The sequence below is a fragment of the Balaenoptera physalus genome (assembly GCF_965194825.1).
Source record: "Balaenoptera physalus genome assembly, chromosome: 7".
Lineage (NCBI taxonomy): Eukaryota > Metazoa > Chordata > Mammalia > Artiodactyla > Balaenopteridae > Balaenoptera > Balaenoptera physalus.
In genome coordinates, this window is record NC_138886.1 from 41,344,802 (window position 1) to 41,416,890 (window position 72,089).

A 72,089-nucleotide genomic window follows, 5' to 3' on the forward strand; every position below is an offset into this window, starting at 1 on the left:
AGGAAGAAAATGAAAACAGTGTAAAGTCCAATCTGGATTCATTTTAAATTCTTACAAGAAAAGAATAAAATGAAAGCCTGTTCATCATTGTATTGGAAGTGGCAGGTGCTGGAACAGCTAAACGAACATCTAAGAATAGTGGGCTTTAAACTTTTCCAGAAATGCTCATATTTGGGTGTATAGAAAGTTTGTGCCATTTTTAAAATTGAAATGTGGAAGTTTGACTTACAGTAATTATATCTCCAAAGGAAATCCGGGGTTATTAAGAGGCAATCAACCCAGGAAACTGCATCTTTCTATTTCAAAATTCTCCACCTTTCTCTCCCTGCGTTTTGGACTGCTCTTAAAGTGGGTTAACAAACAATTTTATATGCTTTTAAAGGTCCTCTCTCTAGACATGAATAATATAAAAGAGGTTGTAGTTAGTTATGGTCTGGGTAGTGACTTTGCAACTTACTGCCACAAAGAGAGTTCAGATGAATTTTATAAATTATAAAATTTATAAAAAGAAAACAGATTTTTTACTGCTTTTCTTCTGAATTTTATTTTATATTAATGTGCTACATATCAGTTACACAAGTAACAGAGGCAATAACTAGAGTATGTTTACTTCTATTCTTATTATTTGTGCACTTCATTAAAACCAAACAGGTAAACAAAAACATCCCATTTTATCCCTGTTCATCACTTTGAAAAGGAATTCTATGGCCAACACCACAGCTGCTGACACCAAACGCATGTGTTCTGTCAGAGCCTGACTTGGCATGGCAAGTTCAGCTTACCCTGAGTTTATTCTCAGGCCATCACAGGAATAAATTGATCCATTTATGGTAATTTCTTTCCAGAAGGAAAATGATTTTGAATGGAATTGAGTAGAAAATTCACGTTTAGGGGCTGACAGGATAGTGACAGTATTAGACATCAAAGTCAACCCCTATATAAGGGAAGGCGTTTCTTGAACTTAAAAATGAAAGAGAATGTACCTAAGTTCAGTAAACATCCATTCCAACCTCATTTTTAATGCAGAGAAAGCTAAAAGTTGCATTTCCCATTGAGTTAATGTTAAATTTCTTGGATGTGTTAATAGTATTGTGCTTATGTAGGAAAACGTCCTTGTTCTTAGGATATTCATGTTGAATTACAGATCCTCCTCAACTTATGATGGGGTTACATCCTAATAAACCCATTGTAAGTTGAAAATATCTTAAAAGTAAAAATATGCATTGAATACACCTAACCTACTGAACATCATAGCTTAGCTTAGCCTAGCCTAGCTTAAACCTGCTCAGAACACTTACATTAGCCTATGTTGGGCAAAATTATCTAACACAAATCCTATTTGATGATAAAGTATTAAATATCTCACGTAATTTATTGAATACTGTACTGGAAGTGAAAAAAAGAATGGCCGTATGGGTACAGAATTGTTATAAGTGTATCAATTGCTTACCCTTGTGATCGCGTGGCTGACTGGGAGCTGTGGCTCGCTGCCACTGCCTAGCATCACAAGAGTATCTACCACATATTGCCAGCCCAGGAAAAGATCAAAATTCAAAATTGGAAATACAGTTTCTGTTGAATGTGTATCGCTTTTGTACCATCATAAAGTTGAAAAATCGTTAAGTCAAACCATCATAAGCTGAGAACTATATGCATTAAAGAATACTATCAAATAATCTGTAGAGATTTTCCAAAATGATGGGTGAAGTATCATGATATGTGTACCTTACTTTCAAATGGTCCCGCAAAAACTAAGTCATGTGTAGAGGGCCTTAATAAAGCATGTATGAGAGAGAAAGAGAGAGAGAGAGAGAGAGGATGCAAATGTAGCGATAGTTTAACAGTTGGTGAAATAAGTAAATGGTAAACAGGCATTCAAATACTGTTCTTTCAATTTGCCTGTAGCTTTCTTTCTTTTTAAACAAAATTTGGAGGAGAAGTGTTAATAATACTCCAATAAAGGTGTTTAAAAAAAATGAATAAGTAAACAAACAAAAGTATATTTAATTTCATGACAAATTTTAATCAGTATGTTTGTTCTCCTCAAATGAGTGCATTAAATGTAAATCATTGTTAATTTTGTTTTTCTTTATTAGCCTTCAAGAAGAATATCCTTCATTTCTTAGGACTCTAAATTTTCTACCTAATATACCAGACTTCTGAAAAAAGACAATATAAAACATGCATAATTTTATCAAATTTCTAATTAAGTTTTGTTTCTCTTTATTTGTGTGATTAGGGTAGATCAGAAAAACACTGTAATCAAATAGCATAAATATTATAAAGAGTAAATAAACCCTTTCTATTACAAAAAAGAACACATTCCCAGATTCTCTTGTAGCTAGGTTTCTCAATGAGACATATTCCACCAGTTAATGCTTTTGTGTGAACTTTGATTCCTAAAAATGTCATGTGAGGAGATAGGGAGTAGAGCATGTATTTTGCTGGCCCAGAATATAGCAGATATGATGTGGCTCTAGAGATGTATTAGCCGCTTCTCAACTTGCAGCTTATTTTCCTGGTCATGGCAGAAGCAGTGTATTTTGCAGTCAACATTGGTAACAGCAGCTTCCTAAATTGTCAGCTTTCTTTAAAGGCAGAGGTAAATTTATAATTGCAGCAGAGGTAGATCAATTCTGAGCCTAGAAATAGTTCCTTAAATTTAGCCTGGGACCTATTCCTAGCCTTTTCAATAATATTGTAAATTTCTATTTCTTGGTGTAAAATTCCCTTCTGACTAACTAGAGTGAATTCTGTTATATGCAGTTTAACCCTGATCAATATAACCATCTTCCTCTTTAACCATATAAGGCCAATACTAATTAGAATTTCTAAAACACTGACAAATTTATTTGGAATATACGTTCTCTGTTATTTTTTTTACCAATCTTTCTACTCTGTTTTCTTTAAAAACTCATTTATATTTTATTTATATCAATTTATTGTTCCCAATTATTTTCTCTCCTCTCTTAGAGACATATTTCCTCTCACACATTGACAATGCCTTGGCTATCTGATTTGCTTTGCTCAGTGGAATGTGAGTAGAACATAAGCTATGTACGAATAGACACTCTAAGAGCCATTGGCTAGTTCAACATTGCTAGTTCCTCTCCCCCACAAGAATGATTTCCCTCAGATAAAGTATGCTTCCTCACCTTGGAACCCAGAACAGTGAAGGTACAGAGATAGAACCACAAATGACCCAGAGACCAAGGTAATCTGATAAATATATAAATATTTGTTTTTAAAAACCATTTTGGGGATTTACTGAAAGCTGTTCTAATGTAGGTATAGTCTTTGAATTTATTCCTCAGTTCTGCTCTATCTTTTCTAAAATGCCTCTAAGTACATTTTAATTAAATAATTTAGAATATATTATCAATCCTCTTATTCATAGATGTCTTTAGAAGAGGTTCACTAAGGGCATAATCAGGGTCTTTTGTTCTGAACAAATAATATGTTCAGGGAAACTAAACTATCAATTTCTTTATAAATTATTCTTATTCTAATAAATATATTTGGCAATTGTTTTTGTCTGCCTTTTACTCATCTTTGAATCCCCAGCTTCTATTCCAGTGCTTGACAAAAAATAGATGCTTAATAAATGTGATCAGTGTATATATAAATGAACAAATTCTTTTTTTAACAAGATATATGACAATTGGTTGTATATATCTAGATGTATGATTTTTGGATCCATTTTTCTAACCTGATCCTCTAATAAAAGTTTTCATGTTGAGTTCAATCCCAAATGATGAAAAAAAAAACTGAGTTATCAGTGAAGTGGGATTTAAAATTCAGGAAACTCAGAGTTTTTCTTTTAGTTGCTTTAAATCCCTCATTATGGACACATACAGTACTACATTAAAGATCCTATTCCTAATATCTTCTATCAGCCTTTCTTTTAAGAAGAAACATGTGAAAAGTTGTGGTTAGTGTTAGGACTGTTTTGGTTTTCTTCTCACTTTATATTTCCTCATCTTTTGGAGGATGATAGTATGCCATTAAAAATATCAAGTTGAAATTCAAGATGTCAAGTTGGTAATTTATTTCAGTTTTAGAAAAATCAAAAAGAGATGTGGTATAGTAAAAATCAATGAATTATAGCTCTGAGTCAGCTTTTTAAAACTGTTATATTTAAGGCATGAGCAGAAGGTATGAGATAAAAAGAGAAGAGGCAGTAGTTGGAAAGCAAGATGCTTACAGTTGGGATTATGGAAGAAGTGCATTTATTGGTAATGAAAAAGTCCAGGGTAGGATAATAGAATGACTTTTTGTGGTTGGATGAAAGATTAAGTTCATTAGAGGAGAAAAGGTCAAGGAACTGAGAATCAGGATTTTAAGAGGAACATCCTTGGGACTACTCAAATAACCAAGAATTAACAAAAGGGTAGAGTTTGATGGAATGACAGTGAGCATATTGCTAAAATCTTTTTTAAATGCAGAAAAGTAGCTTGGACATTCTACCTATGCAAAAATTTAAGTGTAAATGTTGAAGTAATAGATATGAAAGTATAATTTCCAAACCAGTAGAAGGAAGATATGATAATAAAAAAGAAAACTCTATCAGTCATATAAAATGCAGGAAAGATAAATCAAATAAGCAAAGAAAACTATATCAAATACAAGAAAATATAAAGTGGTAGATATATAAGCAAACATACCAGCAATAACAATAAATATAAAGGAATTAAAATCACCAAATACGAAGATTCTCAATTTTTTAAAAAGTGTATAATTTATGTCTCTCTATATATTTTATTTTATTTATTCATTTTTTAAAGCAGCATGGAATTTTATTAATAATTATGCCAATAAATTCAGCAACTTAGTTGAAATAGAAAAAGTCCTTGAAAGGTACAAACTACCAAAGGTCACTCAAGAAGAAAGAGAAAACCTGAATAGCCCTATTAAACAAATGATTTGTAGCTGACAACCTTCCCACAAAAAATAGTACAGGCCAGATGGCACAAACGAATTCTACCAAACATTTACAGAAGACATAGTAACAATTGTACACAAACTCTTCTAGGAATAAACATTTTCCAACTTATTTTACGAGTCAGCATTATCCACATACCAAAGCCAGACAAAGACATCACAAGAAAAGAAAATCATAGATCAGACCAATTGGCCATAGATCAATAACTCTCATGAACATAGATGCAAAAATTCTTTTAAAAAATAGCAAATTGAAACTTCTAATCTATAAAAGATGGTAATGCATCGTGCCCAAGTAGGATTTATCCTAGAAATGCAAGGTTGCCTTAGCATTCAAAATCAATGTATTTCATCATATTAACATACGAAAAAAGAAAAACCATATCTTTATAATGTAGAAAAAGCATTTGAAAAACTTCAACACATTCATGATTTAAAACTCTCAATTAATTAGGAATTAAAGGAATCATCCTCAATCTAATAAAGGGCATTTATGAAAGAACATATATCTGACATCATATTTTATGGTGAAATAAACAGCAATTTCCTCCTAAGACTGGGAACAAGAAAAAGATGTCTACTCACCACTTCTAGTCAACATTGTCCCAGATGTTTAGTCTGTGCAACAAGGCAATAAAAAGAAAAGACCCCCACCCTCCACACACCTCGTGCTGCAAGTCCCAGTGTTAACCAAATCAGGTCTGGATGCTTGATGCTCAGAAATCAATACTCAAGAGAGACAAATGTTGGTAGAAAGGAAAGTTGATTTTAATCAGAATGCTGCGGAGATAGTGGACTCCCCAAAAACCACCTCCCAAGATTCTGCTCAGCCATGAGACGTTTTTAAAGGGAAAAGGTAAGTAATCTCAGTTAATCATTGAGATAGGAGGTCAGAGTCATCGCCATCCCCCACTGCATGCAGGCTTGTCATGCAGGCTTGTTGACTTCTTGTGATCTTTCTTTCAATACCATATTGTTCACACAGTTTGTTCACGAGATTACTGAAGGGGAAGCTAGGGAAGAGATCGGGTCGTCTGTTAATTACTTATTCTTTATTTCTGCTTCTTTGATTTATGGAAAGAACCAACAGATTAGGCAAGGTATCATGTGATCAAAAGATTTGAAAGTGTGCTAGGGCCAGAGCTGAGTAGAGCATGGGGGCACCTGGTTTAAGGTTAGTGACAAGACAAAAGAGGCCTCCTGCAGAGAGCTCTTTCCTACAAGGAGCCTTTTCCTGCCAAAAGCTGCTTACAAATCCCCACTTGTCAGAACATCATTCCATTTTTATTGGATTATGGTCAAAGGTCTGTCTTCTGTAACTTCATGCTGACATAGGGCACCATATTCTTAGACTGGAAGATGTTCACATGGGTCTGTAGCATCTCTTCGCTGACAACTGTAGTTGCCCATTTACATATATGGGCAGAACAAGCTACAATTATTTTTATGCCCACAAAGATATAGATTATTATAAGCAACAGTGTTAATCCCATTCTCTTAAGGCCAAGTTCTTGAAACTGTGCTAGCCATAGATCTAGTACTTTTTTATAAACAAGAGGCAGGGGATATGGAGGGGACTTTGTCCTTGGCAGGGGATGGGGGTGGGTGCAGGGTTCTGCTCATTTCCACCAGCGCGTGCTGTGCACCGGCAGGAGCTAGGTTTGAGGCAACTAGGCTGCACCTAAGGGTCTGGGCAAGCAGGCAGTTAAGGGCCATGGCCTTGCTGGCTCCAAAAGAGGCACAGAGACCCAGACACAGGAAGGGAGAATGCATGTGTCAGTGGAGACAGAGATTGGAGTTATGCAGCTGTAAGCCAAGGAACACCAAGGATGGAGAGCCACCACCAGAAGCTGAGAGAAAGACATGGAAGAGATTCTCCCCTAGAGCCTTCAGAGACTGCATGGCCCTGCTGACATCTTGATTTCAGACTTCTAGCCACCAGAACTGGAAGAATAATTCCTATTATTTTAAGCCACCCAGTTTGTGGTACTTTGCTACTGCAGCCCTCGGAAATGAATATACAGACCTTCAAAAGTGGCCCTGAGACAACTGACTTTTCCATTTGCAAAAAAAAATGAAAGTAGATCATTAATTTATACCATTAAAAAAAATTCCAGATAGATTAAAAATATAAACACGAAAAGCAAAACTTCAGCCTTTTGGAAGAATATCTTTGTAACCTCAGTCTAGAAAAGAGTTTCTTAAACAAAAAGCAAAAAAGACCTAAGGAAAGATTGATATATTTGCATCAAAACTTAAAACTTCTATACAGTAAATATAGCATAAATAAAATTAAAAGATATGCCACAGTCTAGGAGAAAGTATTTGTAACCTAATGTAGTCAACAAATAAATATACAAGTTATATAAACAAATCCTGGAAATGAAAGAACAGGTGATCCAATTAAATACATATTTATCTCCAAGCTCATGGTATTGTTGCCTATATTTCAATTATCTGAATGCTCTAGCATATGTTATTTTTCTATCTCTAAAATATAGAGACTCTTTTGAAAAACATAATTACAATACTGGAGAAACTAATAACCCCTGAATATCATGAAATATCTGTGGTCGTAGATACCACAGTCAACAGATGCCACAGCCAATGATGGATACATAAACCTACACATGTGATAAAATTGCACAGAACTAAACACACATACTCAAAAGAGAGTAGAAATAAAATTGAGAAACTCTGAACTAATTGGTGGATTATATCAATAATATCATTATCCTGGCTGATATCTGTACTATATTTTTACAAGATGTTACCACTGGGGGAAACTGGGTACAGGGTACAAGGGGTCTCTCTGTATTACTTCTTACAACTGCATCTTACAATCTACAATTATCTGAATAAAAATTTCAATTAAAACAAAAAAATACACAGGTATTAAGTATGGGACAATTTATACATTTCATATCCATATTAAAATCATGAAATAAAAACTTTGAGTTATTAAGCAAATATATATATACTTCCTACTATAATGTTGTGTTCCAGGAAGCAAACCTATCATGAAAAGTTTCTCTATATAGCATACTTATACATATTCTGCAAAAGAAAAGGTCTCCTTTTTAAACTTTTTTTGACACTGTAACATCTTCAAGATATTAATAAAGTTATCAAATATTAATTATTTGCTACTCAATGAAATATCACTTCTAGGCAAAAGATTTCTCATATATATTGGGTCCCCCACCTCAGCCCCAGGTTGTCTCTGCTATGCAGTGAGTCCTAAAAGAGGGTGAAGGTTTCAGGATGTTGACAGGGGTTTCTTCTTAGTGCTGTTTCTCTGCTGTTTAGTGAAGTTGAGATGCTGGTGGAAGGTTCCATTACACCTGTAGTGTTTCTCCCTAGTGTGTTCTCTGATGTGTTATGAGGAATGACTCTGATAGAAGGTTTTTCCACATTGGTTACATTCATAGGGTTTCTCCCCTGTGTGGGTGCTCTGATGTACTGTGAGGGATGACTTATGGTAGAAAGTTTTCCCACACTCATTACATTTATAAGGCTTCTCCCCTGTGTGTGTTTTCTGATGCTCTCTCAGTTTCGACTTCACAGAGAAGGATTTTCCACATTTGTGACATCCATAGGGTTTCTCTCCTGTGTAAGTCCTCTGATGATTAATGAAGTTTGGCTTCTGGGAGAAAGTTTTCCCACATTCCTTACATTCATAGGGTTTCTCCCCAGTATGTATTCTCTTATGTACTGTGAGAGCTGACCTATCACTGAAGGTTTTCTGACATTCATTACACGGAGATTTGACTTCTCACAGAAATTTTTTCCACATTCATTACATTCATAGGGTTTCTCCCCTGTGTGTGTTCTCTGATGTACTGTGAGGCCTGACCTATACCCAAAGGTTTTCCCACAGTTGGTGCATTCATAGGGTTTCTCCCCTCTGTGTATCCTCTGATGTAGGATGAGAGATGATTTATGGCTGAAGGTTTTCCCACATTCACTATACTCATAGAGTTTTTCTCTTATATCTGTTGTCTGATATGTAGGAAGCTTTGGCTTCTTGCAAAATGCAGTAGCACACTGATTAACTTTATAGACTTTTTTCCCTATATGTGTTTCTTGATGCTGAATGAAATTTGGCTTCTTGCAGAATACTTCCCAATCTTCATAACAGTCAAAGGTTTTCTCTCCTTTATAAATTCGCTGAAGGAGTGGCTTCTTGCTGAAACTATTCTCACTTTCAACACACTCATATGATCTCTTCCCCATGATAACTCCATGGTGCTTATTTAAAGTTGACTTCTCACGAACAGACCACCTCCCACAGTCATTCAATTCATAGTGATTCTCCCTTATATGAGTTCCCTGATGAACACTGAATGTTGGTCTATCAGAAAAGGCTTTGACATGTTCATTACATCCATAGGGCTTCTCCCATGAGCTTGCTCTCTTATGGGTAATGAAAGTTGCCCCCTCATTGAAGGCTTTCCCGCATTCAGTATATTCAAAAGAAAGCTTCAGAGTTTGAGTATCTTGATGCTGAAATAAGTCCTCATTTTGACTCATGGCTTTTCCAGTTCTATCATATGCTAAAGATTTCTCTCTAGAATGAGAATTCTTGTGCTTTGTACAGAGGAGTAATTTCCCATGTGTATTAAACTCATCAAGATGCCTTACAAAGGAGTGTCTATTACTAATGATTAATTCTGAAAGAGAATCCAAATTCATTCCATATGAGTCATATTTACGAGGTATTTTTCTTCATAAAATAAAGTTTGTATCCAGAGAAAATGTTTTTCCTAATACACTATTTCTCTCTTTAGTCGGTGTTTTGTTGTTGACAAAACCAACTTTCCACCAATGCTGGTCTTCCTTTTCCTGGCTCTTCTCCATCAGGTCAACTATGAAGAAGTCTGGGTGGCTCTGACTTTGGGACTCTTCCTCTCACATCCATGGCTCTTCTCCTTGCTGCAATTTGAAAATCACCTCTGGTTTGGTAACACAGTACCCCACTGAGATGAGGTGGCTGTAGTTCTCCAGCATCACGTCCCTGTACAGGGTTCTCTGAGCAGGGTCCAGGTTCTGCCACTCCTCCTGAGTGAAGCCCATGGTCACATCCTCAAATGACACTGGCCCCTGAGATCTGTTCATTTTCTGTGGATAGAGGAAACATGTAGAGAACTACAAAGTTTGGGCTCTCCTGAAACCTGGCTCAAACCTCAGGTTCTCACAGACTGACGGGTGGCTTGCGGAGCACGAGGATCACATGGTGCAATCAGCTACGCAAATCTAGCGTCTGCTCTTTCTTGGCCTTGATCCTCCTCTGTTCTGCAGCCCTGGTGGGAGGGCTCCACTCAGATGAGCCATCTTCCCGGTGGGATTCCTCTTTATCTCACAAGATCGGCTTTGTTCCTCGGAACCAGGACCGGAACTTCACAGCAGCGATGTCCTTTGGCTCAGTGCAGGGACGGGCACAACGCCAGATTTAGGCGCAACTGTTTTTTAGGGAGGAAGCAGATGTGCATGTGCCTCCTAGCGCCGCCTCCCGCCGGCTCTCCGGTCTCGAGGCACTCGCTAGCCGCTCTGATCACTTTCCTGACCTGATACAGTGGAAGGGCGAGGATTCCCTGCCATCCTCACGGAGTGCGCAGCGGCCTCAGGGCAGTGGCCGGCAACACCACAGCGGCCTCTCTGGGGACTCGCAGGCGCCGTAAGCGCACGAGGGCCAGACTCGAACAAGCCACGGCAGCAGCTGCCGCTGGCCGGGATAGGGGCCTGAACCCCGCCCCCACTCCAGCTCGGCCGCCCTTCGCACCGGCCAAGCCCCAACCGCGCTCCAGTGCCCGCCGCAGCCCCTATATATTTTAAAAGTGACGCCTCAAACAAAACTCAAGACACTTTCAGTGTAAAGGGATAAGCAAAAAGTACTATATAAAACCTATCCAAAAGACATAATACCGGACAAAGGACTAAGGAAATAAGCACTTTTATGGATAAAGCCATGACATAATGATAAAAAAAAAGTCCTCTGTCCAAAAGTACTCTGACCTTTTGATCATTCTAAGGCACTGGCAAAAGTTTGTCGAGACACGCTTTTGGCTTTCTCTTCAGAGAACACTTTCCTTAGGGTGAATATCCTCATGTTAGCATCTTCTTCAGCCTGCAACAGACTGAGAATGTCTCAAATCATGAAGTCCTGGTGTCTTTTTGATTAACAGTTCTTCCTCGATATAACTCATTCCTCTTGCATTTTATTATAAGCAATAAGAAGAAACTAGGCCACACTTTCAACCCTTTGCTTGGAAATCACAGGCTAAATATCCAGCTTCATCATTTACAAGCTTTGCTTTTCACATAACTGCAGGACACAATTCAGCTAACTTTCTACCATTTTCTTCCAATTTCCAATAACATGCTCATTTCATTTTCATCTGAATCCCCACTGGCAGAGCCTTTCATGTCATATTTCTATAAAGTCTGTTCATGAGGACTTAGGTTTTCTCTAAAACAATAAATGTTTTCTCTACCATGCTCGTCACTTCTTTCTGAGCCCTCAGTAACACAGTGGTTAACATCCATATTTCCACTAGCAGTCTCTTTAAGGCTATCTGGGCTTGTTCTATCGGGCTCCTCAAAATTCTTTCCTCCGCTGCTCACTGTCTAATTCCAAAGGAACTTTCACATTTTAAGGTCACATTATAAGGTTTCACATTCCAGATACCAAAAGAGCAAATTTCTATTGCTGCTATAAGAAATTTCCACAAATTTAGTAACTTAAAATAATACATATGTATTACCTTACAATTTGGGAGGGGTCAAAAGTCTGAAGTGTGTTTCAATGAGCTAAAACCCAGGTGTCAGCACAGCTGCATTCCTTGTAGAGGTTCTAGGGGAGAATCCATTTCCTTGCTTTCTCCAGCTTCTAGAGGCCATCAACCTTCCTTGGCTTGTAGCCTCCTTCCATCTTCAAAGCCAATGGTCAGTTAACTCTTTCTCATACTGCATCACGCTGACACTTTTAAGAATCCTGCTGATTATACTGGGACCACCCAGATAATCCATGATAAAGTCCTTATTTTAAAGTCAGATGCCTAGAATCCTTAATTCCGTCTACAATCTTAATTGCCCCTTGTCATGCAACAAAACAAACTAACAGGTTCTAAGGATTAGGCAGTGGACCTCTTTGGAAGTGGAAGTGCCAGTATTCTGCCTACCAAAGACATGATGTAAGAATTTTTAAAATTAAGGGCATTTTTTTTTTGAAAAAAACAGTAAAGTGAAGATACACACACAAACACAATCAAAAATGAAGAATGGACAAATCTCTGGATGTAGTACCAATTTTAAATGTACAAAAGACTATTTTTTTTAAGCCTACAAGATTCAAATGAACATTACAACCAGCCTTCTGAAACCAGATCATTCTCCTCTAATGCAAAGCTCAAGGAAAACCAAATAGAGGAACAGGTTTTCAACTCATTTTATGACACTATTAAACTGTTAATACTATTATCTGACAAGAACACTATGAGAAAGGACCACAGCAGACAAATTTCAAATAATACATTAATTTAAATTTTAAGTAAATTGTAATTAAATTTAAATAAATTTAAAATAAATAAATCACAGACAAAATTTGATAAGGCCATCAATGCATAACAAACAATAGTAACAATCATAACCAATTTGAGCTTTTTCCCTGGAAGTCAAGTAATTTTCAAGGAGTTCAAGGATGGTTTTACCCTGAGAACTATCAGTATAATCTGCTACATTAATAAACTAAAGGAAGAACAACATATCATCATCTCAATAGAAGCAGAAAATGTAATGCAGAGAGTAAATTGAATTTTCTTAACTACTATTCTTAACCAATAAAAGTTATCATCCGAAAACTTACAGTAAATTTCATACTCAAATGTAAAATATTAGAAACTTTCAAGTCCAGTTAAAAACCATGAATGCAAGATCTTACTACTTCTATTCAGCAATGTACTGAAAATTTTAGCCGGAAAAACAAAACAAGAAAAAGAAGTAAAATACATAAAGATTTTGAAGTATGGCAAGCATTGTTGGTTGCTGACCCAATAGCTCTTCCTCTGCCTTCTATGCTGCTAGAGTTTGCTTCCCTCTAGAGAGGCAAAAAGCACCATACATGTATTTTTCCAGCATCTCTTGAAGTTAGAGAACATTTGCTGAGAGATTCCCTGGAAGGATCACTGCCTTCATTTCTGTCCTTTCAATTACTATTCAAACAACATTTCTCAGGCTTAGTGTTCTTCCAACTTTCTGGAGCAATTAGCATTGTTAAACACTCTTTGGGCCACTACGATATTGATCTAACTTGTTATGCATCTCTTACCTCACTACCACTCTCCCCATTCTGCCTCATTTTTTCCCTCTATCATAAAAAGAGTTTTTCCAAAAGGTTCCCAAATCCAGCCTTTGGATGTCTTTCCTTCACCAGTGTCTCAGCTGTATGCACCAGAACGCTTATCCCTTATCACCTTTGTTGACATAACTTTCACATTTGTATCTCCTGCTCTAACCTCACTACGAATGGCACACTTGCGTACTTGCCTTTCCATATCATGAGTGTTCTGCTGGTAACCTAGATTCAGCAAAGTTCATAATCTTACACTGAAGATTTGCTTCTTGACACTGTTTTTCTATGAATAAGTTACCTTAAGTCTTTGTATAAATAGTCATTACTACTACACCATAATTTTTATAGCTACGCAGGCTCAAATCTTAGCTTTGTCCTAATATTCTCTTCCCTACATTCCACTGCCAAACTGATCGCCAAGTCTTAATGCAACCATGAAATGGTTCTACCAAGGCAAAATGGTGTTTTCCTGTTTAAATTTCCATGGACATTTCATAACTTAAACCTTCAATATTACTTACTGGGGTAGCTAGTGTCCAAAGATGGTCCCAATGAACCACATCATCTGATATTCCTTACTATATACTCCCCTCCCACATTGAAACTAAGCTCGCTGGCTTTGGGACACATATTAACCAACAGAATATGGCAGGGGTGCCAATTCCAGGACTAGATTTTAAGAGGACAGGCAGATTTCACTTCCTTTCTCTTGGAATCCTCACTTTTGGGAACACTGAATCACCTTGTAATAAGTCCTGCTTTCCTGAAGGCCAGTCCACACCTGGAGAAACCATAGGGAGAGGCCACATGAAGAGGGAGAGAGTACTAGCTATGGCAGCATCCTTGTCAAGATTATATATGACTTCAGCCCCAGCCGACTTCTGACTTCCATCATATGACACAGCAGAAAATCCACCCAGTCAACCCAGAGAATCATGAGGCGAAAATAAGTGGGGTTGCTCTCTTAAGCTATTAGAGGTAGTTTATTTCACAGTAGTAGATAATCCAAACACCAACCTAAATCTGTGTGAAAATAACATTAGTATACCTCAATGGTGTAAAGAACTGAAGCTGAGATTTGACCAGGGTGAGACTCAGCTTACTTATAACTGATTTACAGCATTTATTCTCTAAACATGCTGTACTCTCCTATCTCTAAGTCTATGATCATGTGAGCCTCTGAGAGGAAGGTCTCCAAGCATGGACAGCCCTGTATGCTTATTAAAAACTTACCAATCCTTCAAGATCAGGTTTTGTGATTCTCTTTTCCTATGAGCTCCCCTAAAGTTTTCAAAGGAATGTGGCTTTGTCCATCTCTTTTGAATCACCAAATTACTTTGCCTCTCATTTATGTGGTTTATTTAATTTTCTTTTGTCTTTTGCTTTTTGAGAATAGGTCTTTCTTGTCTACTGAATTAAAATGTACTTCTTCATCTGTGCCTCTCAACAATGCATTATAGAAATAATAGAGTATTTGTTGAATGAGAGTTATAAATCCTCAATGTGCAGCTAATTTTTCAGGGCAAAATAGCAAAGACAAAGTAATTGGGAAAGAGTTCTGTTTGGACAATGCTAAGATCGGGGTGACTGAAATGCAGGGAGTGTCAGATAAATTTTTCAAGACAATTTTTGACATCATATTTTAAAAATTAGCCAATCATATTTAACAAATTTCCCTGGATATACTTCTCTAATATTATTTTCCATCACCATACTAAACCATCATAATACTCTGATTCCTAATATTCTAACATTTTGGTGTCCTGGCTCTCCAAACCCAGATAAGGCATGACAATCCTTTGTCTTTCTACCAGTCTCAATTTGTGTTTCAGAGAATACAGCTACAAAGCAAAGAATAAGCTATTTAATTTTTCTCTGTGTTTATTAATCATAAATATTAAAAACTAGAGTAAAATATAACATAAAAACTCATGCTTAATTACAAATAGGAATAGATGCTCATTTCTTAACAAACAGGGAAAACAAAAAACCCAAAGATTTGAAGTACGGTATGAAATGCACCAAAAAGAATACCAGGGTAAAATAGTCTCAAATTTAAAATAGTAGCTAATAATAATTATTAGTGAGGGAAACTGCATTAGCATCGATAACACAGCTGTTGACACCTCACAACACATAACAAGCTGTGTTGTTGCACAGCAGTCAGAATGAGTGGGAGCTTAATAAGTGCTATCCTTGGTAATAAATTAACATCATACTTTGAATATGCACAAAAATTGACCAACCCAAGCAAAAATATTTCTGCTTTCCCCCATGGAATTTTTCCTGGCAGTAAAATAAATGAAATCATCATTTAACTCTTCTCACCTGGCACCAGGGTCAGCTCTAGGTAAAATGCTGCTATAAGAAAGCCTCTGGCTTGTTGCTACTTAGAGCAACGTCGGCATCACCCCTGAGCTTGTTAGAAATGCAGAATCTCAGGGCTACCCAGAACTCCTGAGTCTAAACCTGCAGTTGAACAAGGTCCCCCAGGAAATTGGCTTGCATATTAAAGTTTGAAAAGCCCTTCTCCAGTTCATCTCACTTCTTGGTTTCCTCCTTTGATCCACTTCCCTACAGGGCGTTCTTCCCTGGATAAATCATTCTTTGTACCAGGCAAGTAGGCAAGTAGCTATTTTACAGGCAGAACAATATGTTCATAACCTGCCCTTGCTGTTACTTTCTTCTTCTAACATTGTACCCGTCAATGCCTTCCCTGAGTCATCAAGCGGGCTGGCCTGATTCAGGGCAAACCAAAAGATTTTCATCTCTCTGTGATGTTTCATCCCCTTTTCACTAGAGCACAGAGAAAAGAGAAGGCAACGTTGGCCGCTCTTACTCTTCCTTGCCAACTTCCCTCTTCCCTGCTGCCTTCAGAGATAGGGGCAATTAACACCCAGGGTGAGTTCAAAGAAAGCCCACTAGTATTTTCATCCATTTGCAAAATTATCACAGAATCTTCCCACTTTTAACAGAGACACGGTAGTAGCTTTAAACAAGCACTCTTCTATCCAGAGGTCTGAACTATTACAGATGTAGAAACTGTTGAATTTCTAGAGCAAAAGACAGTCTAATACCTATGTAATCAGAACACATATCACGAATTGTGCTTGATGACTTCAAGTTCATGTAAAATAAGATAGAGCTTAACTAGCAGTTATTTATTTTAATACCTCTGTAAGACTTTTTTTTTTTTTTCCTGAAAAGAAAATTAATATGCTTCTGATATGGAAGAGTGAGCTTTTAAGAAACCAGTCCTCTCACAAAGAACAGTCATCATCCCTGGCCAAAATGCAAAAAAAACCCAAAAAGGAAAACAACACCCCCCCCCACCCAAAACCTAATGGAAAGATCTAGAGGGATCTGGAGACTAATAAGCAGGCATATCTGGGGGGGAGAGTTGAAATTTGGAGCAACTGTATAGAGTTCCTTGTTTTGTTGCAGCTTTACCCTGAGGTCAGCCACAGTTGAAGTGATGGTTAAAATTATGATTAAAAAAACTAATCATCTTTTAACCCAGAGGAATCAGAGAAAGGAGGCTGAGAGTAACAACAACTACTAGAGAGTGATAAAGGAACCCCAGAGTGGAGAGAGGCAGAGAAGGAAATCACTGGCTGACCCTGAATCAGGCTTGCACAGGGGTGACTAAAAGCAACGAAGACCTGAGGCTTAAATAACTGAACTCAGAGCTGAACCACTGCCCACCACAGGTAGTGATGGTCAGCAATTTTCATCTATCTGAATTAACTGTCTGAACGAAACAAAACTATCAACATTTGTTGAAGCAATATAACAATCCAAATAATCCACAACACAACATTTATAATATCCAGTATATAACCCCAAAATTAGCTGATACACCAAGAGCCAGGAAAATGTAACTCGTTCTCAAAGGAAAAGACAATTGATAAATACTAATGTTACGGAACCAGGTTTGTTTTGCCTGATGCACAGCAAGCCAAACACTGAGGCGCCAAGGTTTGCAGCAAAGAAAGGGTTTATTCAAAAAGCAGCCAAGAGAGGAGATAGAAGAACAAGTCTCAGACCCACCTCCCCGAAGACAAAGGGCTTGGGGTATTTATGGGATAAAGAATAAAGAAGTATAGCAATCTGAGGCCTGAGGAACGGTGATTACAAAAAGGTGCAGTAATTGTTCTGCACGAGTGTAGCTAAGCTACAGACCTCTGTAGGTTCAAAAAATGGAAGCACTTAGCATGATCTGAGGGTGGACTTTTGGCCTTCTGATGTCAAAAAGTCACCAAGCAGACACTCACACATGCCCAGCTGGAAAGTCAGTGGTCCTATCCAGTCTTAACTGGCTCAGTTCGAACTAGACACAGCTGACTCCAAGTTCCTATAAAACAATGCAGGCAAACATCTTATTGTTTAGGCTACATGCCACTTGGAGGACATGCAGGTCTTTTGTAGAGGACCTTGATTAGTTAAGGCCGGTGAAATGGATTTGACTAAGGATTACCCACAGTTTCACTAACCCTGAGATGACCCAGACGCTGGACCCGTTAGACAAGGACTTTAGAGTCACTATTTTAACTATGATCAGTGAGGTTAAAAAAAAAAACCAAAAACACTTCTGTTGAATGGAAAAATAGAAACAGCACATAAGTAGGAAAAATGAAAAAAAATTAAGAACCAAAGGGAAACTTTAAACTAAAAATATAAAATCTCAAATTAAAAATTCACTGGAGTATATAATAGCAGAATACAAGATGACGAAGGAAGACTTGATGATCTTAAAAACAGATCGATAGCAAATATTACATTTGGAGAAGAGAGAGAAAAAGCCCGGAAAAAAAGTAAAAAGAGCCTCAGAGATCTATGGGACATTTGCAAAAGGTCTTATATACAGCTGTTTATCCCAGAAGAGAAAATGGGGCAGAAGAGGTATTTGGGCACATAATGACTGAAAACTTCCCGATTTGGTGAAAGGTATACATTTATAGATTAAAAAAACTTAGCAAACTTCAAATTGACTTAATTCCAAGAACACATACCTGGACATATCAAGTCAAATAAAGGAACGCTAAGAGAATTTGTCCTGACAAGACAATGCTGCAAAAAAAAAAAAAGTTTTTCAGACTGAAGAGAAATTATATCAGAGGGAAATTCAGATCTTCAGGAATGAATAAAAATCATCCAAAATGGCAATGTTTAAACAAATGATTACAAAAGCATGGGTAATTATAAAAGACTTTTTCTCTCACAATTTATTTAAAATATATATGACTTTAAAGAAAAAATTGAGGAGTTAATAATGTATTCAAAGAGCTAGAACTAAGCAGTCCATAAAAAATTAGAATAGAATTCTATAAAATATTCATAGGAATGTAGGAAATGAAAACAAAGGATGAGAAATATAGATAACAAATTGAAAACAAATGTTAGTAGACTAAATTTTGCAATTAAAAGAAAGAGATTATCAGAATAGATATAAAAGCAAGATCTAACTGAATGCAAAGAAAATGTTTAGGTAAACACACAGAAAAATATATGATGCAAACAGGAAGTATATAAAGCTGACCTATATTTAATGCTTTTACATAAAATAAACTTTAAGCAAACAGTATGATCAGAGATAAAGAGGTACATTGCATAACTATAAAATAAATGTATATATGCCTAAAAATCCTCAAAATATGTGAAGCAGCAATTCTGAGAGTACATAGCAGTGGTTCTCAGCAGAGGATTTTGACTATTTGTGGGGACATCATTATGACAATAATGATTACAAGGTACTATTAGCATTTAGTGGCCAGAGGCTCAAGATGTTGGACATTCTGCAGGTCGTGGAATGATTCACACAGGAAGAAAAGTTTCTTATCCAACATGACTTCCCAATTTCTTACCAGACATGTGGTAAAAACATTTTTTGAAGTTATTTAAGCCCAGAAATTAACCAATAAACACAAAGAATTTTCATACAGTGTTAATTTACCTTGAATTCTCCAACAATGCAACTCCCATGAAAGTCAAGGGATGACTATGCTTTCATTTGGTTTTTATTTTTATTTTCTGGAACTTACCGAGAGTTCTACATGGTTTCATGAGCAAACGTCATGAACAGCAATGTCTCTTTCAGGATTTGAATCACCAACAAAACACATCTGCATTGGTTTGCATATGCAGCTGCCAGATTCATAATGATTCTGTTATAGGAGCTAGTGTCTATTTTAGCTGTCCTGACATATAATCATGCCCAAATATTAACACATAGAAGTAAATATAATTTTATTACAAACTACTTGCATTTCTTCATATATTATATGTAGGGAATTGTGTTAGATTTTTCAGATTATGTGTATAGATGAATTTAATTTCAGAACAGTGAAAGCAGAATGACAAATTAGGTTGTTGGATCTGACAGAGTAGATATCTACTGATCTAAAGGGAAGGCAAGTGCACAAATGATTATTAAAATATGAAACACTTCTAAAATGGAGGAATGTACAGAGCAAAGAAGTTGTATTAGTTTCCTAGTGCTACTGTAAAAAATCTACCATAAACTTAGTGGCTTAACATATGAGAAATTGATTCCTTTGTAGTTCTGGAGACCAGAAGTCTGAAATGGGTTTCACTGGCCTAAAATCAAAGTGTTGGCAAGGCTGCACTACCTCTAGAATCTCTAGGGAATAATTCACCTCTTTGCTTTTTCCATCTTCTAGTGGTTGCCTGTATTCCTTGGCTTGCGACCCCTTCCTCCATCTTTAAGGCACATCACTCCAATCTCTGTGTCTGTCGCTATGTAGCCTTCTCCCTCTGCCTCAAGGACACTTATGATTACATTTGAGGCCACTTGGATAATCCAGAATAACTTAATCACATCAGCAAAGTCACATCTGACATATAAAGTAAAATTCATAGATTCCAAGGATCAGGACCTGGATATCCTTGGAGGGCATTATTCAACCTCCCACAGAGGGAGGGGTATGTGAGAAGGCACACCCATGTCAACCTGGGTAGTTAAGGCCTCACAAAAGAGCAAGTGTTAGTACAAGGCCTGGACAGCATGTGGCTTGTTAAAAATTAATAATAACAAGAACAAAGTACAAGAGGGATTAGACAGGGTTTGGAATAGAAGGGTTTTTCCAGAGTGAAGAAAGCTAAGGGAAACATAAAGGGGTGGGGCGGAGGGGGCATGAGAAAGAATGCCATGTTTGAGGGAAGGGCAGTGAGCTCAATATCACTGCAGCTTAAGACAAAATGGACAGTGGAATGGCTCACATACAACTCTCTATGAGATACAAAACAAAATTTAGATTTTTTTTCTCCTGTAGACAGTGGTGAGTTATTGAGGAATTCTAAGCAGGGCAATAATACAATCATATTAGAAAGAGCCCTTGGATGGAGGTCACTAGGCAGGGGGCAGCTAAGCATACAAGACAGGAGTATACTAGAGATAATGAGGACCTGAATAATATCCTCTAAGAATGTCTTTTTTCTATTTCTATTTTCAAATAATCATCTTATTTACAACCCTGTGTCTTTTAATGACAGCCCATAAATTGTGGAGTTTTCTTTTTTTTTTAACTCATTATTTCAGAATTTTAATATGCTGTGGGTCACACCAGGTCACACCATCTCTGAAGACAGTCAAAGAGCAGTAACAGGCCAATTCTCAGAAACCTCTGGGAAAATAAAAATAAATTTCAATCTCGGAAAGATCCACACAGGTGAACCTTTGCCCTACTTGATGGGAAATCACCTATGAGAAACGTTAATTCCAGTCCTAAAAGCCCAAAATGGAGGGTATTTTTTATATTATTCAATTTTTAAGTGTTGTATTATCTTACTTCTCAGGAATTTTTCTTTTAAAAGAAAGAAAGAAAAGAAAATCTATATTACAGCATTCCCATTAACATCCAAGAAGTAAAATACGTCTGCATTTGAAAAATCCTCCAGAAAGCTTCTTTTCCTGTTCCCTTTGTGAGAAAATTAAGGTTAAAAGTCAGAAAACTTGCTCTTGGCAGACAAATTTTTCATTCATTCAACATGATTTTAAAAAGGACATTTCTGAGTCTGAAGTACAATTAAACTTCCTGAGGCCCTTTCTTCATCCATAAAGTTGGAATAGTAGAAATATTTTATATTCTCCTCAACCGGCCTAAAATTTTACCACTGGGCAGTAGTGGATCATGATTTAACATTCTCAATTGTTTTCCACTATCACTGGAATGTAATTTACTATAAATTAACAATATAGACTTCCTCACAAAACTCCTTCCTTCCTCCCTGTTTCCCTCCCTCCCTTCCTTCCTTCACTTTGTGGCCTTTCCCTCTAATTTATCTTTAATCTCACAAATAAAATTAAATTAAATATCAGTTACAAAGGAGGCAGTTTGGAATTAAATGTATTCACTATTTCTTTCAATCATGTAAACTCTATCATTGTTGGGGAGAGATCAAGATGGCAGAGTAGGAAGACACTGAGCTTACCTCCCTCCAGGAATACATCAAAGGTACATCTACACGTGGAGCAATTCTCACTGAAAACTCACTGGAGACTGGAAGAAATATTCTTATTCTTATACAACCAAGGCTGTAAGAAAGATACACAAAGAATCAAGTAGGAAGGGAAGAGAGGTGATGAGGTCAGGACCTGTAGCCCTGGGAGAGGACACAGAAGAAGAGGGGGATTACAGGGACAGAGCTATTCCCTTGTCGTAAGCGGTTAGAGCCACATATTGGGCACCCCAGCCCTGGAGTCTGACACCAGGAAGATGAGTCCCCTTAGCTGGTTAGAAAACCAGTGAAACTAAAAGGAGGGCTGTAAGAAACCTAGACTCTGCTGGTGAAGACCATACCCACACTTGCTAGCTCTTGAAACATGGTGGAGAAAGCAGATTGAAACTGCCTGGGACTCTGGTCAGTTTCCCCTGACTGCTCCAGCACATGCCCCAGCCTGAACTGAGTGCCCACTCTGGCCCCGCTAGCTTTGTGCCACAGCTCCACACTAGGATGAGCTGCGGTTGAAGGAAGCTGGAGGGAGAACTCAGTTGTGAGGGATGGAACCAGCTCAGACCTGGAATGGCATGTGAGAAAGGCAGTGGAAGCCACTACTGGCACTTTACAGAGGCAGTGCATCAGAGGCAGTCCAGGACCCTGACTGGGGCTGGGGCCATCACAGCCTACACCCAGACCCACACCAAGCACTCTCTCCAGCCCCTATTGCTCCAGCACTGGGTGAGAATGCCAGTGCTGGGAGGGAGAGGTAAAAAAGCCAGATCGGACCCAACCCTCAGGGCTTCTGCTCCAGCATCTTGGGACCCAACTCTGACCCCAAAAGGTTGGTGTTGCCACTGAACAGAGGAGAAGCCCTGGCTCACTCCTGGCTCTGGCCTTATCCCTGCCATCTCCAGCCCCACCTCCTACCAAGGTGAAAGCTGTCAGCACACCCTGGGGAAAGAAACAACAAGTTCTCACATTGGATCCAGCTCTCACACCAAAGTCACTGGGCACACACAGACTGTTTAGGGACACTCCCATACAAGGACACCCCTTCAAGACTGTAATAGATAACCATTCTACCTAATTTCATAGACAGAAAAATTTAAATAAAATGAGAAGACAGAGTAATTTGTTTCATTTGAAAGAACAAGAGAAAACCCCCTCCAAAACAACTAACAAAACAGAAATAAATAATTTAACAGATAAAGTGTTTAAAACATTAGTAACAAGAATGCTAACTGTACTAGGGGAAAGACTAGATGAAACCAATAAGAATTTTAAAAAGGAACTAGAAAATATAAAAAAGAACCAGTCAGAAGTGAAAAATACAATAACAGAAATGAAAAGTACACTAGAAGAAATTAATAGCAGACTACATGATACAGAAGAATGCATAAATGATCTGGAAGACAGAATAACGGAAATCATCCAATAAGTACAGCAAAAAGAAAAACAAATTTAAAAATGATAATAGTTTATGAGACCTCTGAGACAACATCATTATACCAACATTCATTATAGGGGTCCTAGAAGGATAAGGTGGGTGTAAAAAATGTATTTGATAAAACTATGGCTGAAAACGTTCTGAACCTGAAGAAGGAAACAGATATCCAGGTGCAGGAAGAACACAGGGTCCCAAACAAGATCAATCCAAACACACCCACACCAAGACACATCATAATTAAAATGACAAAGGTTAAAGAGACAATTCTAAGGTCAGCAAGAGAATAATAAAGACTCATATACAAGGGAACCTCCAGAAGGCTATCAGTTGATTTTTCTGCAGAAACTTTGCAGGCCAGAAGGGAGTGGCATGATATATTTAAAGTGCTGAAAGGGAGAAATCTGCAACCTAGGATACTCTACTTAGCATCACTATCATTTAGAATTGAAGGAGAGATAAAGAACTTCTCAGACAAGCAAAAAATAAAAGAGTTCATCAATACTAAACCTACTCTAAAAGAAACTTAAAGGGTCTTCTCTAAGTGGAAAGGAAAAGTCTGTTGTAAGAAGCATTTATATGAAAGGAAAAATCTCAATAGTAAAGGCAAATGTATGCTAAAGGCTGAAAATCAACCACTTAAATAAACTAGTATGAAGATTAGAAGACAAAAACTATATCAACTATAACTAAAATAAAGAGTTAAGGGATACGCATGGAAATGTAAAATATGACCTCAAAAACACAAAATGTTGGGGAGGGGACTAAAAAATGCAGATCTTTTAGAAAGTGAACTTTAATGACTACCAGTTTAAAACAAGTAGATATAGTTATAGGGCAATATGTATGAACTTTATGGAAATGACAAATCAAAAACCTACAATAGATACACAAAAACTAGAGAAAAGGAACACAAGCATAGCACTAAAGAAAACCATCAAACCACAAGAGAAGAAACTAAAAGAAGAAAAAAAACAGAGAAAAATTACAAAAACAACTAGAAAAAAAGTAACAAACTATAAATAAGCACATACCCATCAATTACCACTTTAAATGTTAATGGAAGTGATGTTCCAATCAAAAGACACAGGGTGGCTGACTGGATTAAAAAACAAGACCCACTTATATGCTGCTTACAAGAGACTCACCTGGGCTAAAGACACAGACTAAAAGTGAGAGGATGGAAAAAGATATTTCATGCAAATGCAAATGATAAGAAAGTAGGGGTAGCAATATTCATGTCAGACAAAATAGACTTTAAAACAAAGGCTATAAGAAAAGACAAAGAAGGACATTATATAATGATAAAGGAATCAATTTAAGAAGAGGATATAACATTCGTTAACATATATGCACCTAGTACAGGAGCACATAAATATATAAAGCATATATTAACGGACATAAAGGGAGAAACTGACAATAATACAATAATCGTAAGGGACTTTAACACCCCACTTACATCAATAGACAGATCATCCAGACAGAAAATCAATAAGGCAATGGTGGTCTTAAGTGACCAAATAGATCAAGTGGACTTAATATATATTTACAGGACATTTTATACAGAAAGAGCAGAATACACATTCTTTTCAAGTACACATGTTCTCCAGGATAGATCACATGCCAGGCCACAAAACAAGTCTCAACAAATTTAAGAGGATAGAAATTATATCAAGCATGTTTTCAGACCACAACGGTATGAAACTAGAAATCAATTATAGGAAGAAAAATGGGAAAAACAAACACTTAGAGAATAAACATCATGCTACTAAACAACCAATGGGTAAATGAAGAAATTAAAGAGGAAATCAGAAAACACCTTGAAGCTATTGAAAATGAAAACCCAACTTTGCAAAATTTATGGGATGCAGCAAAAGGAGTTCTAGGAGGGAAGATTATAGCAATACAGGCCTACCTCAATAAACAAGAAAAATCTCAAACAACCTAACCTACCATATAAAGGAATTAGAAAAAGAACAACCAAAGCTCTAAGTCAGCAAAAGGAAGGAAATAATAAAAATCAGAGGAAATAAATAAGAGACCAAAAAAACCCCCTCAGATAAACAAAATAAGAAATTAAAGAGGAGAAATAAAAATCAATATTACAGAGATACCAAAAAAATCATAAGAGAATAATCTGAACAGTTATGTGCCAACAAATTAGACAACCTATGAAAAATGGACAAATTTCTAGAAACATACAACATTCCAAGACTGAATCAAGAAGAAATAGACAATCTGAACAGACCAATCACTAGTAGTAAAAATGAATTTATAATAAAGAAAACTCCCAGCAAACAGAAGTACAGGATTGGAGAGCTTCACAGGGGAATTCTATCAAACATATAAAGAAGAACTAATACCTATTCTCAAACTATTCCAAAAAATTGAGGTGGATGGAACATTCTCAAATTCGTTCTACGAGGCCACTATCACCCTGATACCAAAAACAGACAAAAACACTAAAAAAAAAAAAAAAAAAAAAAGAGAAGAGGAAAAGAAAAGAAAATTACAGGTCAACATCTCTGATGAATATAGATGCAAAAATCCTCAACAAAATATTAGCAAACTGAATTCAACAATATATAAAAAGGATCATACATCTTGTTCAAGTGGGATTTATTCCAGGGATGCAAGGATGGTTCAATATCCACAAATCAATCAATGTGATATACCACATTTACAAAAGGAAGAATAAAAATCAAATGATCTTCTCAATAGATGCAGATGTTGACAAAATTCAATATCCATTCATGATAAAAACTCTCACCAAAATTGATATGGAGGAAACAAATCTCAACATAATAAAGACCATTTATGACAAACCAACAGCTAACATCAAACTCAATGGTGAAAAGCTGAAAGCTTTTCCTCTAAAATCAGGAACAAGACAAGGATGCCCACTCTTGCCACTTCTATTTAACCTAGTATTGGAAGTCCTAGCCACAGCAACGAAAAAAGAAAAAGAAACAAAAGGCATCCATATTGAAAGGAAAGAAGTAAAACTGTCATTTTTTGCAGATGACATGATACTCTATATAGAGAACCCTAAAGTCTCCACCAAAAAACACTAGATTTAGTAAATGAATTCAGTAAAGCTGTAGGATACAAGATTAATATACAGAAAGCTGTTGCTATTCTATACACTAATAATGAACTGACAGAAAGAGAAAGCAAGAAAACTATCCTGTTTAAAATTGCATCAAAAAAAAGTACCTGGGAATAAACTTAACCAAGGAATTGAAAGACCTGTACTCTGAAAACTATAAAACATTGATGAAAGACATTGAAGATGATACAAAGAAATGGAAAGATATCCTGTGTTCTTAGATTGAAAGAATTAATATTTTGAAAATGTCCACACTACCCAAAGCAATCTACAGATTTAATGGAATCTCTTTCAAAACACCCCTGACATTTTTCACAGAACTAGAACAAATAATTGTAAAATTTATATGAAACCACAAAAGATCCCAAATTGACAAAACAATCTTAAGAAAAAAGAACAAAGCTGGAGGAATCACACTCCCTGACTTCAGACTGTACTACAAGGCTACAGTAATCAAAACCACATGGTACTAGCACAAAAACAGACACATAGCTCAATGGAACAGAATAGAGAACCCAGAGCTAAACCCACATAGTAATGGTCAACTAATCTACAACAAAGGAGGCAAGAATATACAATGGAGAAAAGACAGTCTTTTCAACAAGTGGTGCTGGGGAAAATGGACAGCTACATGTAGAAGAATGAAATTGGAACATTTTTCTCACACCAAGTACAAAAATAAACTCAAAATGGATTAAAGACCTAAATGTAGGACCTGAAACCATAACACTCCTAGAAGAGAACACAGGCAGAACTCCCTTTGACATAAACTGTAGCAATATTTTTTGTATCTGTCTCCTAAGGCAAAAGAAATACAAGCAAAAACAAACAAATAGGACCTAATTAAACTTAAGAACTTTTGCACAGCAAAGGAAACCATTGACAAAAGGAAAAGACAACCTATGGGATGGGAGAAAATATTTGCAAATAATATGCCCAAAAAGGGGTTAATATCCAAAATATGTAAAGAGCTCATACAGCTCAATATCAAAAAAAAAACAACCTGGGGACTTCCCTGGTAGTGCAGTGGTTAAGAATCCCCTTGCCAATGCTGGGGACATGGGTTCGAGCCCTGGTCCGGGAGGATCCCACATGCCGTGGAGCAACTAAGCCCATGCGCCACAACTACTGAGCCTGAGAGCCACAACTACTGAGCCTGCGTGCCACAACTACTGAAGCCCATGGTCTGCAACAAGAGAAGCCACCGCAATGAGAAACCCGCATACCACAATGAAGAGTAGCTCCCGCTCGCCACAACTAGAGAAAGCCTACGAGCAGCAACAAAGACCCAATGCAGCCAAAAATAAATAAAATAAATTTTTAAAAAAACAAAAAAACAACACAATCAATAACTGGGCAGAACACCTGAATAGACAATTCTCCAAAGAAGACATACAGAGGGTGAATAGGCACATGAGAAGATGCTCAACATTACTAATTATCAGAGAAATGCAAATCAAAATCACAATGAGAGATCACCTCACACTTGTCAGGATGGCTGTCATCAAAAAGTCTACAAATAACAAAGGTTGGAGAGGAATGTGGAGAAAAGGGATCCCTTGTATACTGTGGGTGGGAATGTAAACTGGTGCAGCCACTATGGAAAAGTGTGGACCCTCCGAAAAAAAATAAAAATAGAACTACCATATGATTCAGCAGTTCCACTCCTGGATCTATATCCAAAGAAAATGAAAACACAATTTGAAAAGATACATGTACCACCATTTTCATAGTAGCATTTACAATAGCCAAGATATGAAAGCAACCTAAGTGTCCATCAACCTAAGTGTCCATATGTCCAACAGACGAATGGATAAAGAAGATGTGATGTGATGTGATATGATGTGTGTGTGTGTGTGTGTGTGTGTGTATTACTCAGCCATAAAAAGAATGATATTCTGCCATATGCAACAATGTGGATGGACCTAGAGGGTATTATGCTTAGTGAAATAAGTCAGACAGAGAAAGACAAACACTGTATGTTATCACTTATATGTGGAATCTAAAAAATAAAACAAATGAATAAACATAAAACAGAAACAGACTCACAGATATAGAGAACAAAGTAGTGGTTACCAGTGGGGAGAAGGAAGGGGGAGGGGCAAGATGAGTTAGGGGATTAAGAGATACAAACTACTATGTATAACATAAATAAGCAACAAGAATATATTACATAACACAGGGAAATACAGCCATTATTTTATAATAACTTTAAATGGAGTATAATCTAAAAATATTGAATCACTACACTGTACGTCTGAAACTAATATAATATTGTAAATCAACTATATGTCAATAAAGAAAATTATCACTGCTCAAGCACTCACTCTGCCTCACTCAATGAAGTTGAGATAGGAATGCAGCTGTAAGGCCACAGACCAATGGTTCTCAAAATGTAGTCCCTGGAATAACAGAACCATCGTCACCTGGGAACTTGATAAAAATGCAAATTCTTAGACTCACCCCATATTTACTGGATCAGAAATCAGTGATCTGTGTTTTAACAACCCCTCCAGATGATACTGATACACCCTAAAGTTTGATGAGCACTGTCATAGACAACACAAGAAGTCTTAGACTGTCATCTGCAAAATGAGGATAATAATAATGACAAATACACAGGACTATTGTCATGTTTAAATAGAATGATGTTCTGGAAAGCATAATAGGTGTTAAATACATATTTGTTCAGACAATGATAATTATGTACCTGCTGAGTGTAAGACACAGGTGTAGGAACTGAAAGAACATGAATCAGAAACAGACTTCAAGCAAGCTTTAGTTTGATCTGGGATTGGGGGAATGAGTACCATGCAGAACAATAATGGAAATATTGGAATAATGAAATATTGGAATAATGGAATAAGTGCCCTAATTAAGGTGCAGCTAAAGTGCCCTGATGAATGTGCAGATAAAGGACTGGCACAGGAAGATCAGGATCGGAGGCTGTACCTCGAGAGAAACTATTATTTGAGGGAGGCTTCTAAGGGTTGGTAGGATCTGGAAACATAAGGATGGAGATTAGGACATCTCAGACTTCTGAAATGGCTTGTGCAAAGATATGCAGGTTGAAGAATACAGCATATATACAGAAAATAGATTCGATGGCTAAAATATAAGGGTACCTTGGAGGAATGGAAAATGAAGTTGGAAAATCAGATTAGCAACAGATTGTGCAAGATACCAGGCTAAGGATTTTGAACTTTAGTATTTAGATAACAGAGATCCAATAAAAAGTTTTGGACAGGGGAGTGATATATACGGGAGAGTTCCCAGTGTCAAGATTAAGATCTGCTTTAAAAAATAATGTTAAGTAGAGAGATCAGAAAGTAGGCTGATTTTCCAGTCAACAAACTTTCAGCGAATATCTGCTATTTATTGTGGTAGACACATGGACACAAAGATCCAAAGTTGTAATACTTGCCTTCAGGGAGTCAACAGGACTCACTAGTGATGAAGTGATAGACTATCAGATGCTAGTGATCAAGGTTGACTATTAGATGCTAAGCAAGAAGGAAGTATAGGTAAGCCATAAAAGGGATATTTGATTACTGAAGGAGTTAAGGCAGAAAAGAATTATCTTGGAGTCTTCCAAATTAAGGCTGCCCTCCTCTCCCCACAGCAGATCATATTTTAGGTCTAGATTGCAATGAAATTGAAGTCATAAGATAATGAAAATCAAAGTCTAATTATGTCCCAGTAATTATAGTGCTGGGTTTAAACCTTCAATGTGTTTAGGCTATGTGTGAACTTAATATGTTTTAATTAGTAAAACTGAATGGTTTTTAATGTATCCCTGATGTGAGATGAATGAAGCCTCCAATATTAAACTATCTCATGTTATTTAAGGTTGTATGTAACAGATGGTAACTATATACCATTGAGTCACACAGTGGAATATCATCTCTATTAAACACTTATCTTAGTGGCTTTAAACCAAAAAAAGTTTTTGAGAATATATATATAAAACATTCAGCTGCCTGAACCGTTTCTAGACTGCATTACTCCTATAGGAGTAGATCATAGAGCTAAAATGGGAATAGACTCCAGAGGGATATCCCTGTTGCCTATAGTCAAGTTCCCAAAGATCAAGAAAATGTTGAATGGGGGATTGTCTCGCTCAATGCAGAATGAAAGTATCCATCATGACTTAGAATCATATCTTCTTTCCCCTTCTTGATGACTCTGACAAACAAATTTTCCCTTAATCTTTTCCAGAAAAAGAAAAAAGAGAGATCCTATAAGTATACCAAAAAAGCAAACAAGTAAGAGATGAATGACAGGGGACTCACAGACATTACATGTTCTTCTCTCTAATTGGAAATAGAAAGTCTTTTTCTGGAAGGAGTCAGAGATTTTTGCATAGGCTGCTTGTGCATAATAATTAAAGTCTTTTCATTTGAACTGCTTCCCATTAGAAGGAAAAATGGAGGTCACGAGGCTCTCAAGCCCCATGTAAGGGATTTTCTTAAGGGTCTACCTTAATAGGAATTTTACTCTGAAGAAGACTGTTTCAGGTTAGATAGACAGTAAACAGCTACGTTCACCAGCTGATTCCATGTGAAATGCAAGGACACAAAAATTTTTACAAGAGTTAAGCTCCGTTTGCCATAATTTCCATTATTAACAATACGGATGATTAAATATTTACAAAATCTACTCACAGTTCACTACAATAAAAAATTCTAGAAATTAATTGTAAAATTCTAGAAATTGTTATATTTGTTAACTGGGAAGTTGCCAATTAACCATATGATTATTGAAGCATTTTATTGTTTCTTTACACTTTTCTTTGTATAACTGATCAAAGGGACTTTCTGAAAAGGAAACTTTATTTCCTTCTGGTGAGATGAATTTCAAATGGATATTTGGAAATGATATATCAGCTGCAGTCAGGTTTTGTCTTCTTCAGAATGAAGTTTCCCCCACTATTATTGCACTCCAGAAGTAGAAATTTCCTTTCCCATGATCCCATCCCCCAGGTCTACCTGTGGCTTAGAAGATTAGAATAAGATCATTGACACTCACAGTATAAAAAGCAAGGGTTAACAAGCTTGGATATTTTGTGGCTGTTGTTGTTGTTGTTGTTGTTATGTTCATTGTAACTGTTTTGTGATGATGATGATGTCATAAATTACTTTGAAGAAAATAGGCACAAAAATCTTAGTTTAAGTATTACAGTAAACTCTTCTGAATGTTCCATCCTTAGATGGATACAGGGTACGATAATGGTAGGGAAAGTTTTGAAGCTGTGAAAGTGAGCAGAAAAGTGGCAAGTGAATTTAATATGATCCTAGGGCAAGGCAAAACATTCAAGAAAAATAAAAGTTGAACTCTCTTCAGAGAATCCTGGGCCCAAAGCAATCAGTTATGATTCAGGAATGGGAGCAAAGAATTATCATAAATACTTTTCCAAGATGAAGCTTTATGGAGAAAAAATTCAAAAAAGGAACACATAAATCATCTAATGTTTAGAACCAATGTTTAGAAGCAAAACAAAATGTTACTGTCTTGTATAATATGATGGCCATTTTAATACTGTACACTTTATGGCATTCTGATTGCTTTAACTTCAAGGAATACATAGAACAGCTGTGGAGACAACAAGCATCTTTTGTGGTGGGTCAAAATATTTTTGTTGTCTAGTGTTGTTTATTTGGCTTCTCTTTGGGGAAGTCATCTCTTTTACATTTTTAAAAATGCAGTTCTCATAGAGTACACCAGAATGAATCCCATACCATCCCTAGCAGGAAGATTTATTTATAACCTATTATATCCAATTAGTGTTGAATGTCATAGTGGCTGATCCAAGGAGGGACATGGGATACAATTCAGGCCAGTGAGTCATCTACATGACCTGTGTTTATGCTATGGGGAAAGAAATACAGGCTTTAACTAGGATCACTTACTGGAAATACCAGGGGAACCTAAAGTTGCCAGTGGCTATCTTTGCTATCATATGGATATTGCTTACCTGGAAAGAAAGCAACACACTGATAAGCAGAGCTGAGAGAAACAGGGAAAATGTGAGATTTCTAACGACATCATTTGAACTGCTAGGTACAGCTCTGGCCAGAATTCCAAATTCCATGTGTCAGTCAGTTCCCATTATCCTGACCAATACACTGTTTTAAAGCAATGATTTTTCAGTCTTCCAAAGGGATACAGTATAACCAGAAAATCATGAAGAAGCAAAATAGTATAAAACTCGACTGGACTTATGCAGTAGATTTTAGAAATTGATATTATCCCCTGAAGCCGCCCCACCACTCACCAAAAAATTTTTGAGATGAATTAAACATTTACAAAGTGTGAAATAAATGTGAATTTCATTACTTAAAGAGTTTGTGCTGGCTAAAAAATATGTATATCATAAAAGCTTTAGTTACATTTACAAATGCTATTTTTACAATGCCTTAACAAGGGAAATGAAAGTTATTTGGGTATATCTTTTTTAAAAATGTTAAGTCTATTGTCAGAAGCAGAACTTGGGGCTACCTCTGTCATATATTAATTCATTTATTCAGTAAATAATTATCAAGCACCTACTATTGTGCCAGGGAATGTGTTTGGATCTGGAAATGAGTTATGATAGATGCATTTACTGCTTTCAAGAGGCTCTCCTTCTGGGAGAAAAGACAGACATATTTGCAATAAACATTATAGAGTGCAAAGATTATTGAGCAAATACAAGAAATGGTGGTAGAACAAAGGAAGAAGAGAGATAATTCTCTGGGACAAAAGAAGGGAAGTCAGAAGAGACTTCATAGAAGAAATAATAATGGCCTAAAGTCTTGAGAAATGGAAAAGTTGGTCAGGCAGGAAAAGTATAGGGAGTGAAGGGCAACCTAAAATGCTCCAGCTATGGCTGGAGAGGAGCACTGGGGGCAGTGGAGTTTGGGGAAGTCGGGGGCAGGGGGCTGACAGCAGAAGAAGCTGGAGAAGTGGCCAAGGGCCATGTTGTAAAGAGGCTGAACATGCTTGGCCAAGAGCGTGACTTTATCCTACACTCTGTGGAGCTGTTGAAGAATTTTAATGAGGGAGGCACTATGAATCGTGGGTTTAACACAATGTGACAGTTCTGCTGCTCAGTTGTTTGGGTTCTTGCTGCTTCTCCATCTTCCCAGGAAGCAGGAATATTAGGGTTTTCTGCAGTCAGCAGTCCTAGTACCTTCTGCAGATCTCATTTTGGGGGCATGTGGTTATCTAGAAATGAGGTCTTGAGAGTCTACTCCTTCTTTGACTAACTGGAGGGCCTACTTTGGTAAAACAATGAAAGGAGATTCGTAGTATCTGATCCACATGATTATGGATATTATTTTAATATTGTCAATCAGTAAAACTTGAGCACAAGTTCAGCCTTGCGGTCTAAGGTTAGTGTTTTCCTCCTGAAGATCATAGTGAGGTTTTAGTCGTGGTTCTTCATAGTTCTGACACTAGGTAGTTAGTTCTGGGGGCATAGACAGGGTTGAGGGGGAATGTGAACCCCAACATGGGAGGAGAATTTCCCCTCCCTGAATTATTTTTGTCCTTTAAAGCCCCCGTTTAAAAGGGAGGAGACAGGAAATGCTCTAGTCCTAAACTATTTCTTCCAATAGTTTTCAGAGAGAGAAAACAAAACTGAAGGAATTATGAAGTAAAAGGGTTTCAGTCATTGGACATTGTAAGGTGTTCACTGAGGTGCAACTTGACTACAAAATGTGAGGACTCCGGCCAGGTTAAATAAATTAAGAGGCCGGGGTACAGAAGGCCTTAGTTCTAGGTAAGCAGCTTCTCCACCCTGCCTCTGTTACTGAGTGGGTTCAAATAACTGTATTTGAGGCAGAGGAAATATTTTGCTTTTGACATTCTGAAACAATTTTCTAGAAGTTTCTGTTCATCCCTTCCTCCAACTCCTTTTTTTTAAAAAGCACTTTCATGTCATCAGTATTTATGTTCTGGGCTTTTGTGGGCACTGATGACCAAGTTGATACCCTTATTAGCTCTATTTCAGCTGTAGTTTTTGTCAGGCTTCACTGCTCTAATAGCTTTTGAATCTTCAGACATTGATCCATATTACTCAGAACTAAATCTGAAAATTTACTAACATTTAATCCAATGTCTCAAATTAAATTGTCCAGTATTTCTTTTCATCCAGCAAGAAAAAAATACTTTAAATGGCATGAAGAGAAGAAATAAAGAAGTATCCTTCCTTGACATAAAACATCCAGGTTCAGGCAGTTCATCCAAATAAAAACTGTTCCATCCTCTCAGTTTCTAGTTTGTGCAGAATATACCAGAGTAAAGTACATAGTAGTAGGAAAATCGTAATGCCACTTGATGAAAAGGAGCATGTTTTCAGGACGGGAGATAATATTTTGAAGTTCAAACAATGGAGATTTTTCCCCCACTGTGGAGATTATATCAAGACTATAGCATGGTAGTATATGCTAATCTAATTTACTTTTGCTCTTAAAGTAGAAGGGGAATTTTCTGTGCCATGCTTCCACCTTTTATCCTAGCTGTTTATCAGTTAGTTTAGGTGCAGTTTTGTAAATTAGTAATTGCACTAGATTGGGCTGAGATTTGCCATATGTGACCATGAGCAACTTATACATCCTGTCTGAATATCAGTTTTCTCTTCTATTTCAGTGATCCCTTGTGATCTTCCTAGAATGCACTACCCACTTACAGACTAAGACACACTATCAGTCAACGGCCAGACTATACGTAAAAATGAAATTCTGATCTGCAATTTTCAGCAATCGGCACAGGAAGCCAACTTACTACCTATAATAATAAATCCAAGAAGTCTGACTACTATCACTATCAACCAGTCCAGGAAGCCAAACAATCACCCCTGAAACTACTGACTCCAAATGGCCAGGACTTGAGTAACAATAAAAAACTTCATGAATTTTTCCTCTATTTCCAATTTCGGACCAACCAGAGCAAGTCAAATGCGTACCCCTAACCAATCACATAACATGTCCTGCTTCTAGTTAGCTGCCTACAGCTTCTGCATGTCAACTTCCTCCAGTCAAGGTTACCAGAGACTTTCCCTTTCTTTCCAGTATAAAGCTTTTCCACTCTTCTGCCTGCTTTGAATCTCTGTCAAATGTCAATTGGTTGCGGCTGACTTCCTCGCTACAGCAAGTTCTGAATAAAGAGCCTTTAATTGTTATCATTTGGGTAGGTCTTTGTTTATTTCCACCCCACTGTTTAGGTGCCAACCCCTCCACCATGAACCTGTATAACAACCTCATAAATTACCTCCCTTCCCTCAGTATTGCTCCTCCAAACTGTCTTGCATTCATGACCCAGTGCTTGTCATAAATGCAAATTTATTTATATCAATCCCTGTTTTAACACTGCTTTGGTTTTCCATCGACCTCAGAGTAAGGTTTAAAGTTTTTAGCTAGACTGATTTGCTTTCTTCATACATGTTTACTTCTTTTTGGACACTCAACCCTGTTTGTGTGATATCAAAATTCTTAGTGTTCTCAAAATATGCCATATTCTCTCTCACTTCAATGCTTCTGTACACGCAAACTTGATTTTCTTCATGTGGTAAATTCTCATACCTCCTTAAGATTTAGCTTAGTCATCACCTCCTTGGTGAAGTCTTCCCTAACCTTGGTAGTCTGTACTGCCTTCAACCAAACATGTATTTCTATATTTTATGTGATTTGCTTAGATGTATCCTTACTCAATTCAATGTTATTCTATGTAGGTGTTCAGTAAATTCTGAATGCATGAATGAATGATTGAAAGAAAGAATCTTTACATAAGTGAGTTCCCATATGTACCTATGTCAAACTCACAGGACCTAATTACAGTCGGCTCTCCCATATCCACAGGTTCCACATCTGCAGATTCAATCAGTCACAGACCAAAAACATTCAGAAAAAAAAATTCCAGAAATGTGCAAAAAGCAAAACTTGAATGTCCTGTGTGCTTGCAACTACTTATATAGCATTTACATTGTATTTACAACTATTAACAAAGCATTTACATTGTATTAGGTATTATAAGTAATCTAGAGATAATTTAAAGTATGAGTGGATGTGTATATGTTATATGCAAGCACTACACCATTTTATATAAGGGACTTGACCAGTTGTGGATTTTGGTATGGCGGGGGGCGTGGGCCTAGGACCAGTCTTCCATGGATACTGAAGGATAAGTGTAGTTTTCTTTGGTGGCCATTGTAATAGGTATTAGAGCAGTTACCTTATATTAACTCCTACAATGGGCCAGGTAGGGTGGTAGTTGTCTTATATTCATCATCTCCTTACTTCTCACAATAATTACACAGGGTTCGGTATTAGTTCCTCTTGTCTATGGATGATTAAAGTTCAAAGAGGTTAACCAACTTGTCCAAGGACACATAGTTAATGAATGGTCAAACCAGTATTTGAAAGCAGATCAGTCTGAAAATCAACAATGAGATCTTATGAGGAAAAGGAAATTTAGCTTCTCATATTAAAATCATATGAATGTAAGACATAATCTACCAGAAGCCAGATATATGTTATAAGTCAAGAATCATGGTAGGAGAATCCATAGTTTACATTAGGGATCACTCTTGGTGCTGTATATTCTGTGGGTTTAGACAAATTTATAATGACATGATTCCATCATTTTAGTATCGTATAGAATAGTTTCACTGCCCTAAAATACCTCTGTGCTCCACCTTTCCATCCCTTCCTCTCTCCTAACCCCTGACAACCACTCATCTTTTTACTGACTCCATGGTTTTGCCTTTTCCAGAATGTCAAAGAGTGGGGATCACACAGCATGTAGCCTTTTCTGATTGGCTTCTTTCACTTACTAATATACATACAAGTTTCCTCCATATCTTTTAATGGCTTGATAGCTTATTTCTTTCTAGTGTTAAATATACTCTATTGTCTGCATGTATCACAGTTTACTCATTCACTTACTGAAGGACATCTTGGTTGTCTTCAAGTCTTGGCAATTATGAATAAAGCTGCTATAAACATTTGTGTGCAGGTTTTTTCAATTCCTTTGGGTAAATATCAAGGAATAAGATTCTGAATCATTTGGTAAGAGCATGTTTAGAAACTGCCAAACTGTCTTCCACAGTGGCTATTCCATTTTTATTCCCACCAATGAATGAGAGTTCCTGTTGCTCCACATGCTTGCCAGCATTTGGTATTTTCAGTGTTCTGGATTCTGTCCATTTTAATAGGTGTGTAGGCGTGTTCTTTTTAAAATCTATTTAGTGCCAAATGTCTCTCATTTCTGTGCTTTTTTCTTTTGGGGGGGCGGATTTCGCTGTTTAAAATGTCCCCTAAGCATAGTGCTGAAGTGCTGTCTAGTGTTCCTAGGTGCAAGAAGATTGGGATGTGCCTTATGGAGAAAATACATGCACTAGGTAAGCCTTGTTCAGACATGAGTTATAGTGCTGTTGGCCATGAGTTCAATGTTAATGAATAAACAATATATAATAAAGTGCATTTAAACAGAATTACACATAAAACAAGATTATGTATTGATAGGTTGACAAAAATGTTGAGACTAGAGATTCACAGGAATATAACCCTGTATTTCCTCTAGGAGCAATGGTTCAGTATTCATGAACCATAGTGTTCCCAGTAATTTTATATAAAATAACTACTGTGAATAATGAGAACTGACTGTATTCTCTATGGCCTGCAATATAATTTGCAGTATTTGGATCGCATTTTCTCTGTGAAGGGAGGAAGAATAAAAAGTAAGAAGCAAGAATGTGTGATTTGATTTTCCTTCTGCTTAGAGGTCTTGCCCAAGAGAAATTTTCCAGGTTTGTGCATCATAGTCATTAATGTTTTTTCAAAATGATTTCTTTCTCTCTCCTTCCCTGGGGTAGGGTAGAACTTTACTTCCTGGGCCCTGGTGGTTGGTTAGGATAATTTGAGTTCTGGAAGGAAGTGATTCCAGAAGGATTCTTCAATCTCTCATGGAGACCCTCCAGAGCTCTCTTTCCCTCTTCCAAGGTGACATACAATGTTTAAGATGGTAGCCTATGTCTTTGAGTCAAGATGACATGGAGCACAGCCATCAGTTAACCTACAACGGGCATGTATTAATAGCATGAATGAGAAATAAAATGTTCTTCTTTGTAAGCTACTGACGTTTGGGCGTTTATTTTTTCATGTATTAAAACTTAGCCCTTTCTAATTGATACAATGCGTTATTTTAACAGTTCAGTGGAGATGGTTGTGCGCTGAGGAGAACCCAAAGAAAAATAAAAGTAAGGAATATAAAAGATGAAATATGATATACCATGCTTTTGGTAAGGCCAGAGAACTTTAGTTCATAATAATTCTTATTTCTTGTCAGTTTCTCTAGAAGCGTCGTCTAAATCAGTTGTTTTCATACTTTATTGCCTATCAGAATCACCTAGAAATCTTGTTAAATATTCAGATTCCTGACCCTAATCACAGGTATTGTGATTCAGGAGGTCTGAAATGGACCACAGAAATCTTCAGTTTAATAGGTCTTCATTCCTAGAGTCCTAATGCCAGTGATCTATGAATCACACTTAAGAAACACAGCTTTAATTATTTTGGAAATTATTATAAATAAAATAAATTATTAAGGTCATTTTATAAAGGGTTACCTTTTACCACAAATCTAGATGCATATTAGCTGACGGGACATACCTTTTATGTTCATACTGATACGTTTTTCAACTCTTTCATTGGAAGACAAAGACATTTTAACACACTTGTATGGTTTCTGCCATACAATATTGGCAGTCTCTGCTATTAATATGTGGCCCTAAGATCGTTTAAGTGATAACAGAAGATACGGCAAATGTAATAACAGTTTCTTCAGCCACTTAGCAAGACTGCTGAAGGAGAGATAAAGAAGAACCCCTTAACCAATTGAAGTGACAGCAAGGTGAGCTTCAGATAATCAGGGTGTAATTGCATAAACTGGAATTAAGCTAGGGAGTAAAGGCCAACAATGAAGGAAGAGGAAGGGTTTTTCTGAAATACATAACAGACTCTTTTTGTATTTTACGTAGAAACATGCCTCCAAATAAGATTGTCTATAACCCAGAAATCACTGGGAGGGACTTAATTGAGTGTCAACAGTCCCTTAAAACAGAGAACTCTGCTTACAGAGCCACACACCCTATTTTACCTATACAAGGTAGGACTCCTAAATAACACTGCAGAAGAAAGGTGTTTTCAACAATATTTTTTCCTGATTTTTTTTCTTGTTATTGTTCTTTGGTTTGGTCTTGTTTTATTGTGCCTGAACAGACTAATTCTTCACAAGTACTTTAGAGAAAATAATGACAACACATCCATTCCTTAAGGCCCTTTGCACAAATGTGCTCTGTGTTAAAGGTTGTGAGACACATACCTTTCCCTTACTTTACTAGGGAGAGTTTCTACCTTGACTTAAAGGTGCTGATGATACTTGGTTATTTTCTTATCTGAGTCTGAAAGTGATCCAATAAACAAGAGTCCCCAGAATCTAAAATCTGAAAGAATAGGGGCAGAGTTGGGGCCAAAAATTTTATACTCGGAAACATAATCTTATAGCCAGAGTGAACAAGAATTCTTATATAGCATAACACATTAAGATAATTCTGAAACTCTTAAAATATCATCAAAGAACTTCCTCTTGCCTCATAAAGGCTAGGCAAAAGTGTCCCTCCAATGCGTTCCCATTATGTTGTTTACTTTGTCTAAGTGAAGCATTTTCTTTCACTGAAAAGTCATTGCCTGTTGGTTTCTGTATTGTCTGTATTTCTGTATTGTCATTGCTGGATCATGAGTTCATGGAGGACAGGGGTAGTTTCATACTCACTGTTGTGTTCTGCTCCAGTTTTGATGGCAAAGAATGGGAACATATTTGAGATAATAAAAATAATTGTTTAAAAAACTCTAATTGATGGACTAAGTAAAATGGTGGCCCACAAGAATATATTTTAAGGCTTTATTCAAGTACAGGGAGTGAGATGCAGCTGGACCTCAAGGTGGATTAGAATAAAAATATGAAACTGACATCACTCTTTTTACATCTCTCTGACCCCATCATGTCTCTTGTTTTTCTCCTACTCTCTGGGTAGCTCTCCATTTTCCCTTTCTTGACCACATGCTGTTGACTATTCATACTGCATGAACCCAGCTTACCTTATTTCAATAAAACCTCCCTAATCCAACATTAAATACTGATAAATGACTTCCAAGTGCTCACAGAGAAAGTCTGATTTGTCCAGTTTCTTCCTGTGCAGGGCCCTATCATCAGCTTGTATCAATACATACTTCCCTTCAGGTCAATGTTAGTGGGGGATGAGAGAGAACAGTAATATGGTACACCGCTCACTGCCCAAGTAACAAAAGTTGTGGGAATGAGCAGACTCCCTGATAAAGCAGCACAGACAAGGCAGTTCCCTCAAAGGTGTCTCATACTTAATACCTGATACCTAAGGGGCATCAAAATTATGTTTTAAATGAATGAACAAATGAATGTGGCAGACATTGTAGGTAACATGCCAAACAGTTTCCCCTTACTTCCCTCTAAAGTAATCCCACTTTAGCTCAATATTGGGTGGCATTAGGCTCAGGGAATGTGGACCCAGCTTGGTGGGGTACTGGCGATAGCTTACATTGGTTTGAGGGAGCCAGTTATGCACCTGTCTTCCCAACTCTGCCTTAGTGAAGCCATGTTTGTAGCTTGAAATCATCAGCCATGATGAGAGTATTTGCACCATAAAAATCAGTCAATGTTGCAATCAGCGCTTGCTTTTTTTTCCTCCCCGGAGTGCAGGTTATTAAACATTTATCATCATACTACTGGCACAGCCAGAATCATGGCTGGCCTACGCTAATAATGGAAATCCCAAGCCTCATTTTTTAGGAATTGATTAAGGGAAGAACCTGTGACCCATTTCTATCAGTGGGATCTTGGCTTTCTTGGATTTGCTTCTGAAATAAAAAGAAAGATGCTTGGATTTCCTACCTTTGAATATTGCCTTTTAAAAATGTGATACTTGTAGCCAATTTGCAATCAAGAGAGGCAAGCTTAGAAATGAAATAGAGGCTTACAATGAATGAAAAGAAATATGAAGGAAAAAAAGAAACCCTGGGTTTTTGATGACCCAGGATCAAATGTGGAAATGTCCTGCCTCAGGTATCTTGTTAAGTGTCAACAAATGACCTTCATTTCTAAGGGCAATTTTCATTGAATATTCTATAACTTGCAGTGAAAAGTTACAGTGGATGGATGGATGGATGGATGGATAGATGGGTGGATGCATGGATGAATGAATGAATAAATGGATGAATGAATGAGATCATTTATTTAGGTGTGTACTGGGCAAAAAAATACCTGGGACAATTCCATGTATGCACAGGTATGTGACACATGTCCCACTGCACTTTTACTTTATCCTTTAGCACTGTAATATATTTTAAACTTCTCTTTTTTTTAAAAATCATGTGTGAACAGAGAACTTCTTACTAAAGAAGGAGTATGAACATTACCCGTTTACATAGCTATATACATTCAGGAACCTTCTCAATGAAGGACACCTGTTCTTCTCTGCCACCCACTAGAAAATATTCTAACTTTTAAATAGAAAAATGGGAAACTTCTGGGATTTTTAATTTCCAATACTAGCAACTTAAATTCGAAGGTGTAATTTGTATATTTGTGTGCATGTATGAGCATGCATGTGGGAATGATGGTTTTTTTAATTTTATGTTTATTACACAATCAGTTATTGTTCTTATAATGAACATGACTGAAATACAGCAAAAATTAAAGCCATTATGTGCAGTGAGGATGATTCATAGCACGATTTTTACACTGACATTCTTCTTTCTCTATTTTGAGTCTGGGTGATGGGTTCAGACAAACACAGGTCTTTGCTGGCTGGTGAGAAAAGTCACTAGTCCCTATCCTACCAGGTCAGCTGCAATGAATCATTGTTTTTTTCTTCATCCCACACTTTTGCCAATGAATCCAAGTTCTCTCCAGAAATGCTAATGTGTTGTGATTCCAGAGAAGAGGAAAGGTATTCCAAGGCATACTTGACCATGGATGCTACCTAAGGGGTAACTAATGAAAGACAACATGTCAAAGCCTGGCCACTTTATTCTTCTAGGAAAAGAAAAGTCAGGTAGCTAAGGTGAAAGGTTGTTTCTTTTTTTTTTTTTTAAAAAAAAAACAACCTTTTTTTTTTCAGTCCCCAGTTACCCTTCTCAGGACTAGCTATATCCATAATAATAGCAAAAATGTTGTTCTGGATGTTACTTCTTTCAGTTTCTATTAAAACTGTAATGGTGCCTGCTTCCATTATACATTTCCCTGTATATTTCAATCAAAATGTCACCTAGCCGCTGTTCCTAGAGTGCACTTACTACTTTCATTAAAACCAATAAAACCAAGAAATGACAAGGGTGCAGGTGGGTGTAGGCAATTAAACTCCTACTGTATGTATTGTTAAATAGCAGTTGAGGAAAGAAAGAAGCCCTATTGAACACCTGTCCCTTCTTTTTGAATGGCGGCTAAGAAATCCACTTAGCTAGCTATTGTCTGCTTATTTTCCTGACAGATAATGTGAAGAACAGGCAGTTATGCGGCCAGTAATTCAGCATTAATTTTTTTCTTCACAAGAGTGCTGTGGACACTGAGTGCAGTAATGGTGCCTGATCATGATTTAGGGGGGTAAACAATACAATCAGAGATGATGGGCAGGAGATAAAAGCCCTTTATAGGTCTGTTCCACTTGCCAGTCGGAGCTGTGGTTCTTGCTGGCACCTGTTATTATTTTTTTATCTCTTTCAAATGAAAGTCTGAAGAGTTAATCATTAAAACATTTGCCTTGTGTGTGTGTGTGTGTGTGTGTGTGCACACGTGTTGAAAGAAGAGACAAATGAAGACTCTACAATGTTGCTTTCCATCTTTTCCCACCATATTAAAAATGTTGGTGGCTGCAAAAGACAGCTGTTAAGCCATGCATTGTTTATGAAGCTTCCTCCTGTGAGCTTCTATCTCAATTGAGAAAATTACCACATTTCCTTTAATAAACCGGGACCTTTTGCTAACCCACCATTATTGCTTATTTCATTCTGTTAGGAAACACCGACTCCTAACATGCACAACAAAAATTTGTTCCCACCAGACCAAATTAAAATTCTTTCTTGCTCTTATTCTTTCCCCCCCTCTCCTGCTTCCTCCCTACCTCTTCTTCCTCTCCCCACCTCTCTTTCTGTCTCCTTCATCTTACTAAGTCCCTGCTCCTAAATGCTAGCCACCCAAGCAATTTCACAGACCAGCTGAATGAAGACTCTCTGGAGAGGAGTTAAAGAGAAGGATTAGATACAACTGTTCTCTGGCCAGCCTTTGAGACCCCTTAGCAGAAAAACAGCAGACAGATCTTGTGAATTATCTCCCAGTCACTGACGCAAACACTCAGAATAAATCACAATTGAATAACTGCTTTATTAGGTAAAATTTATCGATCTGTTATAGAAAGAAAAAAACAATATAAGCAAAAGAGGACAGGCCCTGCTAAAATAGCAAGCATAAAACCTCCCATAAATCCTCTCATTTCAAATATTTGATATTTAGTGTAGAATACGTTCCTGGAGAAGTTAATCTTTGTGTAGTTTATGTTGTCTGGAAGGAAACTACATAACCCAAGACCTTAAAGCCCATCAGTTAGTTATTAAAATACACACTGATTAAGTACGGTGACCTCAACTTCCAAGCCCCAAATCAGGAAACATATTTTTCCAGTGCTTTTTTTTTTCTCCTTAAAAAATTAATCTGGTAATATTTGGACCATGAAAACATTAAGTCTGAATAAGATCACTTAAAGTTATCCCTACCCAAAATATCTGAGTTATAGACTTTCTATCCGTAGGAGCCACCTCTACCCAACTCATGAACTTCTTAACACTATTTCTTCATACTCACTCATTTCATGAGCATCTCACTCATTCATCCGTTCAATCAGACAGCCTTTAATCATTCCATTAGCATGGAACTGTGCTGTTGTTCTACCACTTTAATACTTGCCAAATCCTTCAGTTTTTTTAAAGTTAAATTCTGTTTCCTTATAGAGCAAAGTTGATGAATTCTGAACCTGTTTATAGCGTAAATTTCTCATTTGTTGTGATCCTTGCAGAGCTGTCCATGGTGCTGAATAAATGAAGCTCTTCTTAACTCCCCTAGAATTCTACTCTACAATTGGAACTTTATTATCTAGTCCCCCGATTACACATCAATCCCCTTCTCCCATATCAAAGAGGACTTACTCAGATTGGTGTTTGAAATATATAACCTCACGGCAGTGTTTAGGTGTATTATTTTATTTGGCTATCTAGAGGTCCTTGAAAATGTACCCATGTAAATATTATCTATCTCAAATATATATAAAAAAGCTCAAAATTGGCAGAAGTTTTGCACATCAACTAACATGGTACTATGAACAACTATATACTAATTAATGAAGTTCATACTTATGTCTATTAACTGATGATAAAATGACAGATACGTGATAATAAATAGTCTAGGAAATGTCAGAGGACTGTTTGCAATTAGATGAAAGCAGCTTTAATATTGGAAAGAATGAGAAAGTAGATCCATGAGAGAGTTACCCTCAAGTATGATATATATTCAGGAAATCATTATTAAAAGCAATTGTATAAGCTGCTAATTTATGTGTCCTCAAACTGTGAGGATATACATGTACCACAGCAATGCTGCATAGTCAGTGGTCTATAACATATGACAGTCATCAGAGACTACATACCATCCCCAGTGAGTAAACACTACCCACCACTGATTTATAGATCAAAACTCTCACTCAACTCTACAAGATTACTGACATATGAATGATATGATAAAAATCAGGATGAATCAAAATGTCTCTAAATTAATTGTGGTTACTTGTGATGTTCCTTTCATAGTCACTTCAAGAATCTTAAAATTATATGCAAGTGAAATATGTTATAATTAAATTAGAAGGACTAGTATGGGGAAAACCTTAAAAGACAGTATCTGTTCCTCCTTATATTTCTAAGTCAATTAAAAAATACAGGTAGAAGAAAATTCCTAATAAATGCAGGAAAAATAATTTAAAACTTTTATATGAAATTTATAGTAACACTAGATTATTTTTATGTAATATTGTCTCCTATTGGTGATGTTTATCAAATCATACGTCAACTGTAGAATAAAAAATATTATTATAGGTCTTGGAAATTTCTACTTTCCAGAATTTTATCTAGAAACTGTATATTAGAAAACTGTAGATTGTGAAATACTTGGTGATTAAGCACATTTTAAGGAAAACTGTTGAACCGTAACTGATGTTTTATGTTAGGACTTAGTAATAAAATACTTTCACAGCTTCTTTTCCTAAAACTGATGATGATGAAAAGCAACTGGCTTCTTAAATACATCCTTCCAAGCATCAATATATATTTTGGTAAAGAAGAAATGATAGGCTATAAATCTATAAAATAGTTCATCTTAATATGGGAATTAATCTCATTAATTTCACCTTTGTTTATAACACTTATCTGATAATGTGATTTATAATAAGAAATATATATCTTGGTCTTATCCACTGGTTCCTGGCTCACAGGTCCCCAAACCCTTGTAATTTCTCAAGTGATTAGAGCAATATTGGCCTCTTTTTATATAATATTTGATTTTTGTCCTCCATTCCTGAAATAGCTTTAAATCCATAAAGGTGAAGTGGATGTCTTTTGTTATTCACAACAAGCCCCCTACAACCACACCTGAGTTTACATTAGTGAGGTGACTGTTAGAAAGCACAGGAACTGAGGTTGGTTACCAGGGGAGCAAACCATGTGATAGGAGGGTTGAAACTTTCAGCCCACCATGACCTCAGGGGTGGAGAGAGGGGTGGATGTTAAATCAATCACCAATGGCCAGTGATTTAATCAAGCATTCCTATCTAATGAAGTCTCCCCTAAAAATGCATGAACTAAGGGGAGAGCTTCTGGTTTGGTGAACTTGTGGAAGCTCAGAGAGTGGTGCCCCTGAAGGTGGCATGGAAGCTTTTTACCCCTTCCCACATATCTTTCCCTATGCATCTCTTCCATCTGAATTACAATAGTCTCCCTGTCTGCAGTTTCACTTTCTGCAGTTTCACTTACCCACAGTCAACCACAGTCTGAAAATATTAAGTGGAAAATTCCAGAAATAAACAATTGATAAGTTTAAAATTGTAAAGCATTCAGAGTAGTATGTCCTGTGCTGTCCCACCTGGAAGGTGAGTCATCCCTTTGTCCAGCTTACCCCGCCCCTTAGTCACTTAGTAGCATCTTATTAGATCGACTGTCTCGTTACTGCAGTGCTCATGTTAAAGTAACCCTTATTTTATTTAATAACGGCCCGAAATCGCAAGAGTAGTGACGCTGGCAATTCAGATATGCTAAAGAGAAGCTGTAAAGTCTTCCTTTAAGGGAAAAGGTGAAACTTCTCCCCTTAGTAAGAAAAAAAATCATATGCTGAGGAAGCTAAGATCTACTGTAAGAATGAATCTTCTATCCATGAAAGTGTGAAAAAGGAAGAATAAATTTGTGCTAATTTTGCTGTCATACACCAAAATGTAAAAGTTATGGCCACAGTATGTGATAGTGCTCAGATAAAATGGAAAAGGCATTAAATCTGTACAATAAGATACTTTGAGAAATACACCATATTCACATAACTTTTATTACAGCATATTGTTATAATTGTTCTAATTTATTATTGGTTATTATTTTTAGTCTCTTACTGTGCCTAATTTATAAATTAAACTTTATCATAGGTATGTATGTAGAGGAAAAAAACATAGTATATATAGAATTCACTACTATCTGCAGTTTCAAGCATCCACTGGGAGTTTTGTAATGTATATGCCATGGATAAGGGGGGACTACTGTATACCCTTTTATAATAAATGGGTACTCTACTAAGTAAACTGTTTTCCTGAGTTCTGTGAGCTGTTCTGGCAAATTTACTGAATCCGAGGAGGGGGTTATGCAAACCTCTAATTCATAGCCAGTCATAGCACAGGTAACATAACAATTCATAGCACGGGTAACAGCCTAGACTTGCAATTGGCATCTGAAGTTGGGGGAAAGGGAAAGACAGGATTGTGGGACTGAACCTTTAACCTGTGGTATCTGACGCTAACTCCAGGTAGACAGTGTCAGAATAGAGTTAAATCGCACGACATCCAGCTGGTATTACAGCATTGCTTTGTGTGTAGAAAATCCACATATCTGGTGTCAGAAGTGAAGTAGTTGACAGAAGAGGAGAAATACAGGAGGTGAGTTTTTCCTTAGAGCATGCACGGAGGGTGAGTTTTCATGGGCAAAATGAAACCGTTATTCTACTTTGAAAACGCTTCAGTTTTTCTTAATGATCAAATGTAGTGTCTATGGATATCTAAATCAGTGTTGATCAGAAGAAATAACTTTGCTTCTAGTCCTGAGGCCATATATCTGTTTCGAGAGAGAGAGAGATCCTTAAAATCTTATGTGATAATTCTATCTGCTGAAGATGGGAAAGACAGAAACAGAAGAGCAGAATCTCGGCCAGAACTCATTACGATAAGGGCAGTTATGTAAAAGGCAATTGTTTGTTTTGTGGGTGCGTGCGTGTCTTTAATTTATCTGAGGGCGCCAAAGACTCTTGGCCAGTGAGCACAAAAGACAGGGAGAGCAAGCAATTGCTGTGTGGTTTCTAGCAACCTGCTCTACTCTAATTCACAGAAACCTCCAGGCGAATGGCCTCCACAATTCCTCATTTCCAGGTCTCCTTCACAGAGTTAGCAAGTCATACATGCAAATCAAAGCTGACCCCGAAACACTTGGTTTATCTCTGCTGTTCAAAAATATGCCAGAGGGAGAAAGACAAAAAACATGCCGAACATTCTTGAGATCTTGCAGACTCACTGTTTGCCCTTCTACCCCTAGTTTAACATCTCCATAATGATGATGATAATTTGACTACTGTTTTCTCCTCAAACACTTCAGTCAGCTTCTCATTTCCCTTTGTGATGGCCTCAAGAATTATCTCTTCTCCTTTATGGTTTCTGGATCAAGTGTCTTTCTGACCAAAATTTTTTCTTCTTCTTGATGGGGGAATGTTTGTCTAAATCTCCTGACTTAATAAGGTCTACTTCTACTAACAAGATGTAACATACAAAATATTCCCACATTAATTGTCAAATACAAAATCTTTTATGATAAAGAACATTTCCTATGTATACTTTAGCTAAATTTTTTTCCATATTTTAATGCAATAAATTGGAGCTAGCTTTATAGCAAGTCCTCTCATGTAAAGCCTGTATCTCCCCCCATCCACAAGCCTTACCTATGTATGAAAACTCACGATCAAACTTTCTGTTGTTTCAGTCTCACATATGAGTGTTTAAACAGCTGAATTATTTGGAGTTGCAAAGGTATCCAAAATAAAAATAAAAATAATATATATTATATTATAACCATACATTACAAATTGAACATACAATATTATATTTAATACACAAATTATAATATAATAATGTTCTTAATAACTATAATTATTATAAAATATAATGTTATATATGATATAATACTTATTGTTTTAAAAGCAGAAAAAAGGAGTGGAGGCTATATGGGAGGGAGTAAAAAAATGGGTTTACTTTAATCTTCTATAATACAACTTAAAGGAAAATTGTAAATTTATAAAGCAAAGAATAGAGTCAAGTGTGAGCCTACTATTTTAAAGTAAGGTGACAAGTACCAGATTAACTAGAATATAATTAAAATGGTTACAGTTTAGGAATAGGAGTGGGCACAAGAGTGAGGAAGTGGGATGGAAGGATGATTTAGTTTCCATTTTATACCCTTCTGTACTATTTGGACTCAATTAAAAAGAAAAGAATGTACTTATTTTATGATTTCCAAGAAATTGAACTGAGAAAGTATCATCACTGTAAATAAACTCCGCACTAGCCAATAACACTTACTTGTCAAGTGCCATGCTTACTTCATTGCTGACTCGATGCCTGACACTGAATTTGATTTCACCCTCATTTGTCAAAGGTCATCACCTCTGATATCCAGCACTCAGAAGGGAGATGAACCTCTCCACCACTTGGTCATGGATATATTAGTACTTCCCTACGTGGCTTTCTACGAGAATGGAGAGGAAGACACAAGGCCATTCCAGCAGCTGTGGGTTAGTGGAAAAAGCACGGGTCATGGATTTATAAGTTTTGAATTCAAGTTCTAACTCTACTGTGCCACACCCAATCCATCACTTAATTTCTCCTCGATTCAGCTTCTTTTGTGTAAAGGAGGTGTTTGAGATTTGTTGAGGGAATGAATGGAGGTAACAAATAGGAGAGTATTTTTCTGCTGTAAGTAACGAAACAATGGTTAATATAACAGCTTGTACGTCATTTGTTTCCCATGTAACCTGCTTCTTGGCGATCCCTGCAGCTATCTGGTGCCACTTCTGACCTCTTCCATTACCAACACCAGCCTAACAAGTAGCTTTCTCAGCCCAATCACAGAAGTGTTATTCTTTCTGTTTCTAGCATAATATGAAGGAAATGACTGCTTTTCTTTTCTTAGCCCACTTCACTCACGTGCAGAGAAAAAATTTGCTCTTTATCTTGTTATGTTTTCAGTCTAAATGATTTACATTACCTAGATGAAACATTGCTATGAGGGCATGAAAGGTTAATTCCTTCCCCTTTATACAGAGACTTGGACACTGTTTTGAATTATCGACCAGGGATGGCTTTCAAGGGTCATCTAAACAGTAAGTTGTGAATTGTAGCCTCTTTGTCTGAGCCTAAAGCCTGGCTGTCTTCTTAAAAGTGGTTAAGTGGAAGTTATCGATGAGAGCTGGAGTGAGATTTGACATCAGGCTTTAATTATACCTTGAAAGGCAAGCAAAATGGAAAATTAAGGCTAATTCAATTGAACAGTTGATCACTAAGCAATAATCACAACAAAGAAATGTATTTCTCTTTCACGCAAGTGCTGCCCACGTGGAAGATTAGTACCAGTAATTAGATTTATACCACTCTTCTTAAGATATTTTATTTAGATCAAGAGAGGGATGCTTTATTCAACCTATTTGAAAATGTGTTTGTATGGACACACAGGCCTGGGATTTCCTTAAAATGAAAATGAGTGGGAATAGAACTCCTGCATTATTTCATCCCTCCTGAGGACATCAATCTAAGTTCCTGGTCAGCACTATTTATATTAGACAGAGAGTGCAAAACAGAGAGACACCATCAATAAAAATCTCATATTTAGAAATACATTACCTAAGACCAGTTACCAAGCACATTAAAGGTATATTAAAATATACTTAACACATCAACGTTTATGCAAAGTGTTCTGGCTGTTTAGTCTTTGCATTTTAATCATTAAAAAACATAAGAGTGGGCAGCTTTTATCTAGTCTCCGACATTCTCCTGCCAAATGGAGCTATTTATATCAACTACAGAAGAATTGTCTTAACACCCACAGAATTCAAGAAACTCTTTGCAAGACTGTCACAAATTGACTCTGCTAAACCATATGATATTGCCAATATTCAACTATTTTTTACCTACAAATATGGTAGCGTCACAAAGACGCAGACACGTTACGGATCACACTTCTCTAATTCTTGCATAAGTTATCAGTCAAGTCCTCCATGAACATTGTTCAGGGAAGCTCTTCCTGGTTGAAGAAACTCAGGGGCATTTATTTTTGGTTAGTAAAGATGAATATTATAAACCTGTGTGAATTCATGTGACTGTTCCCTTTCGCTAAAAGCAATTTCAAACAAAAAAGCAATGACACTAAAAAAAACGCTATCAGTAGTTATCTCTGCAGATACAGGTTAATTTTTCTTCTTTACACTTTACCATATTTTCCAAATTTCTACAATGAATAAGTATTTTCAAATCAGAAACATGTTGTTTTTAAAAATTAAAGGGAGCCGAATTTTAAATATCCCATTAACATCTGAAGAGAGCGAGTTGTATAATAAATAAGCCTATTCCTTCAGACAGAACACCTATGAATAATTCTGGAAAATGACTTATTACCACCACCACCCCAATTTCTCCTCCTGTTGACAAGTAGTCAGGGTAGTTGACACTTCCAGTTTCACTTGAGCTGATTTGTGACACTTATTAGTCAACCAATTTAGGAGCACAATGTGCTTTGGTGGTCTAATGTCACCTCTGGTCACATATTAACCTCATTTTGGCTTAAATGCTCCATTTAAATGGGAAACCCTATCCAGCTGGCAGGGGAATAGCACTTGCTTTAAATTGGATATTATTCTGAATTACAGTCAACTCTGTAATTCCGTGTGATGTGGCTGCTAAAAAGCCAAGGATCTTAGACTGCATTAATAAAAGTGTAATTTCTGCTTTATGGGAAGTAATCGTCTTTCTATATGCTGGTCAAGCCACATCTGGAGTATTATGTTCAATTACAGGTCAACATTTTAAGGACCATGGCAAATCAGAATATGACCAGAAGAGAAAATCAGAGTGGGGAGGGGTCTGAAAGCCACCATCATCTTTGAGGAACAGGCAATGGAAAGCAGACTAGGTATAAGAGATGACAAAATAGCTGTCTTCAAATATTTGAACTGGTTGAGTGTAAATGCGAGATAGGATTGTTCTATCTGCATTGTTCAGAAGCAGCAAGAATTGGGTTTTCTATCAACATGAGAGGATATTAAAATGGAGCATCTGTTTATCTCCCCTTTGGCCGAGATCACAAAAGGCTGGGACCCAACCACCAGGTGACAACTATTTCAGCTCTTCCCCACTGCAGGATTTCAGAGCTCAGGGCAACCAAGAAGCTGGGGGACTAGAGCAGCATTAATTTCAGAATTTTGACAACTGCTTGAAAATAGACATTTAACTACTGAAAAGAGACTTTTAATGACTAGTAGTAACCAGAGGATGTTTGTATTTCTACAAGTTACCACAAAAAGTATAGTAGCTGCCTGAAATGTCATCCAAATAGCAAAAGAAAAACTGGCTCCCAAGTACGGGTTGAAAGGCCAGAGGCAGGAAGGGAGAATAAAACTGTGTCATTTATATCAGTGGAATTTCATACAGTAGGTTCTCTCTCTCTCACACACACACACACACTCCATGTAAAGGCATAAAGGCATAGATTTCATATCAACATAAGAAATTTCCACCATTAGGCTGCTTATCAACAAAATGGGTTGCCTCGAAATATGGCCCCCTCCCCATCAGTGAAGCCTGGGAAGACAAATGCCAGCAATAGTAAATCTCTGAGGATGCCATCCTCTCTCTCTCTCTATGACACAGTGAGACTCCACGCAGACGAAAGAGAGACAGGGAAGAGAGAACCTAGAGAAAGTATGAATCCCCAGGTCAACAATAGTGCTTTTGATTTTTAGAAACAGGGAAATTCTCAAGGTCCTGGAGTGTTCAGCACTCTCTGCTTATCCTGGACCCCTGTCGGTACAGATCTATTCTCTTTAGATTAGGGTGTGGTCATTCAGTACAAAGACAAGACCCTGATTCACAACGCACACACTTGTGGATAATTGAGGTGTGACCCTAATTTGTGACAATTTAATAAATTCAATTGCATGTATGTTTTAAAATAATTAAACTTATTAACAGGCATGCTGGCCAAAATAATTTCATAATTTGATTAATTCTATATAGTGTAGGTTGCTAATAATTAGACAGAGCCATCCAGGGACTGGATCCATTTACTGCTAACCTCTTCGTTCAGTCTTTAGATTTGCTTGATCAGATTCATTTTCTAGGGTTGAACTGTGGTAGATAACAACCATCTAACTCGGAATCCCTGAACTGGCGGGAAGGGGAAAAGAATTTTACAAAGATTTTGTGTGGGTTGCATGGGAGGGGGGTAAAAAAGCAGAGGAATTGATACAGATATGGAGGATTAGATTCTGATAAATGTCCCTCCTGCCAAAACTGAGTACATGCATCCAAACATCTTTATGTGGGATCTTCTGTAATCTTGCCAGATGTAGAGCTGTCACCTTAATTAGGATGTCAGGGATCTTGGCTTGAGCCCTAACATAAATTAGGCCATGATGAAACAGGAATTCATTTATTCAAATTCATTCATTCAATAAATATTCATTGGGCACTTATCCCTTTGGCAAGTCTGTGGCAGTTACTGGGGATAAATTCACAAGTGAAACAGATACAAACCCTCCTATCATAGAACTTACAGTACAAGGGCCCCACCCTTATGACCTCATTTAACCTTTATCACCTCCTCCCAGGCCCTGTCTCCAAATACAGTCAAAGTGGGGGGTGGGGAGGGGGTGGGGGGGGTTAGGGGGAGGGAGGTTAGGGCTTCAACATATGAATTTTGGGGGAGGGGAGACAATTCACATCTTAAAAGAACAAAAGTACTCAGCTTAGAATTTTCTGAAAATGAACCCAGATAAGCAAACACTAATCAAAGCTGAAAGAAACAACTGTCATTGCCTTGCCCTGAGATACACAATGGGGCCAGGAAGCTGCTCTGCTAATCCATTTGTGGCAACAAAAATAAAAGCCTCAGAGACCAAATTCAAAGTTTGTTCAAATGATCCATCTTTTGTTAATCATGACGTCTTTTTGATGGGAGCAGGAGGTAGATGGGGGAAGCTGGGCAAAACATCTATATGGAAACTCTTCTCCTGGTCTCTCCCTGAGGAGACCTGCCAGACCTCATTGCAAAGCCCAGGTATGCATTGTCCACCCCTGCCTCCTGCATTGTTAATAGTGAACTGGGAGTAACAATAGACTTTCTCTTTGATAATAAGAGCAGAGGATGAAGACACCTTCTTTTAAGCAAGATCAGTGTGTGACAAAGCACTTCATTTCCCCAGGAGGTTGGAGTCATTAATGAGAGTAATGAACTGGGCAGCAGGCACAACTTCGAGGAAGATGGTTGTCCATGTATCCACAAGTGGTGTAAAGCCATTCTGTTTTTTGGCTGGTCAAGGCTGGTGTGCATTAGACTGGCGATTTACAAAGCAACAGAAAGATATTGATTAATCTGCATGGAGACAATGCAGCATTTGGAGGTCAAATCAAGACTTTGCCCAGCATGCTTTTTGGAAGGTTTCTTTTTAAGAAAATGAATGACATAAACAGTACTCCTACAACGATCAAAAGCAAAAAAGAAATTACTTCCAATCTTGTAATTATAACAAAATCAATTCAGTATCTCCTTCTCTCGTTGTCCATTTGAACAAGGAAATGTCAGATGTCCTAGAACAGAGAATGGAACAAGTTTTGGAACTGGTAAGGTAAAGGACTTCTGTGCACTGGGAAATGATGTAGCAAAGAGTTGTAACATTGTACGTGCAGAGCTAAAGGGATAGTGGGGCTACTGTAGCTTAGGGGAATCATGTGGAACACTGACTTCAACTTATTTTAAACCTTGAGAGATTACTGTCCAGCAAGCAACTCTGACCTCCGTCACCACACTGCTTGTGACAGTGCTTAAGTACCTACTAGAGTGCCAGCTGTTTAGCCATATGTCCCTGGGTCACCATCATGCTGCTGCAATTCTAGAGGACTTCACCATGCTTCACTCAATATGCGCTCCACAGCGACATCAGATGGTGACAAGAAAAACAACAGAAGCATAAAATTCGATCATTGGATGATTAGATTTACTGGTTTGGTTTTGTGGGTGTTTTATTCCTTCTAGCTTTACTGACATATAATTGACAAATAACATTGTGTAAGTGAAGGTGTACATATTGATGATTTGATACACTTATATATTGCAAAATGATAGCCAGAGTAAGGTTAGTTAACACCTCCATCACCTCATATAATTACCATTTCTTTTTTTGTGATGAGAATATTTAAAATTAAATCTCTCAGCAACTTAACAGTATTGTTAACTATAGTCATCATGCTGTAAATTAAATCTCCAGAATTTATTCCTCTTGTAACTGTACCCTTTGACCAAAATCTGCCCATTTCTCCCACCACCCCATCCCCTGCCCCTTGCAAACTGACTTCTGCTTTTTCAGATTTCACATATAAATGAGACCATACAGTATTTGTTATTCTCTGTCTGACTTTTCACACTTTGCATAATTCCCTCAAGGTCCATCCACACTGTCACAAATGGCAGGATTGCCTTCCTTCTCATGACTGAATATTATTCCATTGTGCAAGTGTTGTTTTCATATCCTAGCTACTGTGAGTGGCGATGCAATGAATATGGGAGTGCAGACATCTCTTCGAGTTTCTGATTTCATTACCTTTGAATATATACCCATAAGTGAGATTGCTGTATCACATGGTAATTCCATTTTTAATTTTTTGAGGAACCTCCATACTGTTTTCTGTAGTGGCCACACCATTTACATTCCCACCAGCAATGCACAAGGGTTCCTTTTATCCACAGCCTTGTCAACACTTGTTATCTCTTGTCTTTTTGATAACAGCCATTCTAACAGGTGTGAGGTGATATCTCATTGTGCTTTCGATTTGCATTTCCTTGATGATTAGTGAGGTTGAGCCCCTTTTCATGTACCTGTTGAAAGTCTGTACGTATGGTATTTTTTTGCCATTTCAACCATGTTCTATGAGTTCATTCTTTCCCATCCTTTAGGTAAAATCTCAGGTCAGAAACAGTTTTTAAAAGTCTTTTCAGTCGTAAGATTTATCTTGTTTCTGTAATTAACAATTTCCATCCAGTGTAATCTCAGAACTCTAGATTCTTGTCCCACTTAAAGCTTCTTCCTTTCCTGGCTTTCATCTGCCCTAGACTGGAACCCGCAATGGAGAAGATGGGTCTGGCCAACCTCCTCCCTCTTCCTCTCTCCACCTCCTCTTCCACTCTCTAACTGCTGCTCTTATCTCTTTAGGCTGGGGTGAAGGAAGGAGGAAAGAAAAGAGCAGACAGGATATACTTGATCAAAGCAATAATGATCTAGGGTTAGTGTTATCTGCTGGGATACCATGTGTTAAAATGTGTAAAAAGCGGATTCTTCCTCTTTTGGAGCACTTAGGTGGATTCCTTAGGGATCCCTTGCTGGGATTTTGACTGAAGCTACTTGGTGAGAACAAGAATTCCTATCTGGCTGCCACTTAGGACCTCCAAACAGTCCCTAGTCTTCCATCTGGCCTCCACACATTGGGGTCTTATCCCCACCTCAAGGAAACTTTCTTATATGGTATTCCTTTTCCGATGAACCCAGACCTGCTTCTTTCTTTAGCACCCATATTTGGACCTTGGGAAGTATGCAGATTTGTCCTTCTTTTAGTTGATGTAGTTTAGTTGAAGAGGAACTTGCTCCTCATGCATTCCTCCTTTTGTTGTTGTTATCGTTGCAAGTTCAAACTAGAGTGTCCTTTGTAGATTTCTCCTTAGGAAAGCATGGACCTACACCTTGTGATCTAGTCCTATATTCACTTGCAAAGTACTGCTAGAGAAAATCACATATAGCCATGCAGGCTGATACTGCTAGGGTTGCCTTTGTGTGTTAGCCAAACGTGAGACATAGAACTATAGGACAAGTGTTCTGTGCAAGTTCTCCAGAGATTAAAGTGTTAGGATCAAGCAAACTTAAATCTGAACCCTATCTCTACCATTTCCTAACTGACATTTTATGTAACTTACTCTTTAAGACTAAGCTTTAGTTTCCTATTCTTTATTTCCTAAAGAAACTGCTTTGAAATTTTTGAGATAAATTTAATTACTTATTTTCTTTCTTTCTTTTTTTTTTTTTAACCAGGCAATAAGATTTAAGACTGTATCTCTGGCGGTGTTAAGTGTCAGCCGCATTACTAACCAGATATGTTATCTTATGTGTCTTCAGGGATGTGAATGATGAAAAGATCATATTTTTTTTTTCATTTTCTCTTTATGTGTCATATCCATTTAATCAGAATTTTTAGAAGTTTTTATTTCAATGTTTTCTCAACAAAATATTGATGTATCAATTTAACTTTGCATTCCAATTTAATGATTTCTGCTTTTATCATATTCTCCTGTTTTCTTTAGGCAAGTTTGCTATGTTTTACATAACTTCTTGAATGAAGCATTTTAATCACTTCTATCAGTGTTTATTTTCAAATAACGAAAACATTTAAAGCTATGCATTTTTTTTCTCTTCGCCATGTTGGTCACATCTCATAAATTTTGATGCGTAGAATTTAAATTTTAATTATTTTCTAAAATTATGTATTTCTAAATTTAATTTCTTTTTGTCCGAATAGTTATTTAAAATTGTTTGTTTTATTTTAAAAGATTCATTTTCAGTGTTTTATTAGTTTAAACTTCTTTTTATTTCTAATTTAAAATTTTAAAAAATATCTTTACATATCTTGGTGGCCTAGCATATGATCAATTTTGAAATGTTTATAGAATTTTAAGAAAAATACGTAGTCTCAACTAGGTACGTGTGTGTGTGTGTGTGTGTGTGCGTGTGTATGTGAGTGTGTTGATATAAAATTGTTATTCAGTTTTTTAACTCCATTAAAATCTTCAGCAATAATTATGCTAGAATCAATTACTCTTTGTATTTCTATTTTTGCTTTCGAATTATTGATGCTATGTTGCATGATAAACTACTATTCCATATCTATTACGAATTATATCTTTTATTTTAAATTTTACTCCTTAATGTTCTAAACCCAAGTAAATTTTGTTTAATTATGCTTTGCTTTAAGAATACAATTGTCCCTTGGTATCCATGGGGGATTGGGTCCAGGACCTCCCTCAGATACCAAAATCCACAGATGCTCAAATCCCTTCTATAATATAGTGTAGTGTTTGCATATAACCTACCCACATCCACCCGTATACTTTAAATCATCTCTAGATTACTTATAATACCTAATACAATGTAAATGTTATGGAAATAGTTGTAAATACAATGTAAATGCTTTGTAAATAGTTGCCAGTGGATGACAAATTTGGATTCAAATTTTCCTTTTAGGAACTTTCTGTAATTTTTTTTCCTGAATATTTTCAATCCACCGTGGATGTGGATGCAAATGCGGAACCCATGGATACAGAGGGCCAACTGTATATCAATTTAACATCACACACTTAAATTTTGCTTTCAGCCAAGTCTGGGTCTTTGTTTTATTATCAAGGTAATTTAAACTGTTTATAATATTTTTATATGATAATTTTTAAAACTTTTCTTTAAAATATAATTTTCACTTTTTTCTTTCTTTTCCCTCTCTTTCACCAAATGCCTGCCTCCATTTATCCTTAGTAATCTGAAAGCTATAAATCTTAATCTATTTGTGGTTACTTTTAAGGTTTTCAAAATAGAACCTTATCCTATATAAAGCTAATTAACAAAGTTAAAAATAATTGCCCCCTATATAAAATGAGGAATTTACTAATTTTTATTTCTCTCTACAAACTTTCCTTCCATTTCATGATCTGCATTAAAATAAATAAAATCTGGAGTTATAATCAAATTATAGCTTCAGATTACTTCTCCATACATAGGTGTTCTTTTCAGACTAATTTTAAAATTAAAACTATATTTATAATTTTTAGTCAAATTTAACTGGTTTTACTCCTAACTGGACAAAATTTTATACTAACACCTTTTTTGTTCCTAAATTCTCAGTGTTGATTTTTCTCCTCGTCAACTGTCTCTCAGCTATACATTATTATTTAATAAATCATTCATGTGTGGTATCAGGTATGCCCACCTGTCTCTCCCTCTACCCACTTCTAAGAATCTTTCTCTCTCCCTTACACATGAACAGCTACTTGGTTTGGTACAAAATCTTGGAATTGGTATTGATGCTAGAGAAAAGAGTGCATTCTGGCATTGTAGAAAGTATTTTCTTTGCATTAGAAAGATAGCTGCCCATTTTTCTAGATAGGGTGAACAAAAGACCTTGCCTTTTAAATTCCAGGAATAGGCAGTATATAATTGATGAAAGATCTCCTTATTGTCTTTCAAGGTAGCAGCTATGCAGCAGATGCCACCAATGTTTTGTCAGTTCTGTTCCAGAGACCTGGTTATAGGCGGACATCTCTACTTGCAGTAGGTTAACTGTCACTCAGAGTTGGAATAGTGTTGCAAATTTTCTTCTCCTTTTTCCATGTATCTTTAAGGGTGTTCACTTAGAATTTTAGAGCCACTGCACCAATAATTGCTAACTTGGTGCTATTTTTCAAGACACAGTTTTAGCCATCTTTGAATTCAAGTTGTCTAGCAGAGTACCTGAAGCTTCACCACCCCTACCCCTCTTCAAGCTTGCATATGATAAGAAAGCACTTTGAGTCCTGGGCCTGAGTCAACTGGGGAAAACATCCAACTATTAGATAACTAAAATTAGGAATGTTTACTGGTCAATCCAAACCAGAATCTTTGAGTTGGAGTCAAAGTCAGGAGCTTGAAAGAGTAAAACTAAACTTAAAGATCATAGGAGCTGCTACATGTTCAAAGGAAATTAGAATGAAAAGTGGATAGGAAACTGAATTTAATTAAGAGTAGGTTAGAAATAAGCAAGTTCTGTGTAGTCCAGAATTATTACCACAAAAGTAATTGGAGTGACATCATCTTAACTTCATTAGTCAGTAGATATATGGTGAGTAGTATTTTCAGGTGCAGAGTTAGAGAGAAATACCTGGTCTAGAGTAGTGTTCCAGTGTCTTCAAAAAGCAGAGCCTGAGATGAGGGTACCTGTGCCAGTGATTTATTAAGAAAGCAGTCCCAAGAGATATCAGTGAGGAAGTGGGACAAAGGCCAGGGAGAAAAGCCAAGAAATAATATAATTTTGGGTAATTTCCAGACCCATCGTAATTCTACAGGAAGATCTGAACATAAATGATATCACAGAATTTGTCCTGCCTCAAGACAAGGAGATGGACTTTCAGACCTGCCATCAGACAGTCATTTGGCTACAGGCTGCCCTTGAGCGATTGTAATCATTGAATGAATGACCAGCGAGAAAAGTTTTAGGACCCCAGGCAGTATGCAGTGTGGTTAAAAGGGAACAGTCAATGTTTGGGAGATTAAAAAAAAAAAAAAACAAAAAGTGAAGGAAAAAAAAGAAGATAATGAATAAAAGACAGAAGAGGTACAAAAATAAACCTATCTTCCTCAAAATTATGCCAGATTATTGACAAACTGACTTACACCTTCAGTAGAAACACTTAATATGCTGATTTATTCCCTAACTCAAAAACCTGTCCTTGATTCTTAGAATTTAGTTAAAACGATATTAATGTCCTTGTAAGGGGTTTTCTCAGATCAAATCTACTTCGCAATTTTTCTCTTCCTTTTTCATGTCTTTTCTTACAGGCTATCCAATCAAAGCACATTCTACATTGATAGATAAATTTTCTCTCTACTTAGGGCTTTGCATCACCAAATCATTGCAAGCTGGAATAGATCATGATTTTCAGTCATTCACTTATTCACTAATTCAGTGACAAATATTAACTGAGTCCCTCCTGTGAGACAAAGACTAGGAATATAACAGTGAATGAGGCTTGCTCCTTCTCTTAAATTGCTTATAGTAGCGACACCCTCTTCAACAAGTTTATTTTGTGAATTTCTTCAAAAAAGCTTATTGAGCATGTACTAGGTCGAGACTGGGAAATACAAAATCAGTCCATCATGGATATGGCTCTTTAGGTTGTTATAGATTATTTGGAAGTCTAAGAGTGGTAGCTAAGAAGCATTAGACAGTCTCAGCTCAATCTCTGACTAATAGATAAGTTGATAATAAAAAGAAATGGGATGGTAAAGTTAGCATTTTTTGACCATCTACTATATGCCCGGTTGTGTTAAAAAAGAACCCTTTAGATATGTCACTTAGTATTAAAAACCTGTGAATTGCGTTATTTTTATCCACATTCAGTAAATAAGGGCACAAAAGCTGAAAAGATAAGTCATTTGCCCAATTTTATTCTGTAAGTGGCTGAAACTGTCTTCAACCTGGGGTATTTTGCCACATCCTATGTTCTTTCTACTACACCATGTTGTACATTGGAGACTATTTGAAATAATACCCTCCCCCATGGTAATTTAAAAAAATGAATCTTTCTGTTAAAGAGTTCTGTACAACTTTTGGGTGGAACAAAAAAAAGTACAGAAAAGGAATTTATAAATGAGATAATTACGGGATTGTTCTTAAACAGAAAGGCTGGGATAACAGAAAACAAACACCACTAAGAAAACAGTTCAGGAATAAAGAAAAAATCTTCAGTGTTTTCCCTCCACTCCTGATGAGCATCCAGTCTTGAGTATTTGAAACTCCACCAAAGCCCTGAACTTTCTGAAGTTCAACCACTGCTAATGATTAGCCGGGCTAATAAATATAAGGTCTGGGTTATCACACCCCCACCATGTGTGGGAGAAAAATCAATAATACCGGCTTCATATTAACTGAAAGCCCTTTGCCTCTCAAACACAGCCTAAGGGTGAATGTGTTTATGAACTGCTAGTGTGGTGAACTCAGTGTTGGTCCAGGGGTCACCAGACTAAAGATATTCCAGAAATACCACGTTGTTTATCACTTTCTACTATATATACTCTACCTAGGTCATAACGAAAAGAATATCAGCAACAAACAATCCAGCCACCCTTCATGTAGGAAGAGGTCAGGACATGTGCCCTTGGAGTTGCTGAATTTCACACAGGCACGCTTGATCTCATCAAACAACACTACTGAGCAACTAATGTATGCTCGGTGCATATGCTTAATATGTGCTAGGTACTGTGGGAGACACTATGATATATCCTTTACAGACTTTTAATACAATTAGGAAGATCAGTGTAAATATCAAAATCCCAGATTTTTCCAAGAGAGGTACAATTTATAGCATTTTGCCCCATTGATGAACAATGGGTCCTCACTTTTGGTTCAGAATATATGAGCAGCATAGAAATTATATACACACACACACACACATATATATGAAACCAACCAAGTATTCAAGCTGCACAACGTATGTTAGTGACAAATGGCCCTACCTCTTAAATACCTCTTGAATCCATCCATTTCTCTCCATTTCAATTACCAGAATTCACTCCTGGCCATCACCAATTATTTCACTTGGATTGCAGTAACATTTTTCTCATCTCAAAACCATTTTTTAACTCTGCAGAAAGATCTTCTAAGAATGACAGTCTATGCTGGAAAGATGTTCCCTTGCCTTTAGGATAAGTTCCAACTTTACAATATATTTTACAAACCCACCCAAGAGTCCCACCACAGCCTACCTGTTTAGCCTTACCTGGTGGGGAATCCACCTTTAACTCCAGCCTTTCTGAACTCTTTCAGCTCTTTCATCACTGTTCTTTCTGTCACATCTTAGTACATGCTGCTCCCTCTTACTGGAACTGCCACCCTTCCCTCCCCTGTCCCTGACATACATTTTTTAGATAACACAGACTTTTTCTAGATAACTTCCACTCATCCATCAGATCTCATCTTGAATGTCACTTTCTCAAGGAGGCCGTCTCTGTTTTCTATGTTACATTAAACTACCTGCAGTGTGCTTCCATAATATTCACCCCTTTTCCTGTCAAAACTATCATCATGCTTTATTTTTATTATTTGTTAATACTGTTTTCTCTCCATGGGCTAAGAATCATGTCTGTCTTATTCAACAATATATTAACAGCACAGTGCCTGGCACATTTTAGGAACTTGTTCATTAAATGTGTTGACAAGTGTAGGATGTATTCAAAGTACTAAATGACTAGCTTGGTAAGGGCACCACCTCTTTGATGCATGGGAGCATCACAGTTGAAATCAGCCCTGAACACGTGACCATAAGGAGTTATGACTACAACATCGTAGTTTAGAGTAGTCAGGAACGATTTTATGTATAACAAAAAGTATTTCTCTTATAAGAGATCTGCATATGAACATGAAGAGTGTGGGCCCTTTTCTCTAAGTCATTGGCATGAGGTGTTGGGAGGGTCAGTGGCGGGGAGCATTTGAATGAGTGAATGACTGAATGCATGATGCTCTGGATGCAGAAGTACTACCTGGAGAGCAGCAAGGAGTCCATGCCATGGTGAACTGTTCTGAGTAACAGACACACTTCCAGGAAAGAAGCCCAAGCATCTTTTCCCTCTGTCCTCTAGGTAAGCATCTGACCAACTGGAACACACCTGCATCCCCCATCCAATCATCTTCTCAATGCTCATCAATATACACTGGATATCTAGCCAAGCCCTTGACTATTAACACTGAAAAATTTGAAAACATAGTTTGCACTTAACTTGTCCTAGGATTGAAGCAGCTGGTACACTTTGCTGAAGTCTTATGGAAATGTGCTTTTCTCTGGGAGTTTCATTGACTGAACTGGCTGTAATATCACCATTGCTCGAGGTGGAAGAGAAATGGAACATGAGTCTTCAGGGAATTGAGAAGGAGGAGACACTAACATTCAAAATGAAAGTTTCCTCCTTAATACTTAGTTATGTCTTGATGGAGTGAACCATGTGTGAACTTATTTACTCTTTTTTAATGAGAGACACAGAAATTGACCCAAGACATCAAATGTTACTGTAAGGGTTAAATAAAGGGCTCATTATTGAATTATAAAGTTTACTTGATTATAAAAATCTATACAACTTTAGGACTTTAAGTGTAAACAGAGAAAACAGTGCTTCTCTCAGTATTCATACATTATGTCTCTTTGCAGATGCTAAAGTGAATTTGACATAATGGTAAGTAGTTCTAAGGATCTATATTGCTGGGAGCTTTTTCTCACAAGAGACTGATTTTCTAGCATCATCAGCAGAAGGCCCACAAACACATTCCTCTTTTGTTTATCATCCTGTAGGCATGGGATACTGTGTTTCACACCATCTGAAGACATTAAGCAAACTTTCAGATGTTTAACTGGAAAAGTTAATGAATTATTTTGTTCTTCATTACAAAATGACTCATCTTGCTAAATAACTAGTCAATAAAAAACAGTTCAGTTTGAGTGAGCTGGAGAAGGAGAATAATGAAGATAACTATATTGTATCAACAACAGTCCACTGAGGAAGACAGCACTTCCCAAAAAGAATTTGAGTAGAGGGACTTTGGTACTGGGGACCAGTTCCCAAAGAGCTAGGAGGCCTGGAAAGCCTCATGGTGAGGCAAGTGACAGAACAGCAACAGCAGAAACCCCATATCATCCCTAGGGATGGAGAAACAAATGAGGAAATGTAGTTACCTGAACCAATGAGTTGAGGCCACCCAGTGGGTATTGGAACCACAGCAAGAGCTACCCAGTTGGAGCTGCAATCATGGAGAAGATGACAGCTACCTGGAGTAGAGAAAGGTAGGCATACAAACACCTGCTCCTTCCTTCCTCCAATATCCCACATCTCTGGGTGCATTAGGTAAATCTCCAATGGAAGCCAACAGACCTTGGAGACTGGGAAATCTAATTAGCATAGCCCAGTACCTTGTAATACAAAGCAGAGTGGGGAAGTGGTGGGAAATGAATTTTATAGCAAACAAGCAGATAATCTGAACACCATAGAAGAAGAGTATATGAGAAGGCAGCATCATGCTGGGAATTCAAAGGTGGGCCCAAGACAGGCTGTGACTAAGGGGGGCTGACCATAAGTCCCAGTGAAAGCTTGAAGTCAGGCCACTGATAGCACTGTCACTTTTGGTGGTTCACAGAGATTGGAGGAGGAATGAGAAAAAGAGAGAAAGAGCTGGGAATAGGAGGAGAGACCCCTACCATATGGGCCATGGGCTCCAAAAATAATTGGAATATACCCAGAAAATCAGATGTATTAAGAGGAAGAACTTGGTCCATTAAAGTCTTTTAACTAGAGCAGTGGCATAAACAGAGCTGTGTCTTGGAAGAATTGATCTGATGGCATCACATCTCCAGGAACCAAAGGGCCAGGGCTTGTTCCAGGGATAACAGCTCCAGGATTTGTCCTTTTGAGGACATATACCACTCCAGCTACTCAGAGAAGAGAACTCAGATCTCTTGGTAGTAGTGGTAAGAAGTCGTGGCTTTGGTGTAATTCTTCTTTCCAGATATCTGGACCCAAATTAAGTCCAATTCTAAAACTACCAGATTGGATCTTATGGGCTCCTATCAGTCAATTCCAGAACCATCATACACTCTGAGGGTGTTCCACATGGTAGGAGGCAGTTCTCTACATGCCAGGCTCTGGTTTCTCTGTATTAGAGAGCCTGTAGATTTAGCTCTTATTCTCCATGGCATCTTAGCAAAAGGGAATGAGAAATAGCACCACAAACTTCTACTATCAGACCTTGAAATATAACTCGAATTTATGCCCAGAGGTATGCTGTCTCAGAGTTCAGCTCCTAACTTCGTCCTAAACCTGGGAGATATTTATTTTGTTTATATTAGCATAAATTTAAGAAAATATGTCTTTCTCCCTAGGGTGTTTGTATAACAAGCTTTATATTCAATTATGGCATAATGAGTTTTATCCTCTGAGGAATTTTCAGGGAAGAAAAAAGAAATCTTTTTGGAGTCCAAGGCTTTTAATGTATAAGACTAGCTCCTTCTACAATTTCTAGGATGAAATTGCAGACCACTTACTGACTTGAATTTTATACTCTCAACTGACATTATAACAATAATATTATATTCATCCACTAAATTTTCATTCTCCACTTTAAATTTACAATATAAAGAAAAATGCAAAATAATATTCAAATGAAAATGTTTTTTCTTGAAGACCAACTGTTTTATAACCTTGGAAACTTCAAACAATTTGCTGTAAGGGTGTGAAGAACTTTGGTGGAAGCAGCTGATTTGCTGAAAGCTGCTGCAGGCTTTTATAATGTTCTGAATTTATTTCAAATAAAATAAAAGGAAAGAGAATCCAAATAAGAGGAAGAATTTAAATAATAAGTTCAGTGATCTTGCATGGTATTCCAAGATTTTAAGCAAGCATACTATAAGTTAGAACAGATTTTGTTTTTTAATGAACACCATCCTGCACAAAGAAATGCACACATCAGACAGACTTAGCTTCATAATGGAAGTGCTCTCTGGACTTATCAGAATCTGTCCAGCTTTGGGGTTCTCAATGTGTTTCGTATATACAAGCTATCACCCAATTGAATGACTCCTTCTCATGGTAACACAACAATCCTTGGAGTGAAACTGGGTGAAGGAGCTCAAATATGTGTAGATATAGGTATTACCCATTATTACTAGTGTCCTATTCTACAAGGAATATAATTTATTTGCTTTGCCTATAAGAAATCTCACCATATGGTACTCTGCATTTGGAATAACTAAGTTCCTTAAAAACTTTTCCTCTTCCTTCTTCCCTTTTTCTTTCCTCTCTTTCTTCCTTTCTCCTCCTTTCCTTCTTCCATTATTTTTATTTATACTTGTTCTTGTTCTAAAACATATAAGGTAGATTCATAAATACATATCATATTCAGTAATATATACTGTTTCAATAATAACATATTGAAATAAGTGGATGAGGTATGAAAACAAAAGGGAAATGACAGTAAGAGAGAAGTAATAAAAATAAATATGCAAAAGGCACATTGCAAAATTTCATTTATTTACTAAAAGGTGGTCATGAATTTGACTCTGGATTTACTAGACATCTGTACAAGGAATGAATCAAGACCAGTTCTGAATAAACAGGAAAACACAAAAAGAAATCTGTCTCATTGATTCTTATAAGAAGGATGTCGAGTTGTGCAATGAACAAATCATTCTTAGAACAAATAGAGTGACTAGCCTCATTAAATTGTTTGTGATGACATTTCTCAACCTAGGCCAGTGACATAATACCAAAGACTTGTCCTGAAAAGAGCAATTCTATAGGGATATTTAAATTCTTAGGAGTATTATCTTTAACTTAAGTAGAACAAAAACTTTCCCAGAACTATATTAGTACATGGTACTAGAAGTTGTTCTGTGAATGGATATTAAATGGTAACAAAGTGAAAGATGAATGGTTGGAGACAAGGTCAGTTCTTTTGTTACTTGTCGAATGTATTCAAGTAAGTCCTCAAAATTTGAATGTCTCGTAATTGCATATCAAGAATTTCAATGCTTTTGCAGACTGTTTATTTTCAAAGAGATGTAACCTGACAGTTTGCAACTAAAATCTAGATACTTTCATTAGTTTTAAGTGGATTTATACTTCTCTCCTTATTCATCCTTACATCTCAAAGGTAAATATGTACACAGTCCAGGAGGAACTGTTACACTATGGATGTATTATCCATTTCTCATCTAAAAAATGCATACGATGAACACAAATAAGAGTAAAATAATTAGACAAATATTAACATCTAAATTAAGATCCACTAGCTCATTCCAGCTCTGTTGCATTGAAATTGCTCCCCTTCCAAGTATCAATAATTTCTTTAAATTCTTCTACAAAAAACCTGACATCTCAGATAAGAAAGCAAATAATATTAGTAATATAAAAGTAATACTTGCAAACTATTGTGTAGCACCTACTATATACTAGGCACTATCCTAAAAGATTTACATCTATTAACTGCTTTAAATCTCACCACAGCCTATGAGACACATATTATTACAATGCCGATTTTACAGATGAGGAAACTGAACCACAAAGTGGTTAAATAAATTGCCCAAGGTCACATAGCTGTTAAGGGCAAAACTGGTATACATCAAAGAAAAGGTGAATGTAGCATGTTCATGACCAATGTTGTTACTTACTTATAACACAAAATTTGTCAAAATATTTCTGTCCAGTGGCCATACTAATACTTAGCTATGACAAAAATGCTATAGGTGGGACTTCCCTGGTGGTCCAGTGGTTAAGACTTCGCCTTCCAATGCAGGGGGTGCAGGTTCGATCCCTAGTCGGGGAGCTAGGATCCCACAAGCCTCACAGCCAAAAAACCAAAACATAAAACAGAAGCAATACTGTAACAAATTCAACAAAGACTTTTTAAAAAAATGGTCCACATCAAAAAAAATCTTTAAAAAAATGGTATAGGTAATTATAAAACATTCAAACTGATTTTGATAAGTATTTAAAAACACCCAAATTAGTATTATCCTTATCCTAATGTTACTGATTTTTGAGAAATAATTAATCTACATCTAGTTTATTCTACAAAACATTACTTTTACTCATATATGATTTTATTTTACCAAAAATTATAACACAACTTTATTACGCATGCCATTTATTAATCTTTTCTTTAAACAATTTATGAATATTTGCAAAAATATAGTCTATCTTCAAATAAGTAAAGGTTGGCAATCATCAATACCTCCTAAAATAATAGTGCCATGTTTCATGCATCAGATATTTACATGGCACCACTTAGGATGTGACAAGCACCGTGGACAGCGCTGGGGATACTGAAATTAATAATGAATAACGACTGCCTAAAGTCGTTATGTATTACCACCTCCTTGAATTCAAAAAGCTCTTATTTTATTGGTCTCAGCAGGCCTAGATGATTACTGCATATAGTGTAAATGATACAAAAGCAATAAAAGCATGGAAACATTGTGGGAGGCTAGTCACTTAAAGTGAAGGACAGATCAGGAAACATTTCCCAAAGATACTGCCAGAGCTGAATTTTGAATGATGCATAGGATTTGGTCAAACCAAGGCAAGGAAATCAGTTCACTTAATAGGGATACCTCAGTGGCAAAATGCATGGAGGTAAAAGATATCTTGATGCTTTTAGGGAATCCTAAAGAATTAGGGCACAGGACAGAGTGCTGAGATGATGACAGAGAAGCAGAGAATGGACTGTTCACAGAGAACCTTGGGAGAGAAGTTTCAGCTTCTGAACCTTGGAGGGAGTGAGGCACTACCCTAAAGTTGTAGGCAGAGCAATGACATAAAGAGGCTTGCATTCTAGAGTAGCAATTCTGGCAGTAGGATGAAAAAAAAAAAAAAGATGTGGGGAAACAGGACTGGAAAATGGGAGAAGTGTTTGGAGGCTATGAAGGCAATCCAGCAAGAAATGATGAGGGTGATTCTGAAGGCATTTCAGAAAGAACTACCGAGAAATGGCAGCCTTATCAAGGAATGTGTAGAGCTCCCCTGAAGAGTGCTTCAAAGAATCTGGAACTCATTTAGAAGTGTGCACAGGCATTTTTGCATGTGTGGCAAGGACGATTTTCCAAACAACAGTCCTCAAATAGAAAATTCATTCCTTGGAATGTGCTTGATACTTATCACCACAGAGATCACTTTCTCTAAACCCTTCAAGAAACAAGCTACTTCATCCTGAAAATCCCTTTTTTAAGCTCTTCTGTTTCTTAAGAAGATACGTAGAGCCCCAGAGGTCGACAGAGTGGGATGTTCTCTTTTATCTTTATCCAGAATTCTACTGAGTGGCACCTGAGATCGACCCTAGAATAGGGGCAAGAACTGAGTTCAGTTGATATCTGCCCAACCCCACAGGACCATTCCAGTCAACCTGCAGCAGAAACCTACACTGCAAATGTGCTCAGTACTGAGATCCCCTGCTTCCCACAGCCAGTGTTCCTCCAGCAGCCTTGGAGACTCATTAGCATTCACATCTTTCCCAGCCTCATTATCTCGCCCAGATGTTTCGTGACTGCCCCTTTAAAGCAGCTCTGTCTATATTTTATTTAGATTTGTTCGGCAATATTGACGCTTAATGAATAAATGCACTAAACTGTCAGTACTGGAGACTAATTAAATCTATGTATCAGCCTGAGAAGCTGATTGAAAAATTTGCAGTAACTTAACTGGGTTTAAATAAACACTTTAGTGTAGTGCTTTAATTACACTTTAGCTTGTAATGTAATTTTTGGCTGTTTAAACTATGATTTAGGCTGAGCTAATTACAAATGATTTTCTACTCTGTAATTAATAATAACAAAATTGTAATTAGACAGCTGCTCTGGATCAGGGCGACAGTTTGCATGTGCTGGCTCATGATGTTCGGTCTGGCAGAGACACAAGATGCACTTGGGGACTGGGACAGCCTGTACCTCTCCCAGGTTCATTGTTAAATACCAAGGCCAGAGAATCTTGGTGAATTTCATAATCCCAACTGATGCCAGGGCAAGGGGTCTCTAATTTGTCAGACTGTGTCCGCAGACACTCTCTGCTTTAAAACTTCACTTCTGAAAAAAGCACTGATGATACCTCATCTCCTTTACTTCCTACGGTAGCTTCCAACTCATTCATCTTTGTTTTTTGCCAGAGACTAAATCAGGTGATGCTAGTCTATTTTTCTAAGCCAGTTTATTATAGTAATAATTACTGTCATATCTTAGATTTTGTTCTGTTTATATATGCTGCATAACAAACCATCTCCAACTTAGGTCATAAAACAATAACCATTTTATTATGGTCAATGATTCTATGGGTTGGAATTTGGCCAGGGCCAGGGCATGACTTGTCTCTGCTCCATGATGTCTGGGGCCTCAGCTGAGAAGACTAGAATGACTGATGGAGGATAGGATAGGAATCACTTGAAGGTATCTTAATTCCACACCTACCCAGGGCCTCTCCATGTGATCAGTGCTTCCTCAAAACATGGCAGCCTCAGGGTAGCTGGACTTCCTGCAGGGTAGCTCAGGGCTCTCATGACTATGTCCCAGAAAACAAGGCAGAATCTGCATTGCCTCTCATGACCTAGCCTTGGAAGTCACACAGCATTACATGTGCATACTCTATTGGATGAAGTAGTCGCAACCCAGCCAGTTTCAAGGGGAGGGGATACAGATCCCCATCTCTTGATGGGACAGTAGTAAGATCACATTGTCACAGATGATGTGGGATAGGAAATGCTACACAGCCATCTTTAGAAAAAGCCAACAGCCATAGATTTGCTGAGTTTACAGTTTTTGAAGTGCATTTGTTACATAATTGGAAATTTAAGCTGCATTGATGTAGGGAGGACAGTAAATACTCCCTGCACTTCACAAACTGAGGCCTGTGAAAGGTAAATAATTAGTATTCGGCTTTCAGGTATGTGGTCTGTGTGGGATAAGAACCAAAATCTGACTGCTAACCTGAGTCATGTAAAGAGAAAGCTCTAGATTCTTAGTCTCTAATCTTAATCTGAGTAATTTACCTCAATCCATTTGCCGCATCTGATGCACTTCTGCTTCCAGACCTCCAGCTCTTTTCCTTACCACTTCCTGCTCCACTTTTGTCCCCCTTTCATGTCCCCCTTCTTGCATGTGCTACCCCATGATTCTATTAGAGTCATAAACAGGATGGCCTTGTTCAAATGTCAATTGAGCTGACAAAATTAATTTAATGAGTGATTCTTAGCAAATTTATTCTGGGAATTGGGAAACTCATATATCAAATAAGCCAGAATAAAACTTCTAAACCTCTCTGCCTTTCCCCTTCCCTTCTAATCTCTCTATCACACACACACACACACACACACACACACACACACACACACACACACACACACAACTCCTATAAGTGAGACCTGAAGTTCTTCAAAAGGAGACACATCTTTTCACAAAGTAATGGTACTCAGTTGGGGGTAATAGAAGAAGCCTCTTCACTCTCTAGCAGGTCTCAGTATTAACATGCATACAAATGTGAATAATTGAAGACTATATATAATTAAGTACCAAAATGCAGAGGAGGGACCTTCAAGATGGCAGAGGAGTAAGATGTGGAGATCACCTTCCTCCCCACAAATACATCAAAATTACATCTACATGTGGAACAACTCCTACAGAGCGCCTACTGAATGCTGGCAGAAGACCTCAAACTTCCCAAAAGGCAAGAAACTCCCCACGTACCTGGGTAGGGCAAAAGAAAAAACAGAGACAAAAGAATAGGGATGGGACCTGCACCAC

General features: G+C 37.1%; 1 pseudogene across 1 annotated transcript; it reads right to left on the minus strand.

The window, feature by feature from the left end:
* Positions 1–8,502: 8,502 nt before the first annotated feature.
* LOC309664303 (zinc finger protein 33B-like) lies at positions 8,503–46,425 on the minus strand (annotated as a pseudogene). The gene has a single exon. The product of its transcript is annotated as a zinc finger protein 33B-like (transcript).
* Between the last annotated feature and the right edge of the window lie 25,664 nt (positions 46,426–72,089).